Source organism: Glycine max, chromosome 12, assembly GCF_000004515.6.
Source record: "Glycine max cultivar Williams 82 chromosome 12, Glycine_max_v4.0, whole genome shotgun sequence".
NCBI lineage: Eukaryota > Viridiplantae > Streptophyta > Magnoliopsida > Fabales > Fabaceae > Glycine > Glycine max.
In genome coordinates, this window is record NC_038248.2 from 34,539,518 (window position 1) to 34,611,606 (window position 72,089).

At 34.5% G+C, this 72,089-nt stretch overlaps 6 protein-coding genes across 6 annotated transcripts; 5 read left to right on the forward strand and 1 right to left on the reverse strand.

The window, feature by feature from the left end:
- The first annotated feature begins 2,463 nt into the window (after positions 1-2,463).
- Positions 2,464-3,712, forward strand: LOC100777080 (fasciclin-like arabinogalactan protein 12). The gene has a single exon (XM_003540135.5). It carries the CDS (start codon positions 2,663-2,665, stop codon positions 3,383-3,385), a length of 723 nt encoding a protein of 240 aa, XP_003540183.1. The 5' UTR covers positions 2,464-2,662; the 3' UTR covers positions 3,386-3,712.
- Positions 3,713-20,713: 17,001 nt separating this feature from the next.
- Positions 20,714-21,100, forward strand: LOC102669979 (cytochrome P450 93A3). Its single transcript, XM_006593194.1, has one exon. It carries the CDS (start codon positions 20,714-20,716, stop codon positions 21,098-21,100), a length of 387 nt encoding a protein of 128 aa, XP_006593257.1.
- A 7,809-nt stretch (positions 21,101-28,909) lies between these two features.
- Positions 28,910-29,326, forward strand: LOC102670119 (uncharacterized). The gene has a single exon (XM_006593195.1). The coding sequence runs from the start codon at positions 28,910-28,912 to the stop codon at positions 29,324-29,326; it is 417 nt and encodes a 138-aa protein (XP_006593258.1).
- Positions 29,327-29,489: 163 nt separating this feature from the next.
- LOC102670253 (uncharacterized) lies at positions 29,490-30,035 on the forward strand. Its single transcript, XM_006593196.1, has one exon. It carries the CDS (start codon positions 29,490-29,492, stop codon positions 30,033-30,035), a length of 546 nt encoding a protein of 181 aa, XP_006593259.1.
- A 5,062-nt stretch (positions 30,036-35,097) lies between these two features.
- Positions 35,098-43,968, forward strand: LOC100777597 (serine/threonine-protein phosphatase 6 regulatory subunit 3). Its single transcript, XM_003540136.5, has 19 exons — positions 35,098-35,332; positions 36,215-36,318; positions 36,527-36,613; positions 36,706-36,781; positions 36,869-36,943; positions 37,042-37,095; positions 37,315-37,374; positions 37,464-37,580; positions 38,009-38,103; positions 38,179-38,387; positions 39,264-39,361; positions 39,727-39,830; positions 39,963-40,128; positions 40,356-40,478; positions 40,689-40,771; positions 41,240-41,381; positions 41,537-41,566; positions 41,762-41,832; positions 42,896-43,968. The coding sequence occupies exons 1-19, from the start codon at positions 35,294-35,296 to the stop codon at positions 43,722-43,724; spliced, it is 2,562 nt and encodes an 853-aa protein (XP_003540184.1). The 5' UTR covers positions 35,098-35,293; the 3' UTR covers positions 43,725-43,968.
- Positions 43,969-65,853: 21,885 nt separating this feature from the next.
- On the reverse strand, positions 65,854-69,294 carry LOC100778135 (auxin response factor 18). The gene is made up of 4 exons (XM_003540137.5): positions 67,903-69,294; positions 66,436-67,313; positions 66,276-66,341; positions 65,854-66,149 (listed from the first exon to the last, which is right to left on the reverse strand). Exons 1-4 carry the CDS (start codon positions 68,974-68,976, stop codon positions 66,065-66,067), a joined length of 2,103 nt encoding a protein of 700 aa, XP_003540185.1. The 5' UTR covers positions 68,977-69,294; the 3' UTR covers positions 65,854-66,064.
- Positions 69,295-72,089: the final 2,795 nt, after the last annotated feature.

Here is a 72,089-nt window from a genome sequence, read left to right on the forward strand (position 1 = left end):
TGATGCACGTTGTATTTACAGTACAGAAAATGCAAATCTGAAACACAATCTTGTGTTTAATTAATGGAGCCCCCATATTTTGTTAGCTATAAAATAACCACAACAATCTAAATTGAATTTCACATGATTTTTTATATTTTTTATTTTGTATAGAAATATCTCAGAGCAGTTCAATTTCTAGTTTTTTTTTTGGTCTAATTGTCGGGGACCCATGTATATTTTTGTCCAGCATTTGAAGTTGATGGAATGCTTTTTTAGCTTTCATTTTTTTAAGTAATTCATGGTGAGTAAATATGAAGCAAGTGAACCAGGCATATCACATGACAAAACTGTATTTTTTATACTTTTAGGTTCTTTGGTTTGATTTTTTTTTTAAAAAGGTTCTTTGGTTAGTAAAATATTCATTTTCATAATCATTGATTAAAACAAAAAGTGTTGTCTGAAATTTAAATTGGTATGCCCGCAACATTCGTATTGCGGTAGCTGCGGCAACTGTATTTGGCGGTGATTACATATTGCATTGGTTGCAATTATCCCCCAACGCGAACCTCAATTTGAAACCTTAATACACAAAACTGAAGCTATGTTGGGAGCCACCAGAATGCATATTCTAAAGAGCCACAATTGATGACCCATGCACACACAAGCAGAAGCTTGTAACTGAATTTCATTTTAATATGAACCCCTTTTCCAATTAAAATCCAGTGCACGTGAAGTGTGAACCCTCTTTTTCATGACTCCAGCAAAGTGGGATTGAGATCATTTCCTGTTTCAAAATAATGGGATATGATTTTGATCCGCAGAGATGCATTCTTTAACTAATAAATCATATATTCAATAATATGATGAGTGCTTACATTACATGATAGACTTTAGTCTTCTTTTATTTCTCTTTTAATAGTATCTTATTTTATCATTTAAGATTAAAAGATGATACAAATTAGACATGGCAAGAAAACTCGTACCCGTGGGTATCCGTCCGAATTCATCTCGACTTTGACGGATAATATCCGAGTTGACTGGGTATGGGTTCGGGTTTTCCCCGATAATCAAAAGTTGGATACGGTATGGGTATGGGATTCCTAAACCCGTCTCGACCCCGAACCCGAACCCATCCTGTCACTTAAAATCTTTAGCATTTTTGCATAATTTAATAAAAAGACATAGAATTTTTATTAGTAGTTAATTTTATTTTAAAATTTTTACATAATTTAATATTATTTTCTTAACTATTTTTGTATACACACGCGTTATAATAAATTTATTGATATATAAGTAGTTAAAAATAAATGTTTAACAATCAATTTATTTTTTCTAAAATCAAATTTTTAATATTTTTTTACAAAAAAAATATTTTTCTAATTTGAATCGTGTATGAGACGGGGTTGGAAATATCCGATACCCGACGGGTACGGGGATGTGACAATAAACTTAAACCCGTCGGGTATCGGGTATGGATATGAGGATATGTTGGGGAGTCAGGTTAAGGGAGTGGGGAGACAATACTCGTACCCGCCCCGCCTCATTGTCATGTCTAATACAAATCGCTAAATTGCCCGTTCAAATGTAGCATATTAATCATAGCTTGTTGATAGCTAACCAAAGGGGGAAATAACTCTAGAGACCTTGATCCAGTTTGCGGGAGGTTAACTTGAGCTGAACCTTTCATGTTTCAACACTCACAGCTAGTTTTTACAAGCTGATATCCTGTAATAGATTTCCTCCTTAGTTGAATGGTCAAGATCAAGTCAAAATGAGTATTTGCTATGTTAGCTTTAGTTATCAATGTAACATCAGTTGCTAATTTTAATATAAGTTGTTCCACTTTTTAAACCAATTTAACCTTGGTCTCATTGGTTTATGGCCATGTGCACACAATCGGCCTGGAGCTCCACAGTAACTGAATTTAAAGATCAAAATATCTATACTTGATCATATGATGCAATAAAATAGAACCTTCCAAGTGAAATTTGAACTTGCAAAGAAAAAGGGTTAAAGAAGCATTTGACAGTTAGTTACATTTCCTTCTTTGTACATACACAGGACAATGAGAAAATTTTCTCAACAAAAGCAAAGGACACAATCATATACATGACCCACAGGCATTGAACACCGAGCAATTAACAATGCAACGTAGGTTAGAGGTTACCATCCAATATCCATGCGGAATTTGATCAGGGAACCCAACTCACGTTACTCACCCAACCCAAATTATCATTAAACTTGCTCAAACTAGCAAAATAAAAATAAATAAATATGAGACTTGTTCCTTAAGATATTAGCAAACACTTGATTCTCTTACCAATTTCAGAACAATTTCAACTTACAAGCGAACGTTAAGCAATCATACTCATCTTTTTTTGCCCCCACCCCCCCCACTTGAGAGATCCCACTGTTATTCCTGCCTTCTCAAGCAAAATCCAAGTGTACATTACTACCACCTCTCCTCCATTGACACACACACCCCACCTTTCAATAATGTCCAAGATGATATACTAACAGCCAAGCTTGCTAATTGGTAACAAAACATTCCACCTAATTTCAACTTAATCCCTTATGAATCCTCAATAAATTCCACACTCCTTCCCTCACTCCCACACCAAGGACCACTCTTCCATTCAGTTGTTCACACCTCACTCACTGATTCTCAAAAACTCAAAAGATGGTGATGAAGAAAAACCTTCTCTTCTCACTTTCACTTCTCCTAATGGTTCTCTTCACTTCATCTCAAACCACCCCAGCACCATCACCTTCCTCAACCCCAACAGACATCATCAGAATCCTCAAAAAAGCCGGAGGATTCACCACCCTAATCCGTCTTCTCACCACTACACAAGTCTCAACCCAAATCAACGCCCAACTTCTGAACTCAAACAACGGATTAACAGTGTTTGCACCAAACGACAATGCCTTCCAAAGCCTCAAACCTGGTTTCCTCAACTCCCTCAACGACCAACAGAAGAATGAACTCATCCAATTCCACGTGCTACCGACGTTTGTTTCCATCTCAAACTTTGACACTCTGAGCAACCCGGTTAGAACACAAGCCGGTGATGACCCTGATAGGTTGGCATTGAACATCACAAGCTCAGGGAACCAAGTGAACTTGACAACCGGTGTTGTTAACACCACAGTTGGTGGCAGTGTTTACTCTGATCACCAGCTCGCGATTTATCAAGTGGACAAGGTTCTTCTTCCGAGGGATTTCTTCGTTCCCAAGCCTCCTCCACCAGCTCCTGCACCTGCAAAGGCTAAGGCTTCTTCTGCAAAGAAATCTACTGAGGGTCCTTCTTCTGCAGCGGATAATGACTCTGCTGCTATCAGCTTGAATGGAATTTGGCTGTCCCTTTCAGTGGCTACTATTGCTGCAGTGTTTTCCTTGTGACAATGATACGAGTTATTGGTACATCAAGTGTGCTACTTGGGGTCCGATGTTCTTGTGCTTTGTTAAAATTTTCTACATGCTTTGTTTTGGGAATGGTTGGATTAAAGGGAAATCATGAACTTTTTGTAGCACTTTTCAATTATTTTCTTCTTTTCTTTTTTCTTTTTGCTTCCTTTTGTATTGATTAATCCAGTTTGTGGTGAATTATCAAGTATGTATTCGATTTTGAAGGTTTTCTTTTTCTTACTAGTTCGCATCTTATGTTATATTCAGAATTTTGTGAATTGTAAGTTGCCAACGAAGAATTTTCTGAGTTTTAATAGAAAATGAGACCCAAGTTTCTTTATTTTTCTAATTGTGAGTGTAAATTTTGTTTAGTTTTATCTAGGGAGTGAAAAAAATAAAACTCATTCATGACATTGTAATCGAACTGAAATCGAATTAGTTTTACTCTAATGGATTTGAAAAAAAAGATACAACGATTGTACTAAATCGGTTCGATTAATCAAATTGTTTCTACAAAATGGTTTTGACAAAATCGTTTCGGTTAACTAAATCGATTTTTACCTGAATAAGTTTAAAATCAATTTTTTAAAATCAGTTCGATTTTAAATGAGTTTTCTAAAACAATTCAGCTATTTGGATTAAAAACCAAACTGCTGATTCGGTTGGGCTTTTTTAGACGATTTTTGCACACCCCTGGTTTTGTTCTATATTTTACCAGGAGTCTAACTTAGTTGACTAGGTAGTCGTATATGAATTATCAGATATTAAATATAAGCGTTTTTTCAAATAAAAAGTTGAATAAAATGAATGACTAATCCTTGAAGTGAACCTAAACCCATTAATATTTTTTTTCTTTTCTTTTTCATTATCTTATAAATATTCTCCATGACAAATAATCATGTTCAATGACGTAAGAACCAACTGTGTCTAGAATAAGGTGCTTAACACTCTACAGAAAACTAACTTACTATTAGATATGTTGGCCGGTGTTTATAGGAAATATTAAATACTACTATGCTTTTCTTCATTTTTCTGTCTCTATTATCAACAAATACAAATTGAAGTGCCAAAAATAATTCCCACTATGGTAATAAGAATGATGGAAACAAGAGAATCACTCTCCACTAAAATCCTCTGGAAACCTCTAGATAGTGAGTTGTATAGTCCCTTATAAGACAGTACCTGATCCCAAAGAAGAAGAGTACATGATCCTAAAGAAGAAGTGAGGCCTATTATAAAATGGCCAAGGTATTATCCCTGAAGATGCAACCTGCAGCAGCCTTCTGAGTTTGCACATTCAAACCCCCATCACAAATAAAGTTTCGCAATTAGTTCATGAGGGGGTCCCCAATAGACTCTTTTACTTAATAAGTATGGTGGAGAAAATGACAATTCAAACAAGATGGATTTAAAATGGTGTTACTACACAGATCAATCAGGTTTATAGATTCTTTCGTTTAGAATATAGTTAGCATTGGATGAGATGTTCAAGGTATAGATCGACTGGGAATGATTAGACATCTTGTGATTTGAACGCAAATCTTATATAATAGTAACAATGAGAATATTGATGACGGTGTTAGTGACAGAACCACAAGCATCTGTTAGTCCATAAGGATAAGCAATTGTCTTCTTCAACCGCTAACAAATCTGTAAGTAGTTTTCTTATGTTAATAATGTTCCTAACATATATGAACTGCATGAATCATTGAATTTTATATGTTAGGACAGTTCTTGTGTTACCTAAGAGGGCTCCTCCGTAACCTCCTTTGTTGTTTCTTTTCTCCAGACTCCCGTCACATTCTTTGCGCAAAAACTTCATAAACAAAAACAACTATGTTATTGACTTGAACAATCACATTTCTTTCTTTGAGTTGGATGACGTCCCTTGGAGTAGCTTTCGTTGTAATAGTATGTTATTGATTTGAACCAACACATTTGTTGAGTTTCTTTCCCCCTTTAAATTTTGTTCAGCTTTTTCTTTGTATATTTTTTATGAAGCTGGTGGAAATAATTGCTAATTGTCCTTTTTCGCTTATAAAAATGTTTGGCTTGATATGAGTAATTTGATTTAATTTAGAATGAGTCGAAAAGAGTTTGTGTGGATGCCAAGAAAAAATACAAAAGAAGATTTGTTCGAGAATGGACTGTGTGTGTTTTTTCATAACGCTAATTAACTGACTTTGTTATTTGTGACTTTTTTTAATACAAAATAAACAAATACTTATTCGAATAATATATCATCTTAGCAGGTGAGAGATCGGTTTTTTCAAGAACCAATTTCATAATGTGTTTTTTTCCCATGGCTGTGGTTTTTTATGTTTTTTCTATTTCTTTTAATTTTTTTGTTTTTTAAAATTATTTTTCTATTTTTTAATGTTTATTTTTTTAATTATTTATATTTATGTTTAAATTGTTTAGACTGAAAATGATTTTATTCTTGTATTATTGAAAGTGAGAACATAATTTTATAACCATAGAAATAGAAACATTATGCATAAGGGTGAATTTACAACCATGTGTTTAGAAGATAAAGAAAGACATGAATGAAATGAAAATAAATTTTTAACATGATACAATTTTTTTTATAAATATCAAGAACACTGACATACATTCGTTTGAAGACATCCATTCATATATTTTATTTTCTAATTCATATTCCAATTATTAAATAGATTTATTTTAAAATATTTTACTAAAATGAATATAGTTTATTTAAAAATCATTTAGTTAAAAATAACAATATTTAGCATTTCATTACTTTTACATTCTTAAAGTAAAAAAGATTGGACAGCTCTCACCCTTACCTATATTTCATGTACTGTCACTATAAATACAATTTTGTTTTTTTATATTGTCTATTTCTATCTCTTAGTTTAAAAGTTTAAAAGTTTCTCTATTACAATAATTGATTGATTGGTCATGACTCCGTGAGTAGTCTAGTGTAGTCTCGTTACTCTCAAACTATAATATTTTGATACCTAAACTAAAAAAAATAGTGTTTTTATTTGATTATTAAAATAAATATTTAAAATTAAAAAACGTATGTAACTAACAAGTTGAATTGAACTAAAATATTTAAATTACAAAAAATATATAAAATTATCAATAATAGGACAAAATATTTAAAACACAAGAAATATAACATAAATTTAATGTTATTGGCTTGAACCTACACGGTTGGAGCAATTTTTTATTTTCTTTCTCGTTATCTTATAAATATTCTCCATATGTTGCATTATTAGAAAATATGCTTTTTACATCGGTTATTTATGACTTTTTACATTGATTTTTAATCGATGTTGAAAGTACCGATGTTGAAAGTATTATCGTTAACATCGGTTTTCAAAAATCGATGTTAACAAAAAAATAACAACATCGGTTATTTAAATAACTGATGTTATATAATAAGCATTACACCCAAAAAAAAAATGTATGAATGTATACAGTTGACATCGATTTTTATACAAAATCGATGTTAACGTATACATTAACATCGATTTTGTTAGAAAACCGATGTTAATTATTTTAATGTTAACATCGATTTTGAACAGAAACCGATGTTAATGTATAAGTTAACATCGGTTTTTTACTTAAATCGATGTTAACATTTTTTGATATTAACATCGGTTTTTTCATATACACAAACAACATCGGTTTTTTGAAAAACCGATGTTAACTTATACGTTAACATTGGTTTTTTAGAAAAACGGATGTTGTTTTTAGGAATTTTTTTAAATACTCTGTCTGTTTTTACAAAAAACTTGGGGTGGGTAAGCGGGTCGGCCTACCTCGCGTAAGGCCCGCCCGCATAAGCTCGCATTGGCAGCGGACCGGGTCAGTCCGCCCCGCTTCTTACACGGAACAAATAAATTGATCCGCCCCCACCCCGCGGACCCCGTGGGTCAAATGGACCGGTCCACGGGCCTAGTTTTAAAAGAATTTCAATTTTAATAAAAATACAATAAAATCAAATTAAGTTCAATACAGATGTAAATAAAATCTCAATAATTAGTTAATTACATCAATAAAATAACAAATGTCTTAACAAAAGAAAATTCAAGCAATAAATCTAAAATATGAAATTTAAACATCTCCAACAACAAATAATTCCATATTTGAAGTAGCTTGAGCCTTCTCCATCTCCACATTTAAGAGTACAACAACAATGAATCAGCCCCAACAAAATAGGATAAAAACAAATTCTAGAGAGAGAAGAGATGTACTTTGCGTGGTGGTGCAGTGGTGGGCCGAGGCTGTGCCATTGTGGTGTGTCGCGTGACTGTGTGAGTGTGAGTCGTATTTTGTTTTCCTTGTAAGGGAAAGAGTTGTATGACTTGCACGCGTGCGTGACTGCATGGTGGAGAAAAATCGTGAGGAGAAAAAGTATTCTTAGTCTGCTACAATGATAACTGCTAAATATGATGTGAGCTATATTTTATAATAAAAATATATTAAAATATCTTTAAAAATATTTATTTAACAATTATTTTTAGCTTAAATGATAAGAATTGATATTTTTATTATTTACAGCTTGCAGATATGAAAATGATAGATTAAAAGAAAAAATGATCGAGAAAATATCAAAAAGGAAGATTTTTAGCATGTTATCACTTATCTTTTTTTATCTTAATCTTTTATTTCTATTATATTTTATTTTTCTTATCTTATCCTTTTTTATCTTTATCATCTTTTAATTCAAATCTTTTATTTTTATCTTATCTAATATATTTCTTTATCTGTTATTTTAAAAGAAAAGTTTAAAGTGAAAAAGAGAAAATCAAACCTAATATAATTAGGTCAGGGTCACACAAATCAAACCTAATGCGGGCTGCGGGCAACCCGCGAACCTCGCGGGCCAAACCTGCATAGTCCGCGGGTTAAGCGGGGCGAACCCAAAAATATAACATAACCATGGACCATTTAAAAAAATTGGTCTGTAACCTGCGTGGACCGCAGACACCGCAGGTCAGTCCATGGACCTGGGCCCATTTATCCACTCCTACAAAAAAAACCCAAAATTTAACCTGTAAATATAAAATTAGACCACACAACACATTATGTATCATTTGCATTCTGCTTTCAAACGGGTTTTAGCATAAAGCTAGCTAGTAAACTATATTAATCGTAAAAAATCAATTGATATTTATTAATAACTATCAACAACAAAGATTATTCAATGTTAAAATGAAACAACAATTGTAAAAAAATGTAATGCAAGCTATGGTAAACTAATTAAGTAACCTAAAGTTATATAGTTTCCCTAACATCCTATGTTTGATTTCTAACTTTTAGATAATACTGTGTCCATTGGATGTGAAGCGCCTTCAATCTCTCTGCTTCCAACAGTCTAACATCATTAAAATATTGCATGATCAAATAAAAGATAAATTAATAATGTAATAACAATGATAAGAAAATGAACTTTGTTTGAAATAAACAATTATCGTTTCTCAATTATTCCTGAAAGTTCCTAAGATTATCGTGGACATCCAGTGCATGACGTAATAGCCGCACTCAGTGCTTTCTTTTTGTCTATTACACTAAATACATAATGAAATTTGAATATTAAATAAACGTTAACTACAATTAGTGTACACACACATAAGAGTATACATAAGTAGATGTTTTATTTAAATCGCGTACCTTAACAACAATCCACCTAGCACCAGCCTTGGATTTAGGTTATGGAGTATCATCAAGTCCTTTCAAAGCACTGTTGAATACGAGGAACATTAAAATATTGATGTTGTTGAGTTATGCTAATGCAAATGTATTGAAAACAACACTGACCTATTAATTATTCCCTTAAGGTAGTTGTCTGGCCTGTTTTGTAAGAAACAAAACCAAACAACAAGGTTTTCCTTAGGCAGAATGACGACCATTTGCCAGTGTCCGTTGCAGTGGAGACGAATATGGGTTATTGTAGTATTATACATTATTTAAATTCAGTGGTTTTGTTTGACTTACCCATTCAGGTAGGCCCCAAGGTAGACATCGCATTTTGAACTTTGCATCCAACTCTTCGTGTAACTTTTCGAATCAAATTGTGATTACCCAGATCTCTAAATGGACTGTGGCTCGAGGAATCCATACACATTGGAATTCTCCGCTCGCATACTTGTCTTAGTCAGATGTTTGTTGTTGTTAAGACAAAGTTAATTATGTATGAATTTAAAACAATAACTTAGGTAATTAAAAATAATGTATATTGACTTACAGAATCCACAACTGTATAACAAATATGCTGAGACATTGACCACCGTGTGCAATTTCAGAGAGAACTTCGTGCTTGATGTACAACGGGAAGTCTTGATTAAACACCCTGAACATGGTAGCATCCCACATAACCTGAAAAGGCTTCAAGAAAAGTTGTGGGATGGTCAATGTCATTAGATATAAGGGATCATCGACCTCGTGATCCGACCTATCTAGAGGTTTTGTTGGAGACACAACTGCTTGTTTATCGAACATAGTTAATTAACATAATTTAATTATAGGGAAGAATTCAATTGAAAAAAAGAAGCATATAATGAGAGTAAAATACCTGGTCTGATACACGCTTCACGAGATGTGTTGGCCAAGCAAGGAAGGTGTTAAGTGTCTATCCCACTGAAATAACCTCATCAGTGGGTACAGGAATAAGAGCGTCTGCATCTTTAACCTCCTCAACACCTACCTTGACTTGGCCATGTAACAAAGGGATGTTGTGAACCGTTGTGGATCCCTTATAAACTCTTCCTAGGACAACTAGGAGGGAAGGATTGTCTTCGATGTGCAACCCGCATTTGTTTGAGTCACTTGTCTCTGATCGGTCGGTGAGGGATCAACACAACTCCCCTTTGTGCTGACACAAGTAGCTGAGGGACCAACCTCAAGCTCCGGAGGTAGTGCAAGTCCTATGATTGGATCTGTGATTGCAACTAGGATTGCATCTGGCTAAAGGATAACATCAGCTGCCGAGTTACTTTTTCTATGATCGACTCCTCCAGCTGGTCCCTGATTTGTTGAGTCAGCTGCTCGAGTTCTTCAGGAGGCATGAAGGAGGAACTTCGGGAGCTTCGTGGAGCGGATCCGAAGTATTGCTTAATGGTGACACCGGCTCCAGTAGCACGCACACAGCCAGGGTGTTTTGGTTGCCCAATGGTAGTAGTCAGGAGATCCTGACGTCTATGGCAGACAAACGAACCCTGTGATGCCTGCTCCTCCAAAGAATCCTGTACATAACACATATATTTGTCCAAGGCATTCACTAAATAAACAAAAATAATTACAATTCTTAATTGAAAATGACTGACAATCTTCTCAACGATTTCCGTTGCTGCCTCAAACGTCATCTGCCCATTTTTCTTGGTGCGGGCCATCTTCCACTTCACGTGTCGTCTAATGGGAGATGGAGGGTCAATGACGCCCTCAGTGCTTCCGGACTGAGCAACTTTCTCCAGTCTTTTCTTTGTCTTCTCAGCCATGAACTTCTGTTCTAAATAGTCATAACCCCCACGAGACAACACGTGGGGGTGGTGTTTTGCTTCTGAATGGCCTGTGCCTTTTTCCGCACATCCTGCAAAAATCAAACATTAATGAAAATCATTACTACAATGAATTATAAGAAGTGAATTTTTTGTGGAAAACAATTAAAATGACAAAGAACGTACATCCCACGAGGGGTCTCTATAGGTCTGACAAAACTGGGCTCATTTCTCCTTGCTAATGTCGTATTTTTCACAAACAATGTCCTCCACACCGTCCTTGTCGGCTGCAAGTGCCTATTTCCTCGTCAAATCATATTTAAACTGCCTCCACCGCTCGCCGATAGTCTGAAGAACTTTCTTCTTTGTCCTACTGTCAAAAGCTTCAGGGATTTCAAATTCCGCCTGACAAACAATAAATTAGGGCAAATTGTTAGTAAATTATAAATTTTGGCTAATAAAGAAAATCAAAGAAGAAAATTAAAATACCTGAATATCCTCCCATATCAAATCCTTCTGAGCAGCAGGGACTTCCTTCCAGGTCTCGTATGCACGTCGACCTTATCACGAGCGACAATCCCCAAATATGTTCTTAATTTCTTCTTGTGGGGACCATCAGTCTTGTTGGTCGTAGGATCGACGTGGACCACTGGTTTCTCTGCCTCAGGTGTTCTAGTGGCCAAGGATCGTAGTCGTGTGGCTTTGTGTGTCCGCTTCAAGGTAGACAAAGACGCTGATGATACTGTAGAAGGAGGAGGAGGAGGAGAAGGAGGAGGAGGCGAGGCAGGTGGAGTAGCCATGGTCCTGTAAAGGGAAAAACTTGAGTTAGTTAATATTATCAAAAAATTGAATCAGTTACGTAAATCAATTTACCAAAATCAAATACATAATTAGAAAATTACATTAGACAATGTTAATTAATTCTCCTTCATCATGATCATTACGATTAGCATGAACGTCGTCAGCTAGTTTCTTTAAGCCTACTAACGTAAATCCTACATCATCGATCCGTACACCGGTGTTGTTGTCAACCCATTTACATTTGAAAACACATATAGTAAATTTGACATAGTTAAGCTCCCAAATTTCATTAATGAACCCAAAGTAAGGGATGGAAGCTACACAGGGATTGTCATCATGCACACTTGCGAAGTGTTGAGATTCAGCCCTTAGGATGACCCCGTTGTTTTGCATTGTACTCTTGTCGTCTTGTGCTTTTGTGTAAAAGGAATACTTGTTTATGTCGTATCCTTGCCAAGTTATAACATTTCTTTTAGGTCCATCTGCTAGCTTTCTTAATGTTTCTGAAGCATTTTCATCAGCAAAGATTGTATCTTTAAACCAATCAGAGAAAATCTTGTTATGCTTTTTCAAGACCCAGTTCTTTGACATTTTTGGATTATTTTGTTTGACTAAAGTTTCATGTTGAAGTATGTATGGCAAAACTTCATTACTGTTGTTCAACCTATACAAGTGAGCTTGTAACAAATCTTCTACACTTAGAGTGATAACATGCAGTCCTCTTGAACCCTTATCGCCCACTCTGTCATCATGGCGAGACTCGGGAAGGCCAACAGGTTTAGCCTTTTCAATGTACTCTGAACAAAATTCAATGGCTTCTTCTACGTTGTACCTTTCAACAATAGATGCTTCTAGACGATGTAGATTCTTTGTATACCCTTTTAAGATCTTAATGTATCACTCAACCGGGTACATCTACCGCAAATAAACAAGACCACAACATTTGATTTCTCTGACCAGATGAACAGTTAAGTGAATCATGATGTCAAAGAAAGTAGGAGGAAAATACATCTCCAACTAGCACAGTATAATTGCAGCCTCATTTTCTAGGTCATCAAACTTGATAGGATCAAGGACTTTGCTACATATGGCATTGAAGAAAAAGCACAGGCGAGTTATGGCTAACCTGACTTTGTTAGGCAAAATGTCTCATATGGCCACGGCTAACAATTGTTGCATCAATACGTGACAATCGTGAGATTTTAACCCTACCAGCTTAAGCTCCTTCAACTGCACAAGGCTCTTAATATTTGAAGAGTATCCTTGTGGGACTTTGACCCGGTGCAGACACTGACAAAAAATTATCTTCTCCTTTCTGGACAAAGTATGACAAGCTGGAGGCAAGTATATTTTTTGGCCATCAAACCTTGGATGCAACTGCGATCGTATACCCATGTTAGCTAGATCTTGACGGGTATTTAGACCATATTTTGTTTTGTCTTGAATGTTAAGGAGCGTCCCAATGACACTATCACATACATTTTTCTCCACATGCATAACATCAATACATTGTCAAACATCTAAATCAGACCAGTACGGAAGATCAAAGAAAATAGACCTCTTCTTCCATATGCAAGTCTTATTTTTATCCTTTTTTTTGTCTTTCTAAATACAGTATTCAAGTGTTAAACCCACTAGAAGACCTGTTCACCAGTCAACGGTATCAATGCAGTTTCGTGCTCTTGACTTCCATTAAATGCTTTTTCAATCGCCTGTAAGGGTGATGAGGTTTTAGAAAACATCGATGCCTAGTGTAAATTGTTTTTCTACCATGTTTCAATTGTATGTAGCTTGTGTCTTCTTCACAGATGGGGCATGCATGATGACCCTTAACACTGTAACAGCTCAGATTCCCATATGCCGGAAAGTCATTAATGGTACAAAAAAGCATTGCACGCATTTGAAAAGTCTCCTTGCGAAACCCATCAAACACTAAAATCCCCTCGTCCCACAACTTTGTCAGGTCTTCAATCAACGGACTTAGATAAACATCAATGTCATTTTCCGGCTGTCTTGGGCCCGATATCATCATAGACAACATCATGTATTTTCGCTTCATGCACAACCATGGAGGCAAATTTTAAATTACTAGTAGAACTGGCCATGAACTGTGTTGAGTGCTTAAATTGCCATATGGATTCATTCCATCACTAGCTAGTCCAAGGCTAAGATTTCTTGCCTCTTTCCTGAAATCCGGATACAAACCATCAATCTTCTTCCACTGGGAGCAATCAACCAGATGACGGACCATTCCATCAGAATTTCTCCCATTTGCATGCCAGGTGAGGTCTTTTGCGTCATCTCCATTAGCAAAAAGACGCTTAAACCTTGGAATGATAGGAAGATACCACAACACCTTCGCTAAAGGGCCTTTCTTAGACTTTTCATCAGAACTGTAGTCCTCATCATCCTTCACTTTGTACCCTGATGCCCCACACCTAGGGCATTTAGACATTTCTTCGAATTCATGCCTGTACAATATGCAATCATTGGGCAAGCATGAATCTTCTAATACTCCATACCCATTGGACACAGTATCTTCTTGGCCTGATAGTAACTTTTAGGCAACATGTTTTCCACTGGAAGCAGATCGTGCACTACTTGAAGTAGTGAACTAAAGTTTTTGTCACTCCACCCATATCTGGCCTTAACATTAACCAGACTTAACACCGTCGTCAACAGTGTCAAGGAATTCTTGCACCCCGTATACAAAGGCTTCTTTGAATCACTTTGCAATCCTTCATATATAGGGGCATGTGCTTGCTGAAAAGACTCTTGTCCAAGGTCACGAATCATATCCTCCAAGCGTTCTCCCATTTCTACATCAAACGGTTCAAATTGGGACGCACTCTGCATGTCTGTCAATTCACCATGCCATATCCACGTTGTGTAATTCTTCTTAATCCCATCACATAATAGATGTTCTCATATGTCGTCCAGTATTTGTCGTCTTCCATTCAAACAATTGATACAAGGACAATAATATTTTCCATCTTCATTCGGTCGACTTCTTTCTTCAGCAAATTGCAAGAACTGCTTGACGCCTTCCTCATATTTTTGGGCTGATGTGACTTTCATTCATCCATCTTCGATCCATCTAAGTAATAAGTCTGTGATAGGGGTTGGAATAGGCCAGGCCGGCCTACAGGGGCCTACGACCTGACCTACATAAAGCCTGGCCTGAACTGGCCTATTTAATTAAAAGCTTAGGCTCAGGCTTTTTTAAAAGCCTATTAAATTAAATAGACCAAGCTTAGGCTTATTAAAAAGCCTTATAAGCCTGATAAGTCGACCTATATATATATATATATATATATATATATATATATATATATATATATATATATATATATATATATATATATATATAATTTTTTGGGTACCAATATATAATATTATTTTTTGGATACAATTAATTTTTTTTTTGAAACTATCAGACTTTGATCTATTCCTATAATCAAGGACTTTAACTACAATTTAGGTGTGAGTCATGTGCCATTTTATATTCCTCATTATTTTGATTGACTTTCCTTTTTCTTTAACTTTCCTATTACATTCCTACTCCATAAAATATTAAATATTTATTGTGAAGAAGGCTTTTAAAAAGGCTATCAGGCCAGACCAGGTTTTTAAAAAGGTCAGGCCGAGCCAAAATAAAAGCCTTTGATAGGCTATAGGCTAGGCTCAGGCCTCAAAGATTCATCTTAGGCTAGGCTCAGGCTTTTCAAAGCCTGGCCTGGCCTGGCCTATTCCCACCCCTACTCTGTGATACTCACAAAATTATCGATGCATGAAAATCTCACTTTTTTTATTGTCGGTGTGGCCCTATCCCATTCAGGAATATTGTCTTTTATGGTAGATTCATATGTCAGGGTTAATTCTAATTTGTTAAATTTAACAAAATTTTGGCAGCATTTCGCATTGGTCTCCAAGTACACGACATAAAATCGGTGAAATTAATTTCCCGATAATCAAGTATGCACTAAGAGAACAACTAGAAATGCATTGTACTGAAATTTCATCAAATTAAACAAAATAATGTTAACCTTAACACATGAATCTACCATAAAAATATCAATCTCCCCAAACTATCCAAATGGACAATTCAAGATTGAATACAATGATTAATACAAATTGTCCGCAAGAATCATTGCATTTAGTCTCAAACAAGAATCTAAGGTTCACTCATCATGAACAACAGTTGTATGTAAAGCAAAATAAATTTATGACATACAACAACGTACAAAAACTATCATAACAAAGTTAAGCATCAAAATTGATTGCAAACATTTGTACCTGTGATGATGAGCAATATAGTGTAGAAGAACAAATGTCGTAATCACGATGCAAAGAATAAGACAAATAGTGCCTACAATTTAAATATTTCATTCATAAATAGCTATATCATGAACTAACACCAATGGACTTGGAAGAGCTGCTCAAAGTTAACCTTTAATTTTCTGAGAAACTTGCTTAAGGTAATGTATTTCTGATGAATAAGGTAGTAGTCTTGCAGGTAGCAACTACTGAATGTTGTGATTACAGAGGTTCAGTATCACATTCTTCCCTTATCTGATTCTTGTTTAAAGTGACTTACAATTTTGTTGTTTGATTTACAGGGAACGATGTTGAGTATTGGTGTGTAGGGTCTAGTCCTATATTCACTGAATCAGTGATTGCTTCATAGTATTTCATTGTGTTAGAAATATAGGGTTATGGACCAGAACTAGTTTTCAATGTGTAGAATAGGTTCTGGTTATTCATATCAACATTTATGTGCATGTTGGATATGCTATGTAGAATAGGTTCTCTATACATGATTGATGCTACCAAGGAGAACCCTCAATTTGCCCAGAAGCTTGATCATGTTTTAGTTGAAAGTGGTGTGGTTGCTCCTCGAAATCTATTTTATGATATTTATGATGAGGAATTAGGTTCCTCAATTGAGACCAACTAACTGTTGTTGCATCTTCCATGGTAGTGTGAACTGGATTAGCTTCCTCAGACTTAGTTTTTTGTTTAACAATTGGTGCCAGGGACAACATTACATTGGCAATCTTGTTTGGGAATCTATGTTGAGAGTAGCACTAATCATGAGGATTGTTCATCTCACTGAAATGAAATGATAATTAGTAAAGGCTTTCCTCTACCCTCTCTATTATGATAACCACCATGTTAGTTAGAATATGTACTCTGTTTAGTATGTGTGTTGTGGTGTTTAAACTTAACTACAACCATGTTAGTTGGTAATCTATCAGTGTGATAGTTATGCTAAGTCAATAAGGTAGTTATAACAGTGAGACATGGCAGGGAGACTAACACTACTTGATGTAAAAAATTGACATGGAAACAGTTTCCAACAAAAAAGTTGTATGCCATGTTTGTTATTTTGTATTGTGGCTGATACTGATTTTTGCTTTCAACATAGCAATGAGATTAACACTACTTGATGTAAAAAATCGTATTTTCCATTCTTGTTTATGATACTATATGTCAGTCATTGAGTCTTAATTTTTGGAGATTCATTTAGAGTTTCAGACCTTAATTTTTGGAGATTCATTCAGATTTACAACACTAAAAAGAATAGTCTATTAGATTCTAATCTATATAGCCAGGGGAATATTTGTTTTCGTTATTTTAGGGTAAAGTTGTTGGTCTAGATGAAATCCCATTTGAAGTTTGGAAGTGGCATGGGTATTCTGGCATGCACAATAGCATTTGCCATAGTGCAAAGAAAGAAAAAAGCTCATGAGCTTGGTAATAATTTTTAGTTTTGCATGTTGAATTAAAAATCTTTTATCTTTACACATGTAATCTTGTTATAGAGTTCAGGTCTGGCAAACGCTCAGATTCGGGAGAGCCTATATGAGAGTGAAAGACATGTGTGTGTGTGTTAGAAATATATAAAAACTATTATTTAGCCTTCACCTTACAACATAAGCTTTTAGGGAAGTCGGTCTTAGATGTTACAATTTTTTATATCTTAAAAGATTTACAAGAGTTATATATAGGTCTTCAATCTGTGGTAGTCACGTTGATATCAGTCACAAATAAACGTATTTTAATGCTTTGAAAACTCGGTCCTGCTATCCATACTTTTCATAAAGCCAGACTGAGGTGGCTTTGGACTGTGTAATTCACTTTGGATTCATCCTAAGATAAAAGTCATTCTTATAAGAATGCCAAATTTTTCCATAGTTCATTTTCTCATGTATGAAATCTTATGTTCAATAATTCTTAGTAAGACAATTTTTTTACATATGTCCTAACAACAATATCATGCACCTTTATATCAGGGAACTTCTTAGTATAATAGTATTGCCTAATTAGGTTCCTCATGGAATTTAGGTGCACAAAGCTGTCATGAAGGATGGCATGCAAGTTGCAATGAAAATTCAGTACCCTGGTGTGGCAGATAGCATCGATAGTGACATTGAGAATGTGAAGCTTCTTTTAAACTACACAAATTTAATTCCTAAAGGACTTTATCTTGACAAACCTATGAATGTGCATATTTATTAATATAATTCAATCATTTCATGCATGCTTTCAGTTGTGTGTTTAGATCAATGTTCCCATTTAATAGTCTTTAAACTTGCAAATTTTGTATCTTGTCTGTAGGGGTTTGGATCCCCTAGCCACTCTCTTCTTTTCACTAAGTAATATGCCTTCAAATTTATCAGTGAGATCCTAAACCATATTCAATCTGTAATAGTTTAATGTGTGTATATATGTGTGCAACTCTTTTATTACTACCTCTTTGTTTTTGCCTCTTCACCTTTCAACCCATCCATCTAATGTTGCATGTACTCTGCCCTAAATTGGATTATGCAATATGATATTTATCTATGGTGGATATTGATCTGGAGTCTCTTACCTATCATATAGAAAACAAATGTCTCCATAATTTGATGAAAAAGACATTGAAGGCATTAAAGTACCCTGTTATACCTTTGCAAGCATTGTAGTAGCTACAGATAATTTTTCAGATTCTAACAAACTTGGAAGAGGAGGTTATGGGCCTGTGTGTAAGGTGATTGGTGTAGTTCATTTAACTTTATTACCCACCTAACAATGAGTCCATGCAAGAATTTCTCATGATATATGGAAATTTTTTATGCAGGGAACGTTACCTAGAGGTCAAGATGTAGCAGTAAAAAGGCTTTTAGGTGTTTCCACTCAAGGCTTACAGGAATTCAAGAATGAGGTTATTTTGATAGCAAAACTTCAACATCTGAACCTTGTTAGACTCAGGGGCTATTGCATAAAAGGAGATGAAGATATCAGACTTTGGCCATGTAGAGTATACAACAATCCACGTGAAGATTTCTTATATTTGAATAGTTTTAAAAACGGTGTCATTACTCATAAGTAAAGGAAAAATTGACAAACCATTCGTAGGTAAACTGAAGCACTACATATTGATAATGCCCGAGCCTCGGGCATTACCTGATGAATTACAGAACATTGTACACGAAAAAAAGAAGAAATACAGACCTAATGTATTATGTTGCTTTCTAAAATATACTCTAAAATTCATTAAATTTTGACTCATTGTTTATCTCTCGCAAGTAGCAGCCCGAGTATGATTTACTCACAACATATATTGTAATCTTGATATAGTATCTGAAGGAGTTAGATGAACTTAGAACTCAACTTGTAGCAACCAGAGCAACTGTTAATGTAAGTACTGTATCAGCTCAATCAGCGTAGCTCCAATGTTTACAACTTGTAAAAGAATTAGATGACTAAAATGGTTCACTAAGAGAGCATAAAGACCGTGTCCTAAGGCTAGGGGAGCAACTAGACAATTTACAAAAGGATCTTCAAGCAAGGGAATCTTCACAAAAGCAATTGAAAGATGAAGTTTTAAGAATTGAGCATGATATTATGGAGGCTCTAGCAAAAGTTGGAGAGAACAGGAATTGTGAACTGTAGAACAATGGTTGCAGCTCAAGACAAGGAATTAGCTCAAGAATGGTTGCATGCGGAAGAATGGTTGCAACTCAAGCTCAAGACCAAGGAATTTGAAGCAAAGTATAAATATGAAGCAACAGTATTCTATCTGGTCTTTCATATCTTCGTTGTATGCTGACTAATTCTTGGTATATTTAAAATTTTAAGGTGATATTTGATGTTATATTTCTATAATTTGTAACTGCTTAACCTTTTCAATCAGTGTTATCAATATCAAGGGGTTCTTAAGCCAACAACTTGTTTTTCGACCCTAACATTTTCAATCATTGTTATCAATCAGTTCTATCAATATGAAGAGGGAAATTTCAAGACCATCTTACCTTAAGGACTATGTCTGAGGGTGAGATGGGAAATTCAGCTATGATTCCTTCTTCATCCTCCTTGCTTGTGACTGTTTGAGTTGTGAGTGAGACAGAGACAGTGGTTTCCAGATGAGTTTCTACTTGTACAGTTCTAGATGCATACAACTACACTGGGAGACACCAACAAAGCAACATTGCTCAATATTAGACTTAAAATCAAAAGATGAGTTTGTACTTGTACAGTTTCTACCACAAGAACATAGATATTAAGATCATATCAAGCCATGTCAGCAATGTTATTCTTTTGGCAGTATAAGGAAACATTAGTTAAACAAATCTAAAAATTAGAAACATGGCAGCAAATCACTTCACAACATTAAACATACTGTCCAAATTAGTTCATCTCATATAAAGCTGAACCTAATAACAACTGTTACAGATAAGAGTAAATCTGATTTACAAATTCAGAAATAGAAACGAGTAAAACAAATTCAGAAAAACTAATAATGGAAAGATAGGACAGATGAAGTTATGTTGTGAAAATAACTCCATCTACATCAATTTTGCAAGTACACTTACCAGTATCTTTGCATCTTAATTAGTCAGAGTTGTGAAAATTGAGTTCTCTTGTCATTCCACCTTTTTTTTAACACAATGACTCTTGGTAATAATTTCTCTTTATTATTTCTTAGGATATGTTCACAGGAGGGACAGACACAATTGCAGTTACTCTATAATGCTCACTGACAGAACTAATTAACCATCTGACAGTCATGGAGAAAGCAAGGAAGGAGATTGACTCTATCATTGGCAAAGACATAATGGTATTGGAAACAGATATAGATAATATTCCTTCTCTTCAAGCCATAGTGAAGGAGACACTGAGGCTTCACCCTCCATCTCCATTTGTATTGAGAGAGTCAACTAGGAATTGCACCATTGCTGGATATGACATTCCAGCAAAGACTCAGGTTTTCACTAATGTGTGGGCTATTGGTAGGGATCCAAAGTACTGGGATGGCCCTCTTGAGTTTAGGCCTAAAAGGTTTCTTAGCAATGATAATGAGAGTGGAAAAATGGGTCAAGTTGGATTCAGGGGACAACATTATCAACTTTTGCTTTTGGGAGTGGAAGAAAAGGGTGTCCTGGAGCTTCACTAGCACTAAAGGTTGCTCACACCACCCTTGCTGCTATGATTCAATGCTTTGAAATGAAGGCTGAAGAAAAAGGAGGGTATTGTGGTTCTGTTGACATGGAAGAGGGACCTTCATTTATTCTTTCAAGAGTTGAACCCCTGATTTGTGTCCCAAAATCAAGACTCATGCCATTCCCTTTGTATCATGCTAAATACTAGTTCTTGGTGTCACTCAAATTAAGACCAAGTATAAAACCTAGAAGCATTGGATTTTCAATTATCATACTATCAATTAAGAGTGTTGTTTCTTTCTTGTTTTTTCTTTTTCTTTCATTGCTTGGTTGTTCTTCTGAAGTATAAATGAGTTGACTATCCGTGAATTATTCAAATCCATTCGTTAAAATTTTAAGCAAATTCGTCGGTTTAATTAAAAAAAGTTTAAATAAGTTTCTAATCCCTCAAATTTAAGTCATTTTCGTTTTTTGTCCTCCAAATAAAAAATTACTAACAAAGTTAGACTCCTTGTTGATGTAGTAAACAAAGTTAGACTCTTTTGGTCCCTTAGATTGAAAAGTAATTTTTTTAGTCCCTTGAATTTAAGTGATTTTTTAGTCCTCTAATTTGGAAATAATTAATTATGGTCCACAAAATTGATGTTAAGAAAATCTGTTGATGTAGCTGATAGTGTGTTCTCTTATATTTTAAACTCCCAAATTTAAGATGACAACTAATGCTTTAAAGTAAATTTTGAAACAATTTTAAACCCCCAAAATCATGAAAGCCAAATCAAACATCGTGTTTGCACATTTTAGCTACAAGTCATCATACTTAGTCCTAAAATAAAACTGAAAAAACCTAACTGTAAGATGAGATGTGGAGAGAGAAAAAGAACATGAGTGAGCAAGAGAGATGTGGAGGGAGAGAAAAAGAACATGAGTAAGAGAGATGTAGAGAGAGAGTGGGCAAGAGAAAAAGGAAGCAAGTAGAGAGATGGTAACAAGATGAGATGGGACCTTGTCATTGTGGTTGTGGTAGTAGCCACCTAACTGCAAAGTGAGAAGGGGAGACTAAGAAAGATAAGGGGAAATTCTTAAAATTATAAGCCTACATTGAGTACTTCAAACCATCGATCTTAAAGACCCAACATACCTAACCTAGGTTAGTTCTAAACACTATTTTGAATTGAACTAAACTAATAACTAAATTCAACAAGGCAAACACAAAGGCACAAAAATAGGCGGGCAACGGTAGCATATGAATTACTAAATGTTAGGTTCAACCATTTTTCTATCATGGAAGGAAAAAAAATGTTTCACGGATAGTGGTACTTACCTTTGATGGAAACTTCACTGATCAACTTCTCCGATGTTGCTTCGCAGAGATTGAAGACACAAAGGCAAAGTGCAGGTGAGCTCGAGGGTCACTGTAAACACAAAGGAACAATAAGCATTCAATCCCCATGAGGGTGAAATAATCAAACTCGAAGACAAACAATTAAGATGCTTTTTTAGATGAAACTTCAGCATTAATATACTTAATCTCAGTACATTAATGTACAGAAAAAAAAAAACATGGAAATAGTCCAAAAATATTCTGATTTCATGAAAGGAAATAGACAAGGACATGACAGAATGATAGAGGGCCTTCGTCATATATGAAACCAAACTCGTAAAGATTGACATAACATCCAAAAGAGAAAAAGGGATAACCATTGGAATTGGAATGTCTTATAGTATTATTAGTATATGCAACACATAAGCTGGAAGAATCAAGAAATTGCTACATTAAACATGTGGGTACAACCAAATCAATTGCTATGTTGTCAAGCTTTAGCTTACTGGTTCCTCGGTCATATAAACTATTTGCTATACATAAATGCCTCTTCCCCACTCCGTCAACCCTTCACTTTACTCTCCCTCCCTCCATAACAAATTTAATTCAATGCACATCTCAGATCAGGAAAAATATGCAATCCACAAAGTCAACCCTATTCATTTATCTATGTGCATTGCTTAAAATTTGTAGCAAAAATCAGAAAGGAAACTTGCAACGAAAACCATTCAAACAAAGGAAGAAGCAGACGCCACTCGAAGCAGGGTGCTCACTCACACTCTAGAATGGGGGAAATCACGACATGATTTATGACCAGAGAGTAGAGAAAGAAGAAGGTTGCCCACGTACCTAAATCACGACACTCATGAACACAAACTCGAACGGGAACTGGTGCGAACTCCAACTCCAACTCGAACACGAACTCGAACGGGAACTAGTGCGAACTCCAACTCCAACACGAACTCCAACTCGAACGGGAATGGCAGATGAGTGAGGAGGACAAACAGCCTGAGAGATGAGGAAGAAAAGGAGAAAGGGTTTTGGTAACTAATCGCGTGGGGGGAAAATGAATTTTTGGTATTTTAACTTATGAATGAGACAACATCAGTTTTTTAAACATAACCGATGTTAACTAGTTGATGTTAACATCGGTGTTTTAAAAAACCGATGTTAACTTTCTAAATTTAACTTCGATTTTTCAAAACTGATGTTAACTAGTTAATGTTAACATCGGTTTTGAAAAAACCGATGTTAAGATACTAATGTTAACATCGGTTTTTTCAAAAATTGATGTTAACATTAATATCAAAATCGATGTTAATTAAGTCAACTTATTTACGAAAATGCCATCGTGTTTTTCTTAACATCGGTTTTTAAAAAAATCAATGTTAAGTTTGTGATGTTAAATCAATAAATTGTAGTAGTGTTGAATAACACCAAATATGTCTAGAATTGGATTATTGGTGCTTAACACTTTACAGAATAGCCCAACCACAAATAAAGTTTCACAATTAGTTCATGAAGGGGTCCCCTAACAGACTGTTTTACTTAATAATTATGTTGGTGGAGAAAATGTCAATTCAAATAGAATGGATTTAAAATGGTGTTACTACACAGATCAGTTTATAAATGCTCTCGTTTAGAATGTAGTTAGCATTGGATGAGTTTTTCAAGGTATAGACTGTTGTGTTTTTTAATTTGAATTAGTTACTATAAGTATAAGTTATGTGAGAGCAAGAGGAGTGTGGTTTTGTATTCTTCTCTTACCCTAAGGTGGCTAATGAACTTGCTCGTGCAATGTGTCTAGTGAAAAAACCATGCACAGACTTCTGTTTATGTGTTGTCCACCCACTATCAATCTTGAGTATACACCTTTTATTGATCCATGCCTATTTGAAATCAAACATAGACGTGAGCTTGTTATATTGAAATCCAATAATACACGATTTAATTTCATGAAATTTTCTATTGGTTGATATCCTTGTGGCGCCATTAGCTGTGTTTCCTTTCCCACAACCATAAAAATTGTTGCTGATAGGTTGGATTGGTAAATCATGGAACAATCTCTCTCGTTGCCATAGATATTTTCAATGGCATTTTGCTTTGTCAACCATGCTTTCTGGTTACACACCAATAATATTTTTACTTATTAATTGACAACTATTTACAATAACATTATTGATCTAAAAAAAAGTCAAGGGAGGGGGGACAAGGCCCCCATAGCTCAACTCCCTATAAGAAATATATATATATATATATAAGAAACAGACAAAGGGGTACACTGTAGACTCTTGAGTGAAATTTACAAATTTATGTAGACAAGGTAAATAGACATGGAGAGGATGAAGATCTAACACCTCAAAAAGAAATTTTAAGGAATTCAGCATGAGTAACGTAGAGCCATGGAGCGACCAGTCAAAGTCCTAATCTATTAGTCTTTGTAAGATGATGAAGATGAGAGATTGAAGATAACCCTCATTTATTCCTACTAATAATTTAGTCTACAAATATCAAATCATATTTGTATAAATCATTAATATCTTTATACAATATTTGTATTTAAGAATTATTATTTGAGTTATCCATTTATATATATATTTATACTAAAAATACAAATATCACTACAATATTAACATGAAAATAAACATCATCTTAATTAATTTCAATAATATTATTAAAATTTATAGTTCATTTTATAATAAATATTAAAACTAATAACTAATAAATTTACATGTCAATGAATGATACTCGGTACTTATCTTAAATTATATAAAATTATATATTTTAAAATAAAAATATAATGATAATTTCTAGTGAGTTGCAAGGGTCTAGATATTAGTTTTAAAATAATAAAACACTCTACCACTAACAAAGTTTTCAGCCTAACATACCAAAATTATAAAACACACTAGAATCTTAAAAAAAATAACTTTTATTTTTATTTTTATATTTCCTTCTTATTCAACATCTTTGAGATGGACAGTTTTCAATTTTAATTTTTTTTACATTGATCTAATAAATAGATAATTTTCAGTTTCCTAACTAGTGTTACCAATATGAGGGTTCTACAGGTTCCCAACAACAATTCATTTATATATAACAATAAAATTGTAATCAATTTATAATTTATTATAGATAATTTGTTGTGAATAACATTTTTAAGTATTATGTTTTTTTTAATTAAGCATATTTCATCAGGTTATCATTATAAAATATAATATATCAAATATTATATAACTTATCAAATATTTTGTTGTAAATTATATGTTTCATGTTTATTAACATTTAAATCAGAGAAAATAATTAATCTAACTCTAAAATCACTAAGGATGAATATAATTTTATAGCACATAATCAATAATAATGATTTTGAAAAAAATCATAATGATGGTGTGAGTAATTTTAAACTTATAAATTTTTTCACTCATACAATCAATGTGAAGGTAGACAAAAACATGACCAAAGATTTATTTTTCATTTACAAGTCTATTTTTCCTATATGAAAAATATAAATTCAAAACGAATCTAAAAAGAATGAATAAGAATATATAATATGATCTCCGGTCTTTTTAATAAGAAGCAAATGAATCTATTGTTGTTTTCATCTTAATTATAAGAATCATGAACTTCAATATATTACTTCCATATATTGTAATAATTATGTTTAATATTTTTTTATTACATTTATGCACACTTTTTTTTTTTACTTCTTATGCATTTTTATTTGTTATGGTAAAATGGTAATTCAATATATTATTTTTTGTGCTGCCGCACTTCTATGTCAGCTTTTGTTTTATGTTAATGTATTTTTATTGTGTTAAATTTGATGAGATAAGATTTGAATCCTTATGTTACACATAGTATTTTTTTTATGATAAAAGATAAAAACCTATAAAAGAATGATTAATTTATATTAAATTGTTTGATAATCTTTTTTCTAAATGCATGTCTATCTATATGTATTTTTAAATTTTTCTTACTGTCTTAATTTGTATCCATTTAGGCGTTTTTTTGTTTGTAAATGCTAATTAATTCCTTTTGTGAATGTACTTTAGTTGCTAAAAGTAAAAAAAAAAATGGATATAGATAAACAGGTATTGATAAAAAAAAGTTATTGGCATGTAAAAGTAGGTAAGTTATATTTAAAGCTGGAAGATTGACTAAGGTTAGTTCTATGGGCAATGAATATTACTATTAAAGGGAATGAGTAATTTAATACATTTTTTTCTTCCAAATATTGTACTATTAGTGAATTTTTTTAGGTGGTAGAGGAAATGTTTTTCTTATTTTTCTTTATGATTAATATTATCACATAACATTATTAGCAAATTGGAAAGGGTAGACCATGGGATCTTCTGTGGCGTAGACCATGGTTCGAGTGGGAGAAACATATTGGAAAGGGTTGAGGTGACAAATGAAGTTCGTCATATGTAGTTGGAGGTGGATCATTGATACATCTCAATTATCCTAGGTGAGATCTACAAACTGGACACTTCATAATGAGAGGGACGGAATTCAAGAGGTGGATATTTTCAAACGTATATATGTGGCAATGCAAAATCCCTCCAAGAGTTGCTTTTTTGATGTGGATGGTCCTTCTTGATAGATCACTTACAAAGGTTAACTTATCAAATAGGTATATTATTATTGAAGATAAAAGGTGTGTCTTGCGTGGTGAAGATGAAGAAATTGGGGATCATTTGTTTTTCTCCTGTAAGTTTGCCAATGATACATGGAAAAAAAATGGTATAATCTTTGTGGCATTAGGTTGATGTTTCCTCGAGAAGCTACGGATTATTTTTGCCAAAATGCACATAGAATGATCCCTTCTAGCAAAGAACATTGGTGGATTCTTGGATGGAGTTCCATTATTTGGAACGTATGGTATGCAAGGAACAAATTCATTTTAAAAAAAAACAAAGTTCCAGACAAAGAACAGATCTGGCATAGCTGCTTGTTTAACACTTAGTCGTGGATGAAGACATATAAAAAGGATTTTATGGTGTCATTTCAACAATGACAAATGTCTCCATGACCAAGTGTTAAACAAGCATTTTTGAAAAAAACAAAGTCACAGACCATAGCTGCTTGTTTAACACTTGGTCGTGGATGAAGACATATAAAAAGGATTTTATGGTGTCATTTCAACAATGACAAGTGTCTCCATGAGTATGCCTTCTCAATTTGTAAATAGTGCTTGCGGGTTGGGTATATGATCTTGATGAAATTTTGCTGTTATGTACTTGTTGGTGATAGGAATTGAATCTTCCACCATGCAACTCCTTTGGTGGTATAGGGAAAGATTAGATATCATATTTCTTAGCCATATTTCCATCTGTAGTGACGAGAAGGAAATTTGGATCTGTTGAGATCCTTTTGTTATTTTTACAGCACATCTTGTGTCTTATGAAATGATATATATTCATTGCTGATAAGAAAAACATTATTAACAAATAATTAACATTATCATTGAATCTTATCATATATTAAATCTATCACATTCTTAACAAATAATGACATTTTACATTTAATTTTTTAATTTTTTTTAATGAGATTGAAGAACAATGGATTATCAAGTATTGATGCTTCAAAATATTTGCTGAAATCTGTTGAAATTTGCTGTATTTTCCTGATATATGGTGATGTTTGAAAAGTATATTAATCTCAAAAGAAAGGTCCAACGGTTTGCCCCTTAACTCCAAAGGAAGTTGGATTTTTTCTGTACTGCACTTGGATATACCCATAAGAAACTCCAATATCTATTGTTGTTGCCTGTTGGGGAGATATATGGGGTTGAATTACAATACTTTGTTTCTTTTTTAATTGTCCAGAGTACCTTGATCAAAGAAAAGTAATTATACCGCAGCCAATTGTTCATATTTAACTGGATGGGCTTCATAGTTCATTTCATAGTTTGTTAGAAAGTGATTCAAAAAATAGAAAAGGGGTTGAATGTAGTATAAATTTATAACTGCTTTTTATCTTTCTGTTTTACAAATACTGAATGTTATAAATAGAGTTATCATTGTTGTATAAGAACAATTATTCATAAATCAGAAATAGAATTTTTTTTCTTGCATCTTTTTTTGTTGCACTCTTTTTTTTCTCCAACAAAGTGGTATCAATAGCTGGTTCTTGGTTAAGGGACAGAAGAAATGGGATCAACTGGTGCGATGAAGGCAAGAACTGGGATCGATGGTGTGTACAGATGAAGGCAATCATGGGTTATCAAGAAGTGGTTGAAATTGTTGAGGAAGGTTATCCCTCAATCACTGAAGGAGCAACAGAAGCACAAAAATCCCTTTACAGAGAAAACAAGAAGAAAGATTGTAATGCCATAGTCTTGATTCATCAGTGTGTAGATGATGCACACTTTGAGAAGATTGTAGGTGCTGCAACTTCACAAGAAGCATGGAAGATCTTGGAGAAATGTAATGAGGGTGTAGAGAATTTAAAGAAGGTGAAATTATAAATGATGAGGCGTTAATATAAATTGATGCAAATGGAGAACAATGAGAAGATAGTTGATTTCTTCAATAGAATCATCACTCACACAAATGCTATGAAGAACTGTGGTGAGAAGATTTCAAAACAAACAATTGTAGAAAAGATCCTAAGAACTCTTAATCCCAAGTTTGACCACATAGTCGTAGCCATTGAAGAATCCAAGAAACTTGAAGAAATAACAGTAGAAGAACTTCAAGGTTCTCTTGAAGTACATGAGCAGAGACTCATTGAAAGAGAAATAGAGAAGCCAAGGGAGAATCATCAGGCATTGCAGGCTCATACATCAAAGAGAGTAGGCAATAACTCCAGAGGTAATTTTAGAGGCCGTGGGCGTGGGAAAAATTTCAAAAGTAGCTTTAAAGGAAACACACAAAATCAAGAACAAGGAAAGAATGAAGAAGATCAGCCATAAAGCTCTAACAGAAAAAAGGGAACTTCATTAATTGGAGAGAAAAAAAGAAAAAGAATTAAATGTTTCAATTGCAATCGGATTCGACATTTTTCAACAGAGTGTGTAGCCGCACCAAGTAGCACAGATCACAAGGGGAATTAGTCACAGTGATTATCAAGCACATATGGCCAAAGAAGAGAATGAAGCAGACTCTGAAGAACAATCCTTGCTGCTGATGATGATTACTGATTCAGAATCTCAGAATAATGAAATCTGGTACATAGATTCTGGATGCTCAAATCATATGACTGGACATAGGGATTGGCTTGTCAATTTTGATGCAATGAAGAAGAGTAAAGTAAGATTTGTAGACGACAGAGTCATACAGGCTGAAGGAGAAGGGAATGTGGCTGTTAGAAGACTAGATGGAAGACAAGCAATGTTCACATATGTACTCTATGTTCTTGGGATGAAGAGTAACCTGATAAGTATGAGTCAACTCCTAGAGAATGGATTTTCAATGAAAATGAGTAATGGATCTCTGGAAGTCTATGATACAGCAAAAAAAATGATCGTGAAAGCTCTATTGGCTAGAATTAGAACATTCAAGGTAAATCTGAATACCATTGAACCTCAATGCCTTTCTGCTGTTACCTTGTCTGATGAATCATGGTTATGGCATTTAAGGCTAGGCCACTTGAATTTTAAAGATTTAAGCCTATTGAGATAAAAAAAACATGGTAACTGATCTCTCCTCAATTGTGATTCCAAAGAAAGTATGTGACAATTGCCTGATCAGCAAGCAACCCAAAACATCTTTTAGCTCATACACCATATCCAAGGCTAATGATGTTCTACACATTATTTACTCTTATGTGTGTGGGCCATTTGATGTTCCATCTTTAGGGGGAAACAAGTATTTTGTTTCATTTGTGGATGACTTTAGCAGAAAACTGTGGCTTTACTTGATTAAGGTCAAGAGTGAAGTGTTCGATACCTTTAAGGGATTCAAGGCTTTAGTAGAAAAACAGTCAGGAAAGTGCATCAAGACTTTCAGGATTGATGGAGGAGGAGAATTCACTTCTAGTGAGCTAGAAGATTTTTGCAAGGAGCATGAAATTGTGCATGAGGTTACTGCCCCCTACACTCCCCAACATAATGGGATAGTGGAAAGAAGAAATAGGACTATATTGAACATGGTAAGGTGTATGCTTAAACAGAAAAATCTCCCTCACAGCTTCTGGGGAGAAGCAACCATGACTGCTGCCCATGTCCTCAATAGATGTCCCACCAAGAGGCTGAACTCAATGGTTCCAGAAGAAGCATGGTCTAGCAGCAAACCATCAGTCAAACACTTTAGAATCTTTGGTTCATTGTGCTACAGACATGTACCAGACCAAAAGAGAAAGAAGCTTGATGATAAAAGTGAACCAATGATCTTTGTAGGCTATAACTCTACAGGCTCATACAAGTTGTACAATCCCAAGACTAAAGAAGTTCTCTTCAGCAGAGATGTCTATTTTGATGAATCAAAATCATGGAGTGAACCATAGGCCATAACTGAAACAATTCCAAGATTGCAGCTTGATTGGGAAGAAATTGACTCAAGAAAAGAAGCCACACAAGGTACATTGAATACTGAGCAATAGATTGTCAACAACAGACCTAGAAGAAACAAAAATTTCCCCTCAAGACTATCAGATTATCAACTATATCCTGATAATGCTATCTCTGATGATGGTGAGTTGGTTCAGCACCTTGCACTCATGGCTGATGCAGAACCTATTGATCTTGATGAAGCCATTACAAGTGAGGTATGGAGATTAGCCATGGAAGAAGAATTAAGGAGTAGTGAGAAGAACCAAACTTGGGAAATGGCATAATTACCTAAGAACAAAACTCATATTGGTGTCAAATGGATTTTTAAAGTTAAACTCAAACCAGATGGAACAGTTGCAAAATATAAGGCCAGATTGGTAGCCTAGGGCTTTATGCAGAAGGAAGGAATAGATTACACAGAGGTTTTTGCCCCTGTAGCCAGACTTGAGACTGTGAGGTTAGTTATTGCCTTGGCTAGTTGGAAAAATTGGAAGTTATGGGAACTGGATGTGAAGTCAGTATTCCTCAATGGACCACTTGATGAAGATGTGTTTATTCTGCAACCTCCTGACTTTATATGCAAGGGGAACGAACACAAAGTTTTGAAGTTGAGGAAGGCATTATATGGATTAAAACAGGCACCCAGGGGCTGGAACAAGAGTATTAACACTTTTCTTCATAATATTGGCTTTCAGAAATTTACTGCTGAGCATGGAGTTTACATAAAATTTGTGAAACATACTGAAATTATCATCATTTGTCTGTATATGGATGATCTATTACTTACTGGGAATAGCTCAACTGGGATTGACTCACTAAAACAGAATTTGAAGAAGGAATTTGAAATGGCAGACCTGGGAACATTGTCATACTTTCTAGGATTGGAGTTTGCATACATTGCACAAGGAATTTTCATGCACCAAAAGAAGTACACTTCAGATGCTTTGAAGAGGTTTAACATGTGGAATTGTAACTCAATAGAAACTCCAACAGAGGTGAATTTGAAGCTGCAAAAGGTGAGAATGAAGCCTCAATTGATGGAACCTTGTTCAGACAGATTGTTGGTAGTCTAAGATTCATCTGCCACAGCAGACCAGAGATCACATTCAATGTTGGACTGGTGAGAAGATTTATGGGTGACCCTAGGCAATCACACTTGTTGGCTGCTAAAAGGATCATGAGGTATCTAAAGGGGACATTGGGATATGGAATCATCTTCCCTCATCAAACCAAAGAGGATGATAATCTACATCTTGTAGCCTATTCAAACTCTAATTGGTGTGGAGATTTGGTTGATAGGAAAAGCACTATGGGACAGGTATTCCTACTGTTTGGCTCTCATATATCCTGGAACTCAAAGAAACAATTAGTGGTGGCACTATCAACTTGTGAGGCAGAATATATTGCAGCTTGTTCAGCTGCTTGCCAAGCATTTTGGCTTTCATCCTTGATTAATGAATTGAAAATATCTTCGGATGAAGCTATTGAACTAATTGTAGACAGCAAATCAACTATAGATTTGGTCAAGAATCCGTAGCTCATGGAAGAAGCAAGCATATAGACACTAAATTCCATTTCCTCAGAGATCAAGTAAGTAAAGGCAGAATTAAACTAAGGCACTGCAGGTCAGAAGTTCAATTAGCTGATATAATGACTAAGTCATTGAAGGCTGAAAGATTTAAAGAATTGAGAACGCTACTGAATGTAGTTTACTTGTAAAGCTTTTGAATCAAATGGGGGTGTTAGAAAGTGATTCAAAAAATAGGAAAGGGGTTGAATGCAGTATACATTTATAACTGCTTTTATTTTTCTGTTTTACAAATGCTGAATGTTATAAATAGAGAGTTAGCATTGTTATATAAGAACAATTATTCAGAAATCAAAAATAATTTTTTTTCCTGCATCTTTCTCTGCTACACTCTTCTTTTTCTCCAACATAGTTTAATTAGGAAGTTGAATTGAGATCATGATAATATGTGAAGTGGTGAAAGTAGAATTTGTTGTGATACGCATTCTTATCGGTAATGTGGCATTTTCGGTGTATCCTCAGTACCTCTTAAGAAAGAGGGAAAACTGTATACAAAATCCTAGCGGAAATACAAGCGATACCGCATGTCTGTGTATCCCTATTTCTATTATACTATCACATTTATTTTAGTTTAATATACTTTGGAATGTATACATAATTTTACTTCTTACATTTTTTTGTTTGTTATGATGACATGATAAATTAATATATTATATTTGTAAATACGTGTCTATCTATACACAATTGCCTGACCTATTCATTGTATATACTTGAATATCATCCTATTTGATAAATGCATTTGTGAAATATTGAAATGGTAACATTATTATGTCACATGTTCAATTTTTTCTTATTTTGATCTTTAATTATCTTTGTTCTTAGGATGTTTATACTTCAATTCTAAGAATTTTTTGATATATTTCAAAGTAAGATATGTGGTAAAGAGAAAAATAAGAGAAATGGAGAAATAAATATAAAAAAATATGTATAAAAATTAAAGATTATTTGAACACTTTTCAATTGTAATTGAAAACAAGAAAAAAAAAACGTGGATCACCAAAACGATTGAGTTTTCGCGGCTAAAAGAGACAGGATTGTTATTTATAGGGGTTATATTATTTGTCCTAACATTTCAATACTTAAACACAAGAAAAAAAAATAGAAAATCAAAACCCAAAACTCAATCTTTAACCAATTTTAGTACCCCACTTGAAAGTAGTCATAAAATTCTACCTCCAAACATGGTGTTATTGCAAAAAGAAAACTCAAATTGAGGAATCAAGCACACATGTACTTAAAACATAGAGAATTCAAGGGTTCCAATTTTAGTGGTTCATAGCTAGAGAAGAAGGGCATGTAGAAGCAACAAGAGGAAGTACTTGAACGAAGTGGTTCGAGTAGTGCAAAGTCGTAGCGGTGTTGCAACGGGATAGTGCAATGACATCGAGTAGAGGGACAACACAACAATGGTGCAACATGATGGTGCAATGGTGGTGAGTGCGCTGTATAAGAGTGGGTGTGGGATGTGGGGTGTGCGTTCAAAGTTGGTGAAGAGAGAAGAGAAGTGAAAACGCATGGGTAAATTGTGGGAGTTGTAAAAGTATAAATTGTTTTTAAGCACAAAAACGTGAATGACTACATTGGAGCAGTTACATCTTCAAGTGTAAAATAAGAATAAAAAATTGTATAAAAGAGTTGTTTAGCAGTTGATGGTAGAATTGCAGAGGAATTAAAAAAAATGGAGAGGAAAAGATGAATAATGTGTTTGATTACATCCATATTTATTAATATTTTATTAATTAAGGACATAATGGTCTAATAAGAGTGGAGACCAAAAGGTGATTACCAACATAGATATCTCGTTTATCTATTGGTATAGATAAAAGTGGAGAGTAATTAGTAAGTGGTTTAAGGATCTAAGTGATTTTAGTTGAGGGGTGAAATAATGTGTAAATTAAATTTCTTTTCAATTTTTTTTGTGTTTCTCGTTTGTACATGGGTATTGTTATTTTGAGTTTAATCATGAGGAAATAATTGAGTGTGTATTAGGGATAAAATAGTCAAAAGAAAAAGTGAAAACTAAAATAATTACTAAAACATGTATTTCCTTTATATAATAATATAGATATTAATATTATTGTTTGACTATTTTTATTTTTTATTTATAGGAATAAAAGAAAAATACAAGATTTTATAATAACTCAAATATCATATTTAATCAAAAGGGTTTGAACACTTGGTAAAAAAAAGTTAAGTATCTTGAGCATACAGTTGCCCTAAAATGGAAGGAAGAAAGATATAAGATAACTTTCAATATTTAAGTGTAGATATGTTTTCAATTTCCACAATAATTTAACAGTCTATATCTGAAGAACAGTGTACTTTAATTTGAACGGTAGTCTTAAATCCACGATTGAATGCAGGGCGACGTATCGTTGATCCCATGTTGAAATTCAAATGTATGAGTTGACGGAGAAGCGAGAATGTATGTGAGAGTGATGAGATATATATGGCCATGGGCATGTAGCATCATGAGGTGTACATCCATGTATGTAGTAATTCATTCATTCATTCATTCATATTTCATATACCCTAGTCCCTAGCCATGTCAAATACTACATATTGCATAAGTTTAAAATTAAAATAATAATAAAAAACTGTAGTAGCATTATGAAGCGTGGGATAGGTGGTGGTGTGTGTGTGGCAATTCTGTAGTTCTCTATGGTTTGTACTTTAGCGCTAGCGATTATTTTGGGGCATTCTCTTTCTCTCTCTTTGCTTTCTCGTATCGATCTCCACGGCCTGGTTGCTTTTCGATCTCTCCCCCACAAAATTAGGGTTTAGACCTAGATCCGGCCTTCATGTTTTGGAAGCTCGCATCCCTTTCTGCTTCCTCCCCCGTGAGTTTTCACTTCCATCGCGCCAATTCTGCTGCATTTAAACTAAGCTTCAATTCTTCTCTCTCCCTCCCTCCCTCCCTCCATAATTCAAGCATCACTTAGTTTTTCATTCGAATATCATTTTATTTACCATTGCTTTCCCTTTTTAATTACCAATTTATTAATTGATTAATTGCTAATTAACTGTGTTGCCGATTAATTCCGTTTCCTGGATCGACCTTCGCTGTTCCTGGAACTCATAAGTCTTAAACAGACAACTCATAAGCGAACCTGTTGCTTATTTTTATTTTTTCAATCTGCTGTTTGTTTTTATTGAATCTACTTTAGTGGTTCACTTTGTTAGGAGGATCTCAATTAGAGACAATTGATGTGTTTTAGCAAGTTAGTTAATATATTTTTCGCCCTGTAATTACCTCTTTGTATTGCTTTTTCAGCTACGGGTATTTTGAATTTGAAGGTTAGGAATTAGGATGTTAATATGAGCTTGCTAATAATTGAAAAACAGTTGACTTGAGCTTTAGTTAAAGCAAACACAATTTAGTGGGAATTTGTGAAGAAGATAGCACAGGATTCATCTGAAAATTTTTCCTTACTTGTTTTGATAGATTTGAATTCAAAGTTACTATCAGTTTGTGACAGCTTGCTTTACTTTCAAGACTACAGTGTTTCTTTTATAATTCTATATAATGATGCATGCTTACCATGAAATTTTATGATTGAATGCCCTGTAATTGATGGCCGAAAGTTTTAAGAGGACAACTGAATCGGCAACCCAAGTCTCAAGTAGCTTAAAACTTGCGTAGCTTATTTTCTTGTTTCCTCTTCAGGCTCCTTTGTAATAGTTGATTTGAAGTGCTTTTATATGTTGATGGTGTTTTGCAGGTGGAGACAATATTAGACAAGGAGAATTTCACTTTGGAAGAGCTTCTGGACGAAGAGGAAGTGATCCAAGAATGCAAGGCCTTAAACAGTCGTCTTATCAACTTGTATGTGTCTGTTTAATTTTAAGCAATTCAGTTTTTCATTCTCCTAACAAAACTCTGAGTTTCATGTGTTTTTTATTTTTGTATTGTCCAATTTCTATTTTTGGTGATAAGTTTGAGTAAATTAAATACATAACACAGGCTGGATATGCAATTATATGACTATTCAGCAAAAAGCTAATTGATAATTTGCTACTTTTTCCCCTTTTAGTCTGAGAGATCAAGCCCAGGTTGAGCAATTGTTACGATACATTATTGAAGAACCACCAGAAGATGCTGAAAATAAACGGGCCTTCAAGTATGCAGTTGTAACTGAAAATTTGCTGCAAATGATCTTTTTATTAATTTTCAACTTTCTTGTAACCATCTGATTGTTTGTCTGTAATTAAGGTTTCCATTCATTGCCTGCGAGATATTTACATGTGAAATTGATGTCATTTTGAAGACCTTGGTTGATGATGAAGAGGTTTATACTGCATCCTGTTTGTGAATTTCTTTTATCTTCAAGTCATATACCTTTATTGATTTCCCCTTTGTATTCTTGTAATTGCAGCTGATGAACTTATTATTCTCTTTTTTGGAACCTAATCGCTCACATAGTACCTTGTTGGCTGGCTACTTTAGCAAGGTATATGTTAGATAAAATTGGAATTTTAGTTTGCATGATCTTTTTGTCAATGTGGCCCATCTGACTTGCTTGATGCTAATTTCTATGCCATTTTACAGGTTGTTGTTTGCCTAATGATTCGAAAGACAGTGCCACTTATGAAATATGTTCAAGTAAGTAAAACAATTTGCTTTTTTGTTAGAGTAGTAGATTGCTTATTCAATCTGATATTTACAATATTACGGAGAACAAAGCTTGATTTACTTTTAATCCCTTTTATTCGTGGAACCGAACCTTTATGTTAAACAGTTTTTAGTCTTTACAACGGTTGGTGTGCATGTTGCATAGTCTCTGTGAAATCCTTCATTCACAATTCAGCATAATTTCTGCAGGCCCATCAGAATGTTTTTCGCCAACTGGTTGATTTGATAGGAATTACATCCATTATGGAGGTAAACTTTTACCTCTTCAGTAGTAATTATGACAATGCTGAGATCTTGCTGATGTGCCAAAAGGGATTCTGAGATAAGTTCTTTGGCAGGTTTTGGTTCGATTGGTAGGCGCTGATGACCATATGTATCACAATTTTATAGATGTGATGCAATGGTTGGCTGAGAGCAACCTGCTTGAGATGATTGTTCATAAATTGAGTCCATCTGTAAGTGAAGCATCTATCCAGGTTTATGTTACTTCAGCCAGCATTTGCTTGTTTGCCAAGTGATGCTTATGCACTCAGCTTTATGCCTTCCAGACGGATATGTTAAATGAGATTGAATGTAGCTACATTCTTTGAGTTGGAAATTTTCTATTCTGAAAGCTTGACATTGGCCATGCTAATTTTTTTTTGGAAGGCAAAAGATATATAAATTATTAATAATAGAAAAACTAGTACCAGTGGCCATGCTAATGATTGCTAATCTTGTGTTTGTCCTCCAAAATTTGTTTTCTGGGACATAAAAGATGTAATTGATTAAAAAGCTCAATTTAGTATCCAATTTTTGTTTGTGTTTAGATTTATTGGCTCTTTATCACCTTGCATTTTGTCGCAAATTATCTGACAACTTTTTTCTCCCCTATTTAAACCAGAGTCCTCCTGAAGTTCATGCCAACGCGGCTGAAACATTGTGCACAATAACTCGAAATCCCTCATCGACTCTAGCAATTAAACTTTCAAGCCCAAGGTTTGTATTCTATGGTTTTATGTTCTTCTCTGATATGTAACTCTGAAATAATTATGTATATTTTTATATATGCAGTTTTGTTGCCAAAATTTTGGATCATGCACTGGAAGATTCACAATCAAAGTCTAGCCTTGTGAACTCACTTTCAGTGTGTGTTTCTTTATTGGATCCCAAAAGATCTGCTATATCATCTCCCCTTTTTCATTCATTTCGAAGTCAACACATGTATGAGCCACCCATTCCTGTAAACCCAGACACTATTGGTGCTATGCTACCTAAATTAAGTAAGTCGAAATTCATGTGTTTTTAGCTCCATGTTATTCTCGTCATCATGGTTTTTGATTGAGTTATATTGTTATTCTGAATGTTGTGAAATACAATACAATGCTGGAATTATATTTAAAAAGATTATAGGTTTTTTTAATTTTGAAGTTAGTTGTATGACTATTTTGATTATAATAAAATTTGTAAAAAAAATACCAAGTAGGTGATTCCAATTCCCAAGTTAACAGTAGGTGTACAGAGGTGAAAGGAGCCCTTGAGAAAATGTATTTTGTACACTGGTTTTATATCAGTGCCATAATGCTATGGATTTTACAGGTTTGAGACTTCAATTTATGATTTCCTTTTGTTGTACTAAATTATAATTACCATTTAACTTTTCTCTGTCCTGGTTAATAAAGGTCAATTGTGAATTGTTTTTAATAATATCATGGTAATCTGGAGTTTGCCTATTTAAAAGGGATGAGTACTTCTAGAAATAAGATTGCTGGAGGTCTACCAATAAATAAAACAGGTTGTAATGTGCTTGTGCTTTAAGTTCTTCATTTTTATGGACACGTAAATGTTAGACATTATTTATATGTTATTGCTTTCACTTTTTTTTTTTTTACTCTTTCTGCATCTCTTTCTCTTCCCAATTCTTTGTAGTCATCAATAAATATCAAAGTACTATTGGTTAAGATGGTGTGCACTTCAGTTATTTCAAGGTTTTTGGGGTGGTGGTGGTGGGTAGTTATGTGTCATATGATTATGAATGTTTCACAATTGAAGGTTTAAAAGATGTTGTGACTATGTTTTGTATGGTACAAACAAATCTGTCTAATTTTGTTTAAGTATCCATATCACATGATCCTTAACATTTTTTTCCTTGTCTGCAGGCGAATTGCTTATGCTTTTGAATGTATCATCTGATGAAAAAGTATTGCCTACAACATATGGAGAATTGAGACCTCCACTCGGGAAGCATCGATTAAAGGTTAGTTGTTATGGCCATCCTCCCCACCAATTCTAGGGTATTTGCTTTGGTACCGATACCTAGGGTGAATTGTCAAACATTTGTTGGCTGTTGATTTTATCATAAATGTTTGCAAATTTGTTATATATAATCAGCAAGTAATGAATGTTTGACAACGTAACTTGAAAAAAAAAAGTGGGATACTTTAGTAATCCCCTAAACTAGGTTGCAGTCTGGCTAGTAGAGGTTGAATTCTTGTTCCAAAAATCATCTTTACTGTCTATTTTGAAACTGTTTTATGCAATTGTTCTATTCTTATGCGAGGTATGGCTAATGTGAACTTTGATTATATTTTATTTTTCTTACCTGTCTGCTATTTAATTCAGATTGTTGAGTTCATTGCTGTCCTTCTAAAAACTGGAAATGAAGTGGCAGAAAAAGAAATGGTCAATTCAGGAACCATTCAACGAGTCATTGACCTCTTCTTTGAGTAAGCAACAATTATTTTCTTTTAAGATGTTTAGCAAAACCTTAGCATTTTTTTTTATCTGTGTGGTATAGCATTATTGCTTACTTTAATGCTATTTTTTTTAACTAGTCTGAGTATGCTCTGCTAATACAGGTATCCATATAATAACTCCTTACACCATCATGTAGAAAGTATCATATTATCTTGTTTGGAGAGCAAAACTAATGCCATTGTTGAACATCTTCTTCAAGAGTGTAATTTAATTGGAAGATTTCTCCAAGCAGACAAACGTTCTACTCTCTCTGCTGACATAAATATGGTAAATGGATGCTTTACACTGATATATTGGATGTTTTGTCTCAGTTACAACTGCATATTGTCATGATCAAGTTATCATTTTTTTCTTCAATGTTTTATTGAATTAGAAGGGAAAAGAAAACATACATAAACACAAGTGATAGGATCTATATGAAGTGAATAATAGACAATCTATACACTGCTATCGAGTCTATTAGAATTGCTTTACTAAATTGTTTTATTTTGCAGCCAACAGTACCTGCTGCTGGAAAACAAGTGCCACGGGCAGGAAACATTGGGCATATTACTCGAATTGTTAACAAACTTGTTCACCTGGCTCATAATCGAAACCTCATACTGACATGTCTTCAGGTTAGCTGTGTATATCATATTATTTCTAGCATCAGAAGAGGTTCATGGTTTTTACAGTAATTTTTACTGTTTATATAAATTATGAAGATTTGTGAATTATGCCTTAAATTGTTATCTTGAGATAATGAAGCTGAACTTACATGTTGAAGTTATGTCAAGATAATAAACTTTTCTTTGAATACTTCAACCTTGTATGCTTAACATCTGCAGGAAAATAGTGAGTGGAATGAATGGCAAGCTTCAGTTCTTCAGGAGCGTAATGTGGTTGAGAATGTTCACCGTTGGGCTTGTGGGTAAGCTGTTAACTGAATCTAAATGCTTAGCAAGAGTTTTATTGGGAGGATCAATTCTCCCCAACATAAAGTCTGTTAGTGGGGTTGATTTGGTTGTGGTAATATAATTGTAAGGGGATAAGACCATGCCCTGATGTGGCAGTCTTGTGACCTCAAGTGATGTTATCTTGATTAATAAGGGCTTGGAGCATAAACTTAAGTTGAATAATTAAAATGAAGAAAAAAGTGCATGATAGATATTATAGTTATTACAGCCTTATCATAAAATATGTTTACCAAAACATGGTATATACTCATTATTATACCTAAATGGCTTCTCTTCAATAGTCTAAATAATAGTAAATCATAACACTACAATTACATCCAATTGTGTCTTTTATGTTTCTGTTTCATGTTGTTTACTTTGTTATGTTGGGGGGTCTTTCCCAATTTGATTTGTCTGTTTATTTTTCCTTTTCCTTTGTACAGACGTCCGACTGCTTTACAAGATAGGATGAGGGATAGTGATGATGATGAACTTCATGACAGAGACTATGATGTTGCAGCTCTAGCAAATAATTTGAACCAGGCTTTTAGATATAAAATTTATGGGAATGAGGATAACGAGGAGGTTGGCTCCTCGTCCTCTCTGTGCATGCATACTTGCTCATTTCTGTTTGTGTATTTTTAAGTCCTTTCCCTTTTTTTGTTTCCCTGATTTTCCTTTTTTGGGTCTGGCACTGCAACCTGAATTCTGGACTAATGTTTTGATTGTCTTGGTTGCAGGAACGTGGCAACCTTGATCGAGATGATGAGGTAGTAGTTTTGTTTACTCTTGGTAACTGTTGTAATTTAATGTGATTGATCTTGGGGATTTTGAGAATCAATCTAGCTCTTATGTCACTGAGTGATATAGTCAATTTGTGTTGTGCATCAACCAAAATATCTAGTGATCTTTTTTACTTTTACTTTCTTAACTAATGGCAACTTTATCTGTTGTATGATTTGCAGGATGTCTACTTTGATAATGACTCTGCACAAGTAGTCATATCATCCCTCAGACTCAGTGACGATCAAGGGAGGTGAGTGTATTTATTGTCACATAACTGGTAATTTTGTTAGGATGAATCTGTCATGTGGGTTAATCAAACAGCATGACTTTATTTCTTAAAGCAAAGTTTTGTATGTGTGTACTGTGTATGCAGAGATAATGAGATAATCTGTGTATTTGATAAATAAAATAAGTGATATAAGCATATAACTACTAGCATGCTTGGCCCAAAACTACCCCCTAATTCCTGTTGTATAGCATGTATTAGGGCACCATATTTCTGCTCACCTTTGCCTTGACTTGTATATTTCCCAGTACAACTTGTACTGTCTTAATTATAATACAATATTACTTTCGCCGATTAAAAAAAAAGCATATAACTACTAGTATTCTATGATTGACATATATCTTTCCAGGTTATCCTGTACTCCTGTATGTTTCATCTTCCACCACATGGTATCCGTTCATTCCTTGATCTTTTAGGTACTTCTCAAGATGACAATTGAGTAGTGCAGGTTTTGTAGGATCTCGTTGCAGATTAGGAAGAGAAATATCCTTCAAAAGCAACTACGGAAGAATAAGATACACACTAGATATTTAAGAAACATCATACTCTCTATCAGCCTCCTTTACTTTGTGAATTGCTTGTAGATCCTTTAGTAGGGGATTTCTTCATTTTCACTAGATCCTCATCCTTTATCCCCCAGACCGTTGGCATCACTGTTATTGATTTAAAAATAGAATGAGCTTTCATTTCTTTAACCTGGGAAGATATTTTGGTTTTGATTTCAGTTTTCTGCTCCATGGTGTTGTACTGTCACTATGCCTCCTTAATATATTCTTCCATCATATACACAAATAGTGTGATAGAAGTAGAGGTAGCACAAGGACCTAAGTGATTAACGTCCTCCATATGGACATCTATGTTTTTGCTTTGATGTTGAATATAGAAAAGTAGAAAATATTCAAAAGCTTCATTTGTCCTCCTATTTCTGTTGTCTGGATGATATTGGAATTTTATGGAAGTTCATCAGGGTTTCTGTATTTAATTAATCATTTTAATGCCAATATACAAATTTTGTTGTCTTTTGCAGTAGTCTGTTTACAAACTCCAACTGGTTTGAATTCCAAGATGACAGAATTGGTGATGCAACTGGGGGAACAACATCATCGGAGATGATGGATGAGATAAACTTGAATGGTGCTGCAAATGGTGGCAACAGTAGTGATGATGAGGTAGTGGTTGGAGAGGATGAAGAATTGGATGAAAGCAAAAATAATCTGAATGGTACATCTAGCTCAAGCACAAACTTAAATGGAATAACTGGTAGTGATTCCATGAATGGAGACACCTTGAACTTTGAAAGCAAAAAGACAAGTGCTTCACATGATATGGGATTCTTCAGGTTTGAGGCATCGGACAATGAAGAGTTGTTTGGGGACAGGCCTTTGCCTGATTGGGTGGGATGGGGTGAACCTTCAGATATGCAAGATGCTGGATCAAGCAAGAACCCATTTATAGATCACGATGATTCTTCTGGTAGCAACCTTTGTACTACCAAACCTCAAATAGATAGCCCTACTCCGAGTCCTCCTTCAAATGGGGAATCTGTTCCTTCAAACAGGTCACCAACTAAAGAAGATTCGATTGATGGGGGTGTTGACTCGAGTCAAAGAGCAGTACCTGTACCATCGCTCTTCGAAGAAGATGTTGAATTTGTAGGTGTAGAATTAGAAGGTACTGAGAAGGCTATGGAACAGGCTCTGAAAGAAGGGATAGTTGGGGAGGCAGGACCATTGAAAAGAAACATGGTCTCTAAAGTGCCAGAAAAGGAAAGTACTGACGAGGGTGGTCCTGGAATAAAGGAATTCAATGATGCAAATTACTGGAGGGTTGACCAGGAGGTTGCTGTTCTAGAGTGACGGACACCATGGTAACTCTTGCTTGTTTGTATCAAATGTTAGACCAACACCAGTGGACCCTATTCTTGTTTTCCGGAGCGAATGCAGCACATTAATGTACAGAGTATATTTTTGTTTCAATTATGCCTTATTTCTGTGGTCCACGCTTATTAGAGATTAAGCTTGTTTTTTATTCTAAGTTTTGCCCCGTCCTGTAAGTGATTTATGGGTTTTCCCACATTTATCGAATTTAGTCTGCTCTTAATTTTGGGCTCATTTCAACATTGATGATACTTTGCTATTAGGTATTTTTTCAAATTCGTTATGAGGACGCTCTGCTTAATTTGTGTATCGTAAGTAGGGTGTTCCAAAAGTCCAGTTTATATAAAACCAATTCATAACCGATCATATTCAAACCACCTTTAATCCATTTAATTGGATTGGTTTTTATATTCAAGTTTAATTTTTTGGATTTAAAATCCATTCCAATTATTTGGATATCAATTGGATATTTTATTAGATTTTATTAGATTTTTAAATTTTAAAGCATTCCTTTGAGAAAACAACCTTGGTAGAGTTCGGTCAAAAGTAGTTTTTTGAATGATATTAATTGAGGTTATATTTTCAGTTAATATCGGTTAAGGTTATTTTTGGGACGATTTGATTAGGATTGTTTTTAACGTGTGTTAGTTGGGACTATTTTTTGTTGATATCATCTAGAATTCTTTCAACCATTGTCGGTTGATGATGTTTTTTAGTAGATGTTGTCTCGAGTTTTTTAGTTGATGTCGATTGATGTTTTTTGGCCATCATCGATTGAGGCTATTTTTTTTATTGATGTTGGTTAGGGTTTTTTGTGATCAACATTGACTGCAACTATTTTTCAAGTTTAGGGTTTGTTTCGGTCGACATCGACCAAGGTTATTTTTGGATCAATGCTATTTTGAAACTAATGTCGGGTAAGATTTTTTTGTCAACTTCGGTTAGAGGTGTTGGTCAACATCAACTATGTTTTTTAGACAACATTGGTGGGGGCTACTTTTTTGCAAGCATCGACTATGATTTTTTTTTTCTGAGGTCGATCAATGATATTTTTTGACTAACATTGGCCAGACCTATTTTATGGCTAATGTCAACTGAAAAAACCTTAGCCGACATTAGCAAAAAATAACCCTAGCCGACATCGATCAAAAAATAGCTTCCGTTGATATCCACAAAAAAACATCACCGACTAACATTGATAGGAAAAAATCCTAAATGACATCGATTGAAAATAGCCTTGCCCGATGTTAGCCAAAAAGCATCACCAACTGACATTGATAAAAAAAACCCTAATTGACATTAACAAAAAATAACATCGACCAACATTGACAACAAAAATCCTAGCTTACGTAACCATAAAATAGCTCTAGTCGATGTCGGTCATAAAATACCATTGACCAGCATCAGCCAAAAAACCATAGTCGATGTCAGCTTAAAAATAGCTTAGGTCAACGTTGACTGAAAAAACTCTAAACGATGTTAGCTAAAAAATAGCCTCGGGCGACATTAACAAAAAAACCTTAGTCGACGCTAGCAAAAAATAGCCCGACCAACATTGGACAATAAAACCCTCGTTGATGTCGACCAAAAAAATAGTTTTGGCCAATGTTGGCCAAAACACATCATCGACTAGCATCAGCAAAAATAATTATAGGTGACATTGACCGAAAAATAGTTTCGACGAATGTTGATAAAAAAAAAAATTAACCAACATTGACTAAAAAATAACCTTGCCTGACATCGACCAATAATAGCCTCGACTGATGTTAACCAAAAAAATATCATCGTTCAACATTGACAAAAAATTCCTAACTTAAGTCAACCAAAAAATAGTTTCGATCTTGACCAAAAATAGTCTCCATTGATGTCGAATGAAAATAAATCTAGCTCAGTTCGACCAAATTCAATTGTGACTTAAGTCAACTAAAATCAATCCTGCCAAAGTAGGTTGAAATTTGATTTATGATCTAAAAATAGATTCAAAACTAAAATAAATTTGAACTATAAAACCATTTTAAAAAAATCAAATCACTTTTATCCAATTAAGTGAATTTGAATTCTAAATCCAATCCATTTAATTAGATTTAGATTGAATATCAATTGAATTTTCAAAAATCTAATCCATGAACACCCAATTGTAACTGAACTGCTGTGGTGTAGTCAAAATGCATCAAGATATATACTTAAAATTCCTTTCTTTGTTAATGTCTTAGTTGTCTGTGTAAATTTTATATTTTCGACGTAGTGAATTTTGCTGACTCTGCAAACACCATGGTTTCACCAGCATGTTTGTTAGTAATGTATAATTTTTTTTAATATTTTAGAACGATTCATTAATTGCCAGCCACCGACTATTATGCAGCATCCCAAGGTTTTGAATAAATTAGATAACTACTTTGATTATTTTTGTTCATTCTTTCTCTAGTATTGTAATTCTGACGAGTTTGATGTAAAAGGCCCAGGAATGAAAAAAATGGAAATTGTCAAATAAAAAGTAATTTTTAAAATTTCAAGGTAATGTTTTATTTTATTTTTTGTTAGCAAATGTTCTTATTGATTAGTAAAACTCGTAATATAATATACATTAAAAAATCCAGTTCTATGACGTTGGATTTTATACATTTTAGTGCCTGAACATTAAATAATTGGTATATTTAATATTGTATATAATTATTTTTTTATCATTTTTTATATGCACAAGAAAATGGAACATAAAAAATTATCTCCTTAATTGTGAAAATAAACATTTCATACTATTATTTGTCGAAGTTTTATTTAAACAACCAAACTCCACTCCTTTGTAGGTAGTATCTATCATGTCAAATCATCATACGATAGTACTATAAGCCTATCTATGTAATTGAATTAAGTTGTGTACTTGTTTTTAACTTCATCAATCATTCATCCAATGCCTGCTTTCCCACAATAAATTCGGGCCGTTTTGTATTGGCTTTGGGGACTAGAGATCCTCTCCGGTCACATTTCCAGTAGGAGACTTGTGCTTCCTCTCAAATTTGGGACTATGGATTCTCTGTTATTGCTATCACGTTTCCAGTAGGAGACTTGTGCTTCCTTTCAAAACACCACTAACACAATTCATGGAGGCAATTCCAACTATATATATGTTTTATATAGTGGTGCACTGTAGGTTTATGTAAAGGATATATGATATTCAATGATTTGGGAAGAATGAATTTTTCAAGAACACGTTTATGTACACAAAATTACTTTTAATTTTAAACAAAAAGTGCAAAGCAAAAAGAGCATAAAGATCAAGGTCCTTGTCACTTATTAAATGGGAGCCCCAAAAAATATAAAAATCTGGGCCTAAAAGTGCTAACACTTCTCCACTCCAGGCCTAGTGCATTCTTAACAATTATTATAATTCCGCTATGAGTCCCTCACCAAGATGAAGTGCTTTAATGCTTTATGTCCAATTCCAAAATCTCTCGTCAGTTTTGAAAATTTGAGTATTGTTATTATGCCAAGCTTTGACGGTTTGGTTCATGCTGCTCATAACATCACATTTGACTAACACAACTTTCAAAATTTTGTGTTGCCAAATGGGATCATTGCCTGAACCTGTTGCATGCATGATGGATGCATATGTTACTGTTACTCATTTGACCTACACTGTGTTTTGCACTTTTAACTCCTTCCGCATATACTTTACGTTTTTTCTTCTTGCAATCCAGTATTGGTAAGAATTAGTTTCTATTTAATGCGTATCACTAAAAAAAATTTAACTAGTTGATTAGACGGCTAACGTGGGACATTATGTTGTCTAAATTCTGATACCATTTCCACATTGAGCTGCTTCATTTTTCTGATTTAACATATTGAATCAATTTAACATTTGTACGTAACGACCGTGGTCGTAATTAATAAATGACATTATGTATACCATCAAAAGTAGAATTGAGATTGGCCTTAAGCAAACAAAATATGGTGGGAAAGATTTTCACTTTTGTGATGGACTGTATTAAGAGATTTCCCCTTTGTTACACATGAGGAAATATTAATAGAATTAGTGTATAAAAAGTTGATTTCATAAGAGTGAAAAGTAGCACATATTATTATAAGAGTAAAAGGAGGTAGACACACATATATAAATTATGTTTGGATAAACTTTTCAACAAGTATTTAGAAAAGAAGAAAATAAAATAAAATTAATTGAACTTATGTACAAGCACGAGTTCAAATTAATAAGCTTTTAGAGAAGGTTATTTTATTTTTTTTATTTTTTCACTGCAGCTTTTAGAGAAGTTAAAATGGAAGCATCTTTATAAATTAAAATTGAAGTATATAAGTTGGTTTTAACATATAAGAAAAATTTAATTCATTTATTATTCTTATTTTTCCTCTGCAAGTAATTGTTAAGAAGTTTATTCAAATAACATCCTAATTGTATATCTGCATCCAATATCAAATAAATGATTCACGACATGAATGGTTAACTTCTTCATATATATAGTGGCGGGCGCATGAACACAAGTAATAAATTACTTATAAGAAAGTTTTTGGTGCTGTAATGAGAAAAAGTTCTTTCGTTGTATTATGTAATATGTTCGCCACCACAGTTATATGATTTAAAATAAAGTTTAATATCTATTGATAGTATAAAATATAATAAATTATTGTTTGAATTATTTTAAGAAAATTATTTTAAAAGTTAATAATATGATGAGTTGTGATTGAATAATTATCTAAATTCTTTTAGAACAAAATCCGTTTTCTCTTTAAAATATGTAATTTAACGATAAATTGATTAATGATAAAAAACATTGGAAATATCATTTTATCAAATTTTACAGTTAATTACCATGTAATCTGCCCCATGTATATTTTAAACTTAAAAAATATAAAATAACATAAATAATAAATGTAATATTTTATTTTTCCCAGCCTTAGCATTTTCGAAATTTGATTTCCTGAAAAAAGCAATGCACCAAAAACTTTTAAAGGTAGAGAGTATAAAAGAGAAGTACATTTTCAAGTTTCAACCATGGTAGCTTTAGTTTAGGTTCTCGCGAGAAGGAAGAAGTTCCATTACAGAAATTAATATCGTGTTGAATTGATCGTGGAACACCACTTTTCCCAGTAGTAGGAGTCTCACTGTAACTGCACTCACTTGAGTTCTGAATTCAATTTTCACACGTCCACGCAATTGTATTTCTTTTTTTTTTAATAGGTTTCAAAGAAAGGAGAGAGAATGAAAAGAGGTTAATTAATTGTCAATTTAATCTTTAAAAATTTATATTAGAAATAATTTTTTATTAGTTGACGGTATAAAAACTTAAAAATACATGTCTATTAATTTTAATCTATATAAGTAATAATACATTCAAATATTAAAATTCTACTAAACTCAGGAAACCATATCCAAAATTATCAGTCCGTAGATAAAACTAGGAAAAGAAAACCAATTGGTACGCAACAAGCCAAGATTTTCATTCATGAGTGAAACATGGGCTAATGAAATACTAGTGAGTAGTAGGAAGATGCCTCCCTATCCCAATGCAAAGAAAACAAGTTCCAGAAACTAGGGTTTTGTTACTGAAAACAAGGGCATTCAACTCCTCGGAACGAGTTTTCTTTGTCTTTGCACCTTGTGACTTGCCATGCCCCCTTTTTTTTCTTCTTATTTCGACACACACTTCCAATTCCTGCTCCTTTGACCATTTGACTCGCAATGTGTTGCTAAATTTTCATCCATAAATTACTGCAACGCTACTTTGATTATATCAAACTCTCTTAGTTTTGCAATTTAAGATTGATAGTGATCCCTCCATATGTTATATATGTTGTAATTAAATTCAAAACTAGAAAAATGTTTTACTAAACCAAGCCAAGTTATTACTAAACGTGTGAATTAATTAGCACGAAATTATTTTAACTTAATCTTTAATCTTTGTGTGGCCATAGAAGATATTAGCTGTCTATAAAAAAAACCAAGTCGAAGTTACGATACTAGTACAATTTTAGCTGATAGAAACAAGTCAATTTGTTCTCAATTTTGATTCACAGTTCACAATCTCCTAAATTTTGATTTTGAGGATTTGAAGAGGAGTGAAGTCAAATCCCAAAACGCCATCAAAAAGGCTCGACCATCAAAACGGTGACACTAACACGTGAAACTGTCTGTCTTAGAATTGTGTTATATATCACCTCATCTCCTACTTAGGCATTGGTCTGTTGTGTTCCACTCCCACGTGTGGCCTTGGCTTAACACTTAGGTTAAGGTGGTTTTCTTGGGATTGGGATGGACCTGTCTGTCCTCATCAGTCTTCAATGTCTCACGTACAAATAGGATTCAATTCACTACACTCAATACAACAACAGTTGAGACCAAACCCAATTTGCCCGTCAATTTGCCACAACAAATTGCATTTCCAAATCCACATATCATGTTTTCTGGCTTTCAGATCCCAACCTCTGAATCTGATCTCAAATACCCTCAAAGTCAGGTACTACTCAGGGTGTTGATCATTGCCACAACATAATATCCTATTAATTAATTCACATAAAGCATTTAAAATTCTGCTTGAAAATTCAACTCTTGCCATGCATAACACACATTTGCCCTCTTTTGAGGCAACAAATTTAATATTTCCCCTCACCATTTTAATTTTTGATGACCCCCTTACCAAACATGAACCAAACACGCTAGTAGCAATTTGCTAGATTAATTATGCCTTCTGGTTCATCCATTTTTGCCACCACGGCACCGACATGCTAGTGGCTAAGACAAGGTTCAATGACATTTTCAAGTTTTAATTTGAAAAATTGCAAGGTGATTAATGAAATTGACAGTTAATCAGTGATGGGGACGGGACTAACCTATCATTATAATGTCTTGCTTGTTACCAAATCATATTTTATAAAACATAAACAATGTCGATGATTGTTGGATGTTGATTTAATATTTGCTTTGAGAAGGGAAGAAGGGACCTACATGGTGACCGTTCTAAGTTTATAATTGAAGAACCACTTAAAAAACACAAAGGGTGGTTCCACTTTTTTGGCTTTGGTATGGTTGAATCTAAAGTTTATTTTAGGAGGCACTGGTCAATGAATTCGTCTCCGGGTTTAGGTAAATGGCGCAAATATTCCACCCCTTGTGAGTAGCTTGCGGGTTGTGACAACTTCCAAATGCAACGACAAACTCGCGTAATGCCACTCTAACTTGACTAAGAGACAAAAGTATTCCTTTTACCTTTTTACTATGTCCCTTTATTTATCATTCATCAATGTCCTACTTATCATAAGATGCATGGCTAGAGGAGAGAGATTCAAGAATGAATAATATATCCATTGATAATGAAAAATCTTTTTATATGATTATCTAATCACAAATTAACGTTAACATTTTGTTAATTTTTATAATAACTAATTTAAAAAACATATTAAAAAAGTATCTAATTGAATAGCAGTAAAAAAAAACTGATAGTATATAAGTACTTATTAAACTCTTCGTACAATGCCATCTAAATTACAAATTAATTCGAAACCATGATTGCAGAATGCCTCATTTATCACCTAAAAATTGAAACCCAATCCAGCAACAAAAGCAAGGAGACTAAAAGCTAAGAAAGTCAAAACCGAAACTAGAAGCCAATTTCAAAAACCAGAATTTTTAAAACGTTTTTAGCAAATAACAGAAACGTTTAATCTGTTATTTTCACTACCTGTCATTCACTGAACCCTCAAAGAGATGAATAAAAAAAATCGGCACGAAACCTTGAAAAAATTAGTAGCGTATAAAATTGTTTGAGTTGTGTAAAATGATGGCCCAAGTTTAATTACTTGTCCCCATGGTCGAAAAAGTTAATTGGGTATACTTTTGAAAATCAGATACGATGTTACTGTCAAAAGAAAAAATCGATCAGATACGATGTATTCTAGGATTATCTTCGGAAGAGTCCATCCTGACTTTATGTTATATTTAATCATTGGAGTGTTTTATGAAATTGAGTTTGATGTATTTTTTGTGTTGTATTCGGGTGAGTCATCCTATCCTAAATTAATAGTTGAAATATGCTTTGTCCACTCCTTTTAACCTTCTTTGAACCTTTTGTGCAAAAACAGCTCTATGCAACTAGCAACTTTCTTTTTAACAATTTATTAATTTTGTTCCGATAAATTTCAGTGTTTGATGAGATATATTTTAATTGAAAATTTCTTTTAAAAATAGAGAGCTGCTATCAAATCTGAATGAAAATGAAAAAAGATGAGAGAATATAAAAGCCTCAAAACATTTATAATATTTTAAAATTATTTTAAACTATTTTTTAAATAGAAAGATGGATTGAAATATGATACTACGTACCACAAGAAAAAGGGGAAAAGAGGAACAACATAAGGTGTGTCTTTTGTTGGTCGAAAGAGATTACAGGTGTTCTCAACTCATTACTCATTATATCAGAGGTTAATTTCACTTGCAGCAAAATTTTGTACTATTGCGTTAACCATTTGGTTTCAAGGTGTGTGTATTATTACGAACCAAAAATGCAAAAAGTAACACAAGAAAATTTAATTAACTATTTCTAAATACCCAACCACACAGGAATACATGCATTTTGTATAGCGATTCTTCTATAACAAATAACTTTTTTTTTAAAAAAAAAAAGCAAATTCTCATCGTATGGCAAATGATTTCAAAGATCATTACATTAATTTATCAGCTTATGATCATCCAAGCGCCAAAGGTAATTTCTGTTAGAAAATAAAATAAAATGAAAAAAAATAAATAAGAAGAAAAAAATGCAAAGCCTTGAATTAGATAATAAAATAACAGTAGCAAACTAACTTTAGTTGCCACCACATGAATCAACAATGCACTATATCATACAATAAGCATAAGAAAAAAATAAATTAGGGGAAGAAATAATTAGCTTGGGTTGAAGCGCGCAAACGCTATCCTTAGAGAGAAAATGTCCCCACTGCACTGGTAGGAAAAAATCTGATTGTGTTCCTCTCCCAAGATACGACAACCCGTTGGTTCCGATCGTGTGCAGCGAAAGGATCCCCGAACCTTCTGAACACCAATGCTCTTGCTCTCAAAAATAAGTTTTTTATAAGAGAAGGAAGAGAAAACTTTAGGGAGAAAGAAACCAGACTGTCTGCTTGTGTTGTGTTTTCTTTTTAGAGAGGAGGAAAGATATATATATATATATATATATATATATATATATATATATATATAGGCATAGACCCCCTTATGCAACAATAAAATATGATCATTGGAAACCAAATATGATCATCGAAAACCAACTTACAGGTGTAAAAAACAAACGTAACAAATTATTGACTCATTAAAACAAAATCTTAAAAAGATAGAAAATCTAATTTTACGTAATTGATTCTTAAATAAATATTTTATTTTATAAAAGAATTAATATAAGTAATATATATTTATAAATTTTAAATTATAACATAAATATTTACTAACATTTTCCCACATAATTTAAAATTTTAAAATATATTTTTTAAAAGATAATTTGTATAGAAACATAAGAGAAATAGCATGTGATATTGTATTTCGGTATAAGGAATCTTTTGGGTTTGAGCCTTATACCTAGTATTTATGAACTTCTACTCGAGAAAAATGTAGTGACTTAATTGTCTTGAACTACATATTCTTTAACCGGACTTTAGTACACAACCCCTACAATATTGGCATTCAATTAGGTTCTAATCAGTGATAGCACGTTACATGACCTTGCGCTTGTATCTTGTTTCATGAGTGTTACTTAGAGATTAGCCCATATCTCACAGTGGTAGCCCCACCACCACACTCACTAGGTGAATCCTCAAAGAGTGGTTTGTGACCCCCACTCCTATAATAATTGTCATCAGATTCATTACGAGGTATTTGTTTTTTTTATACCAAAAATACACATATAAATACCTCAACCTTAATATTGTCACAATTTATAATACACCTCGTCATAGGAATGAGAAACAGAACAGCTCCGCCAAATTTTATTTTGGTGTACTTTAGTCAACAAACAATTTCGTTGTTACTTGTTGAATTCCATTCATGGGATCACCAATCACATGGAGACGGGTGTCTATTGTTGTAACTAAATAATGGGCTTTAATCCCATTCTCCTCGACGACTCAAGTACTTGTTGACGCATTAACGCTTTTGTAAGCGGATCCGCAATATTGTTTTCTGACCTGACAAAGTTAAGAGAAATGACATCATGAGAAATCATATTTCTGATAGACTTATGTCTCACTCTTAAGTGTCTTCTTTTTTCATTAAAATTTTTGCTAGTAACTTTAGATATAACAACTTGACTATCACAATGCATTGGAATTGGAGGTATAGGCTTATTCAACAATGACAAATTGCATAATAAATTTTTAAGAGATTCAGTCTCACTAGTAGCAATATCTAAAACAATAATTTTTGCTTTCATGTGAAATAATAGTTTGTCCAGTAGATTTTCATGATACTGCACAACCAGCTAAAGTAAAGATATAACCATGTGTCAATTTTGTTTCATCAAAATCAGAACTTCAATTTGTATCACTAAACCTCTCCATTACTTCCCAATCTACCAAGTGCATATGCAATATCAGACAGGCCTAGAGAAGTTTGTCAAATGCTACAAAAACCATTAATTTGAGAATATTTATATGAAAAAATTAGTTTACTCAAATTTTTCTTTAACTTAATGGATGAGTCATAAGGAGCAGAAACATGTTTCACATCAAAATAATTAAACTTCTTCAATAGCTTTTCAACATAGTGTGATTGGGTTAAAACCATGCCATCATTTTTCTTTATAAGCTTAATATCCAAAATCACATCTACACGACCAAGATCTTTCATATCAAAATTTCTAGACAAGAAAGATTTCACATCATTTATGAATTGCATATTACTATCAAATATCAATATGTCATCCACATATAAACATAAAATGACACATCCACTATCATCAAATTATTTTAAATACACACATTTATCACTATATTTAATTTAAAAATCATATGAAAGAACAACTTGATCAAACTTTTTGTGCCATTGATTTGGAGCTTGTTTCAAATCATATAAAGATTTAACAACCAAGAATTTATAAGTAGTACTATGCAAAGAATACCCAACAAAAACATAATCAATAGTTTTTGGTCCAATTTTCTTTTCTTATTAATAAGAATGTTAACCTTTACTAGACACCCCCACACTTTAAGATATTTTATATTTGGTTCTCTTTTTCTCCATAGCTCATAAAGATTTTTTAAAAAAAAATAAAAATTATAAGATACCATATCAAGAAAATGACATACAAAATATAAAACTTCATCCAAATGTTCATTTTATTACATTGTGTGTTGTATTTTCACATGTTTATCATTATTATTATTATTTTAGCAAAGAGTTACATATATAGAGACAATCAGTCACTAACGTGTAGCAACAAAATACTTATAACAATAACAATAAGGTTAAAAAACCAAACAACAAACATCTTAATTTTAAATACTTGTAAGGTTCACAAGATAATTTGATCAAGTAAAAGTTAGCTTCCTAACATAGGATTGAAAGTAGTGGGATGCTTTTAGTTTTTCACATAAACTAATTCTACAAGCATTTTATCTTTAAAACCATCATTAATAAAGACAATATATTTTAAATTTAAATTTCAAATTATAAGAAAATATTTTTCAACAATCTCCCACAAATTTAATGAAACGCACCATTCCATTAATATAATTAAATAATATTAAAATAACAAAAACCCACCCCCCTCAGCTTAAAAACTCCTGAGAGTTTTCCCTCCCCCCCCCCCCCCCCCCTTTCCCAAACTTCCATTTTCTTTTTGCCGCAGCAGCCCACCCCCTCTCAAACCCTCTCTTTTTCCCCCAACAAATTTAATCTCTCAATCTTTCACTAACCTCCTTCCATGGTTCTGAAATTTTAAATTTTTTTGCATCCTTGGGCTTTTCCTAGCACGTGAAGGTGACAGGAGAAAAAGGGAAACCCTACTCTTTTCCTTAGGATTTTCTATTTGATCTCTTTAAGGTAAAAATCTATAACCTATTGTGTTAGTTGAGTATTTTACAGCACTGATTAGTCATGGGTTGTGAGAGAAAGGGTTAGAAACTAAGTATTAGGGATTATTGTGATTTTTTCAAAATCATAGGTTTGTTAAAATTGGAGATTTTTTCTAACCCCTTGTTCTATTATTTTTAAATGTTTAGATCCTATGGAAAATACAGTGGTTGACCTTCTTAACAACTGTGGAAGACAGTGATTGCGTTATTTAGGTGAGTAGCTAATCTACCTAGCGGCATTTTTTAAAGTTCCTTTAGGAGGAGCAATTTAACTTCAATATATATATATATATATATATATATATATATATATATATATATATATATATATATATATATATATATATATATATTCCTTAAGATTTTGGAAATTTATTTTGAGATCTTGATGATACATATAAGGATGAATGTTGAACTATTGTTTATGTTATTTATTGTGAGCTCTTGATGATATTTCCGTTTGCTACAAAGAAGAGATAATGTAGCCTATGAGTTGATTTCTCATAGTATAATGATATTACCGTTTGCTACAACGAAGAGATAATATAGCCTATGAGTTGATTTCTCATAGTATAATGATATTTCCGTTTGCTACAATGAAGAGATAATGTAGCCTATGAATTGATTTCTCATAGTATAATTATATTGTCGTTTGCTACAACGAAGATATAATGTAGCCTATGAGTCAATTACTCATAGTATATTTATATATTATGTTCGTTGCAACGAAGAGATAATGCAGCCTACGAGCTAAATGTCGTAATTATATAATTACCGTTCACCACAACGAAGAGATAATGTGGTCTATGTGCACATAGTAGAATGAATGTTTGATTTTAAAGTAATTATTTTGGTTACCAGGTTATGAGAAATTCTAAAATTATATTCTTTGAGTACATGGATTTCTAAAAGCAAGTGTATTTTTGTTCATTATTTATTTAATGTCATTATAACATTTCTTGGGATGAAAAGACTCATGCTAAATGGTGTTCTCCTTCCTGTCCGCTTTGTACATTATGCTCTCACTAAGTCCTTGTGACTTACCCCCTGTTTTATTTCATTTTTCTCAGATACACAATAGTGGAATGCTGACTTCCTGGGATTTGTTGACGTACCCAGGAATTTGATTATCTTTTGGTAGGTCTCTATTGCGTTTGATGGATATTTTGGTTGTAACTTCAGTATAATGCAGTTATAGGGGCCAAGGTAATGATAGATTTAGAGAGAATTCCTTTATTTTGAAATTTAAATGATTCTCTCTTATAGACATAATGAAGATGTACTTATGATATTTTGAGACACTTGATGATTAGTATTTATAATCAACTTTGTTGTTAAATGGATGGAATGAGATATATGTATATGGATTTGTCTATATATATATTATGTGTTCTTTTACAGGTTATTGTGTATAGGATAGGCTGGCCAGACTGAGGAAGTCATAGTGTGTGCGCCAGTCATGGCCTAAGGGTGGGTCATGACAAAGTTGGTATCAGAGCCCAAGTTGATAGGTCATATAGCTGCATTGTTTGGTTTATTATGGAATCTTGTTTGTAACTTGTGTACCCGGACACAGCTTACATGCAAGAGGCTATAACAATCCATTGATAGACTGGAGTTATTGTCTTAGTGTATGTGATTCTAAGTTGTTTTTCTATTTCTTCCTCATGATTAAATCTTTGACCTTTACTATTGTCTTAGATCAAGATGCCACCCAGGAATAGGCGTGTTAGTGAGCCAGTCTATGACGAGGCTTCTACTCAACCCCAAAATATTGCCCCAAGGGGCCGTGGACGTGGTCGCGGTCGTGGTCGGGGAAGACTTGGTAGGGGTGGTGGAATGCCAGAGGTTGAGGTCCCTAGAGCTACAGGTGGGAACCCAACACTAGCTTAGTTGACGGCTAATATGCAAGATATTCATTCTATTACAATTGATTGATGTGGTTGGGGAACGAAGGCAACAATAGGCAGATCAACAACAATCAGTTTCTGAGATTGGTCAAGATGGTGCACAACATGGACAACCCTTGGTTTAGCCCACCGTGGCGGAGGTTCCCTTGAGTGCATTCACAAAGCTTAATCCATCGACTTTCAGCGGCTCAAACATTCATGAGGATCCTCAGACCTTTGTAGATGAAGTGTCATGGATATGTCGAGGTTTAGGCTTTTCCCCTACTCGGATGGTACAGTTTGCAGCTTTTCGTTTGCATGATGTAGCAAGGGGATGGTATGAGACTATGCTCCTTGCAAGACCAGCAGGATCACCTCTTTTAGCATAGGATAAGTTTGTTGAGTTGTTCTTAGCTTACTTTTTGCCTCAAAGTGTTAGAGACAGCAGAGCACGTGATTTTGAAACTCTTGTGCAAACAGAGCAGATGTCAGTGATGGAGTATAATATCCAATTCATGTGACTTTCTAGATATGCACCACACTTGGTGGCTACTGAGAAGTTACGAGTTCAGAGGTTCTTGAAAGGTTTGAAGAGTTATTTGTTCAGGGCAATTGCAGGACATGGTAACATGACTTATGATCAGGCTCTGAATATGGCTTTAACTATCGAGCGAGGAAACAGAGACAGGGGTGGAAATTCTCGTGACTCACGCAAGAGGTTTCACTCGGATACATCTCGTGGTGGCCATCAGGGCCATGGTAGTGGAGGTTTTAGAGATGATACAAGTCAGCCTCGGCGAGGTCAATAGGGTGGTCGACTACCACAAGTTACTCAAGCTAGTCAGGTAGCTAGTACAACTCATAGTCGGGGTGTTTCATAGCATCGTGCGACTTCTGATGGGACCCCTGTTACTTGTGTTACATGTGGAAAGGCGCATACTGAACCTTGCAGGCAAGGATCAACAAGTTGCTATCGATGTGCGCAAGTAGGACATTTTGCTAGGAGTTGTCCTATGTCATCTTTTCAGCCATTTTCTAGTGGAGTGGCAACACCCATGGGCCAGATGGGAAAATCTAGTGGTTTGGGATCACGTGCACCAAATAGATCACATCGAGGTGGCAGAGGATCAGAAGGCAGAGGACAAGGTCAGACAAGCAGAGGGCAGGCTCGTGTGTTCACCTTGACTCGTCAGGATGCTCAAGCATCCAATGCCGTTGTGACAGGTATACTTCCCATTGATTCTCAGAATGCCCATGTTTTGTTTGACTCTGGAGCTACATACTTCTTTATATCTACCTTTTTTGCAACTACTTTAGGGAGAGATCCATCTCCTCTGGGTGAATTTCTGATAGTGGCTACACCAATGGGTCATTCTTTATTAGCAAATTCAGTGTACAAATCTTGTGAGATTTTGTTAGAGGGAAAATCATTTATGGCAGATCTTATAGAGTTGGATATGGTAGACTTTGATGTCATTTTAGGTATGGATTCGTTGGCTGCTTGCCATGCTACTTTAGATTGCCATAATAAAGTGGTGAAGTTTGATATGTCAGAGGAACCGACTGTTGTGTTTCAGGGCGATCAAAATTGGTCATCAAGTAATTTGATTTCAGCGGTAAAAGCTTACAGTTGTTGAGGAAGGGTTGTCAAGGGTACCTGGCGATGGTAAAAGATGTCAATGTGTCAATAGCAGAGTTGGAGCAGGTCCCAGTGGTATGTGAGTACCCTGATGTTTTTCCTGAGTGGTATACCACCAAATAGGGAAGTAGAGTTTGGCATTGATTTGCTTTCAGGAACTCAACCCATATCTATATCTCCATATCGGATGGCTCCAGCTGAGCTTAATGAGTTAAGGGAGCAATTGAAGGATCTTCTCGACAAAGGTTTCAATCTTCCTAGTTGTTCCCCTTGGGGTGCACCCATCTTGTTTGTCAAGAAGAAAGATGGTTCACTTCATTTATGTGTTGACTATCGACAATTAAACAAGGTGACTGTAAAGAATAAATATCCATTACCCCGTATTGATGACTTGTTTGATCAACTTCAAGGATCTCAATGTTTCTCAAAGATAGACTTGAGAGCTGGATACCACCAGTTGAAGATAAAGGCAGGGGACATTCCTAAGACAACTTTCCGTACCCGATATGGACATTATGAGTTTTTGGTTATGTCTTTTGGATTGACCAATGCCCCTGCGGTTTTTATGGACTTGATGAATCGAGTCTTCAAGTCATTCTTAGACCACTTTGTGATAGTTTTCATTGATGATATTTTGGTGTATTCTAAAAGTAAAGAGGAGCATGAGCAACACTTGAGGTTAGCCTTTCAAACCTTGAGGGAGCATAAGTTGTACACAAAGTTCTCTAAATGTGAATTCTGGTTGGATAGCATGGTCTTTCTAGGTCATGTTGTATCTAAGGATGGTATAAGCGTAGATATGAAGAAAGTGGAAGTGATTCAGAGTTGGCCTAGGCCTACATCAATGTCAGAAATTCATAGTTTTCTTGGACTTGCAGGATACTACCGTCGGTTCATTAAGGAATTTTCGAGACTTGCAGCTCCTCTAACCAGACTAACACAGAAGCAAGTTGCATTCCAATGGAATGATGCATGTGAGCAAGGTTTTCGGTAGCTAAAGGATTGTTTGACATCCGTGCTTGTCTTAGCCTTACCTTCGAGAGGTGGTGGTTATATGGTTTATTGTGATGCATCGAGGATTGGACTAGGGTGTGTTTTGATGCAACATGGAAGAGTGATTGCTTATGCTTCTAGACAACTCAAGAGGCATGAGCAAAACTATCCTACACATGATCTAGAGATGGCAGCAATAATCTTTGCTCTTAAGATTTGGAGGCATTACCTATATGGTGAGACTTCTGAGATCTACACGAATCATAAGAGTCTTAAGTACATATTTCAGCAGAAGGACTTGTATTTGAGGCAAAGGAGGTGGATAGAGCTCTTAAAAGACTATGATTGCACGATCTTATATAATCCAGGTAAAGCAAATGTAGTTACTGATGCTTTGAGTAGGAAGTCTATAAGTAGCTTAGCTCACATTGTTGAAGTTAGAAGACCAATAATGAAGGAGTTCCAAGATCTTGTAGCTAGTGGAGTAAGGTTTGAGGTCACAGGCACCGAATCACTTTTAGCCCATGTTCATGCTCGTTCCACTCTAGTGGATACCATTAAGGTCACTCAAAGTGAAGACCCTCACTTAAAGAAGATTGTGGAGGAGGCTCAAACAGGAAAGGTGTCTGATTTTGTAGTTGATTCTGAAGGTGTGTTACATTTTGGCACTCGCCTATGTGTTCCAAATTTAGGAGGCTTAAGGGAAAAGATCAAGGAAGAAGTTCATTATTCCTCTTACACCATTCATCCAGGTTCTACTAAAATGTATCAAGAGTTGAAAGAGTTCTTTTGGTGGGAAGGGATGAAAAAGGATGTACTTGAATTTGTATCTAAATGTCTAGTATGTCAACAAGTTAAAGCAGAGCATTAGAAGCCCGCAGGCTTATTTCAGCGAATTGATATACCTGAATGGAAATGGGAGAGGATTATTATGGACTTTATGATGGGGTTACCTAAAACCTCCAAGGGTTATGACTCGGTTTGGGTGATTGTAGATTGATTGACAAAGTCAGCACACTTTCTGCCTGTGAAAACTACTTACTCAGCAACTCAATACGCCAATATTTATTTAGAAAGGATAGTATCCTTGCATGGAGTGCCATTGTCTATCATATCAGATCGGGGCCCTCAGTTCACAACTCAATTTTGGAGGTCTTTCCAACAGGCCTTAGGGACTAGACTAAATTTGAGTACTTCTTTTCACCTTCAGACTGATGGTCAATCAGAAAGAACAATACAAATCCTAGAAGATATGTTGCGCGCTTGCATGCTTGATTTGGGAGGTAGTTGGGATCAATACTTGCCTTTGGCCGAGTTTGCTTATAATAATAGCTATCAATCTAGTATTCAAATGGCACCTTTTAAGGCCTTGTATGGGAGGTGTTGTAGATCACCGATTGGTGGTTTGAAGTTGGAGAACCTAGGTTGGTAGGCCCATATCTAATTCAAGAAGTCGTTGATAAGGTCAAGATAATCCAAGATCACTTGTTGATTGCTCAGAGTAGACAAAAGTCTTATTCATATCAGAGACGTTGACCTTTAGAGTTCAGTGTAGGAGAACATGTATTTTTGCATGTGTCTCCCATGAAAGGTATCTTACGTTTTGGTTGAAAAGGTAAGCTTAGCCCCAGGTTTATTGGACCTTTTGAGATTCTAGAGAGGGTGGGGCAAGTGGCTTATCGTTTAGCCCTTCGACCAGATCTATCGAGTGTTCACCAAGTTTTTCATGTGTCGATGCTTCGAAAGTATGTTCATGACCCTTCTCACATTATTCAACTTTAGTCAATACAACTTGATGAGAATCTCAGTTATAGAGAACAACCAATGGCTATAATGGACAAACGTGTGAAGCGTTTACATTCTAAGGATGTTGTGTCAGTGAAAGTGGCTTGGAGAAGACCAGCGGGAGAGGAGATGACTTGGGAACCAGAAACCATTATGCGTGAGAAGTACCCTGACTTGTTTGAGACTCAAGGTTAGTCATCGATCAAATTCGAGGACGAATTTTCTTTTAGGGGGGAAGAATGAAACGCATCGTTCCACTAATATAATAAAATAATATTAAAATAACAAAAACCCACCCCCAGCTTAAAAACTCCCGAGAGCTTCCCCCCCCCCCCGCCCCCCCATTTCCCAAACTTCCGTTTTCTTTTTGCTGCAGCAGTCCACCCCCTCTCAAACCCTCTCTTTTTCCCCAACAAATTTAATCTCTCAATCTTTCACTAACCTCCTTCCATGGTTCTAAAATTTTAAAGCTTTTTGCATCCTTGGGCTTTTCCCAGCACGTGAAGGTGACGGGAGAAAAAGGGAAACACTACTCTTTTCCTTAGGTTTTTCTATTTGATCTCTTTAAGGTAAAAATCTATAACCTATTGTGTTAGTTGAGTATTTTACAGCACTGATTAGTCATGGACTGTGAGAGAAAGGGTTAGAAACTAAGTATTAGGGATTATTATGATTTTGTCAAAACCCTAGGTTTGTTAAAATTGGGGATTTTGTCTATCCCCTTGTTCTATTATTTTTAAATGCTTAGATTCTATGGAAAATACAGTGGTTAACCTTCCTAACAGCTGTGGAAGACAGTGATTGCGTTATTTAGGTGAGTAGCTAATCTACCTAGCAGCATTTTTTAAAGTTCCTTTAGGAGGAGCAATTTAACTTCAATATATATATATATTCCTCAAGATTTTGGAAATTTATTTTGAGATCTTGATGATACATATAAGGATGAATGTTGAACTATTGTTTATGTTATATATTGTGAGTTCATGATGATATTTCCGTTTGCTACAACGAAGAGATAATGTAGCCTATGAGTTGATTTCTCATAGTATAATGATATTTCTGTTTGCTACAATGAAGAGATAATGTAGCCTATGAGTTGATTTCTCATAGTATAATTATATTGTCGTTTGCTACAACGAAGATATAATGTAGCCTATGAGTCAATTACTCATAGTATATTTATATATTATGTTCGCTGCAACGAAGAGATAATGCAGCCTACGAGCTAAATGTCGTAATTATATAATTACCGTTCACCACAACGAAGAGATAATGTGGTCTATGTGCACATAGTAGAATGAATGTTTGATTTTAAAGTAATTATTTTGGATACCAGGTTATGAGAAATTCTAAAATTATATTCTTTGAGTGCATGGATTTCTAAAAGCAAGTGTATTTTTGTTCATTATTTATTTAATGTCATTATAACATTTCTTGGGATGAAAAGACTCATGCTAAACGGTGCTCTCCTTCCTGTCCGCTTTGTACATTATGCTCTCACTAAGTCCTTGTGACTTATCCCCTGTTTTATTTCATTTTTCTCAGATACACAGTAGTGGAGTACTGATTTCCTGGGATTTGCTGACGTACCCAGGAATTTGATTATCTTTTGGTAAGTCTCTATTGCGTTTGATGGATATTTTGGTTGTAACTCCAGTATAATGCAGCTATAGGGGCCAAGGTAGTGATAGATTTAGAGAGAATTCCTTTATTTTGAAATTTAAATGATTCTCTCTTATAGACATGATGAAGATGTACTTATGATATTTTGAGACACTTGATGATTAGTATTTATAACCAACTTTGTTGTTAAATGGATGGAATGAGATATATGTATATGGATTTGTCTAGATATATATATTATGTGTTCTTTTACAGGTTATTGTGTATAGGATAGGCTGGCAAGGCTAAAGAAATCATAGTCTGTGCGCCGGTCATGGCCTAAGGGTGGATTGTGACATTTAAAATTTAAAGAAATAAAATAATATAATAAAAAAAACATTTTTAATAGAACATAATATATTGTGTTTTCATCCATTAATTTTTTATGCTTACTAGAAAGAAACTCAATCATATCGATGACAAACATTTTTTGATAAAATAGAATGCTACTGTAGAAAAGACTATGCAAGAAGAAAGTGATAACTTTTCTCTCTAAGACTATTAGAAAATAAAATGAAAAAAATAAATAAGAAGAAAAATGCAAAGCCTTAATTTAGATAACAAAATAATAGTAGGAAAATAATTTTATTTGGCACCATATGAATCAACAATGTACTATATCATACAATAAGCACAAGAAAAAAAAATTATGATTTTTTTTTGAGAGGAGGAAAGAGATATATATAGGCATAGACCCCCTTATGCAACAAGGATATGATTGTTAGAAACCAAATATAATCATTAGAGTGTCAAACGGAACAAATTATTGACTCATTAAAACAAAATCTTAAAAAGATAAAAAATCTAATTTTAAATAACAGATTCTAAAATAAATATTTTATTTTATAAAATAAAATTAATATAACTAATATATATATATATATATATATATATATATATATATATATATATATATTTATAAAATTTAAATTATAACACAAATATTTACTAACAATTTTCATATTCAGTTTTGTTTAAGTGGAAATTCCATTGCCACAAGGCAATAGATGGGAAGGAAATTGCAGCACCTATAATGATTAATTTGACTGTAAAAGAGAAATTCCTTGATCCTCAATCTATGGGTGTTGGTGGGACAGTACTTAACTAGAAATTTTGTTGGTGTCATTTATGTAAACTAAATATTAACACGATAGTATCTCATAAGATAGGATTAATATGAACTATTGAAATAATATCGCAACATTAGTTAGTAAAGAGTATACATTTTCTTTAAAAAATTATATTATCATTTAATTGTAAATTATCATAAATAATAAATTTATCTTTTCTAATAATTTTCTTTTCTTAAAAGTCATTCTTATCATGATTTTTTTATTAAATGATAATATAAAATCTTTTATACTAATAATTCATAAAATTTAAAGTTAATATTTTGTAAAATCAAACTCTAGCATTTATATATTCTTAAATTGTATATAAAAAATGCCTTTCATCAAATAAAAAAATCATAACTGTAAATTTTAAAACTCAACTTCATCAAAATTAACTATGAACGAAATTAGATTAGAGGAATAGGACGAGCCATGTACACAATACATCCCTTCCTCAAATTAAGATTTCTTATTTTTATATATCTATGGTTATCTTTTACACCGATTATATTTTAAATATTATCATTAATATTTTACTAATTCAATGACCCCCGATCAAATGATGCATATATCATATATGAAACCCGACAAAGATTCACAATAGAAAAAAATGTTATTAGATTCATTTAGTTTATTAGTTAAATCAATCTCACACAGAATAATGTGTTTTAGTGTAAAATTTGACTAAAATTAATTTAAACATATATTTTCAATCAGATTGAACTATGTAAAATTAAATTTATCAGAATTAAGTCTAACAAAATCTAAAACTTAATCCACATCGCATAAATACACTATCCATGACGCCAATAAATGGCAGAGCATGGCTTGAACTGATTACCACAGTTTTCCTGTGTGCTCACAGTCACCACACTATACTCAAAATTTGCCAGAACTAGTGACGTGTAGACGCGACAACAACTAAAAGAATAGCAAATTCGCTCATGGGGAACCAAATCTGGGTTAATTAATAATTAATATTAGAATAGCAATTGTCCATTATACAGGAAAAATCATTATTTTCTACACATGGGCATCGAAAACAAGGACGCCAATATTGTTTGAATTTTCAGTTCATATTAGCATCTCTAACAACAGAGTAATAACTGTGTCCTTCAACATCTCATATCTAAAAACAATATCTCAGATGCCATGACATGCCACACCATATTAAGCAAATATACCAAGAGGACCTGTCTTATTTGATGCAGTATCCAATCCATGTTCAGCATTTCGAATTCCTGTGATCCAAACCCTGCAAAACAGACCTTTAAGTCACAAAGAGGAAGGAACAGTTACACTTGCACATACAAAAGTATCTTCCGGGTCATCTAAGGCAACCACATCCTATACATAATTTCATTATTTTTCTTTCTCCCACCTTCTACTATCTTTGTTGTTTGAATCCGTCAGAATTGTCAATCTTTTTGCTGTCTTCATGAACTCACTGCAGGAAAACAAAACCCCAATAAAACATAAGACTCCTTCCAAGAAAATATCCATGTAGAAAGAAAAACCATGAACAAGAAATGGAGTGGTACCTGAAGGGTTCCTCTCCAGTTTGCTTAAGAGCACCAGCTGCGTCACGGTAGAGAACATGACTCAACATCTCAGACCTTTCTATTCCAAACATGTTAGCCAGTCTCATGTACAACTCTTCATATGAACCAAGACAGGACAAGTCAAGGGTCCGTCCCACATCCTCTGACTCTATGAAAACCTTGCAATGACTGGTATCCGAACCAACTTGCCAAGAGAACTCGGTGGTAGAAGATGACTTTCCGGGTGAAACTGAAGACTGGGAGTCACTAAGAAATCCCTTCTCCTTCTTCTCCTTATTCTCATCATCCGTCACAGTAAAATTTTGAGACAACACATCACTAGAAGATCTAGAGATTTGTTGCTCGGTGAGTATCGGTTGACCGAAAAGCAAAAATTGGTGTCTCTTCACATGATCAGATTTCTCCAAACTCTTGTTAGAATTTCCCATGGTCAGCAAGCATGATAGACTTTCTTTACTCTTACCATGGTTGGTGATGTTGCCATTACAAATCCCAGTGTGCAAATTAAGCTGGTGGACGTTAGTCGGAAGCAACCCCAACTGCAGCTTATTGTTAAGGTGGAGATCTGATAAAGATATTCCAATTTGAGCATGCCTGGCTCCCTGTATGCCTGCAGGAGCATTATCAGATAGACAACACAAGGGGCTGCTAGTGCTAGACCCAAAGGGGTTGCCTGAAAATGATGGTATCGGAAATTGAAAGTCAAGGGGAAACTCTGGGTGTTGTGGAAACCTAAGCTTCTTCCTTGGTGGAGAGAAGGGTGCCAGATGGATGATTGGCACGTTTGATACCAACTCAACCAACCATGGGCTTACTCGCTTCACATTATGTAGCAAATCTGGCTCATCCCAAGTAACCTGTTGCGCCAAGATCAACAAGGTTGCATCATAAGCTTGTCCACAACATTAATCTTATCTCAACTATGGCTTGAATACAATCAGAAACATCTCCCCAATAAAATAAAAAACGAAAAAAAACTTAAATGCAGTTATGGTGTTGTTCTCCAATCAAAATTAAAATTTTACCACAGTAATCTATGTTCACCTTAAATACAAGTGTTTATTACATAGATTGCCGAGTTGAAAATTAAAAGCACTTATATAAATTAGTCCAAGTTTTATCCTAAAAAATTTACAATTGAAACTTTCTAATAGGAATATTTGCATAGAAATTGCAAGATAAGCATGAAATTCAGGAATCGAGAGCAGCAAGTGAATTAGTCTAGTACTTACAACCACCCCGACCCAAAATTGTTTTAAAAGAATACATGATTAAAAATCCTTCTTATAGATCAACTTGGTTGAAGAATTTTGTCAAGAGACCTTCATATTAACAAGGCTGAAATGTTATTACGGAATATGAAGAAATAGCAAGAAATATAAGGTTAGTTGGACGAAGGAAAAACTCACAAGTGGATCCTTCCTAAGATGAAGAAATAGTGTGTACCTGAAGAAGCCTCCAGGGTGAATTAGGCCAGCGGATAGGATCAAGAAGCTGAACAGAAGCAATAGTCCCCATGAACCAGCTTATCCTGGAAGAGTCCTCAGTCTCAAAGGGCATCTTGAACCTCATCCCAGAGGACCACTGAATCCTCATAGCCCCTCTCACAGCAGAAGTCCTAATACAAAACTCTGGAGTATTAGCCCGAGGATAGTAAACTACCTCAAAAGGTTGATTACTAGCAGCCAAAGTAACAGCTTCTCTCACAGACTCACCACTCACCTTCGGCCTCCCACTCCTCACCACCTTACTCTCCTCCCTCAAAAAACCCGAAAAGGCCCCGTAAGGCCCAGGCCCAGGCCCAAGCCCAAGCCCAGGCCCAGGCCCAAGCCCACCACCAGAACTACTCCACCCGCACGGCCCCTCGGCCCCACCAACTCCCCCTCTCTTGGCCCTACGAATCCCCACGCAAAGATCCCCATTCTCGGCCCGAAGAAACACGATAGAATCACCCGCCACGAGTTTCTTCTGGTTCACGAAACTGCTCCACCCGGTGGTCAGCAAGTGCCGACGTGGCGTCCCTCGGTAAATGTGCCGGAACTTCCACACCTCGCCGTGCACGTCCTTCGCGATCACCGTCTGCACCGGCGGCTCAGCCGAGTAATCCAGCCGCGGGAATATCGTCTCCGCGCAGTACCTCGGAACGGAAAACCCGCCGCCGTTGTTCGCGTCGGACTGAGTTAACGTCTTCGCGAACGACGCGGGCTTCTCCGACCCCTCCGCGCCGTTACCGTCGCTGTCTTCGTAGTCGAGCTCGGAGTTTCTTAGAGGAACCATCCGCAGCCTGGCGAAGACCTCGTCGGTTTCGGGGTCGGCGAGGAACTTCACAGCTGCCACGCAGCACAGAATGAGCGGCGGAATCGGAATCCTCGCCGCTCCGAAATCGACGTTGGACTGCGCATGTTCCGCGTGTCCCTGCGGGAAATAAAACACTTTGGAGTTCACCGGCGGCATCTGAACCATGCCGCCGGCGCACGCGTGCCACAGCTGCGGATCCAAACTCTTGTCTGTTTCCTTCATTGCACCGGCACAAACCAAAACTGATGATGATTCAATTGAAACCTGTTTATTGATGCCCTTATGTTTTCTGTTATATCAAAAGGTTGAGTTGAGTCACATGTCTACAAACAACACAAGACCTCACCTGAATTTCTTTTGCTTCTGATTATCTTTCGCTCAGATCTCAAGAGAAAGAAGAAGAAAAAGAGAGGGACAACTTTTTCTCTTACACACAAAGGAGACACACACTCTCCCGAGTCTATAAACAATTGAAATAGAAACAAACGTAGTATTAATTTATTTGAAGAAGATGAATGGAATTGTTTTTAATATTGTAGGGTTATTATTATAATGATAAATAAATTATGATGACATGACATGATGCAATAAAGATAAAACAGAGATAGAGGATCACCATTATAGTATTATGTGTCACGGTATGGTGTCAGAAAGAAAAATATCGCGAAATAAAGGGAAAAGGGTGTGATGGGGGTGGGGTGAAGTGAAAATTAACTGGAGTTATTCATTATATTATTATGGCACTGTTAACTACAAACTAAACTCAACTCAACAACATCCCTACTTCTTCTGACTGTGCCTGCAATAAAGTCATGAGCTGACAAAATAACGCATTTTGACATTTTACTTTCTGAAATAAAATACATGCAAACTTGTCTCTTCTCTTCTTTACTCTCTCTGGACTCTTGGCTTTAACTAGATAATATCAAGACCTTGCCATGTAACCAAATACGGAAAAAGGTAATTCCAAGACTCACTTAACGCGTACATGACACGCCTCATAAGGGTCGTGAGGAAGCACGCCATGGAAGTCAGGTCCTCGACTTTATGAGACTATACTAGTATCAATCACTCTCTAATTTATCTTTTTTTTTTAATTATATTATTATATCACAAATAATGTTATTCTTATGTAGTCTTCTTCTTCTTCTTTTTTCACTAGATGTCAAATAAGTAAAGTGTCTACTGGTTATTTTTGTTTCATCTATATGAGTCTAATCTACACTTGCACTGCCCCCACAAATAATATAAAAAGGTAAAACATATTAAATAAATGAAAGAAGAAACTACTAGAAAGCGATTAATGTGGGCCTCTTGCTCTTTGGCATGGGCTAGTTGTTTCACTTGTCCGTTGTATCAGTCATGAAGAGGGAAGTATTAGAGTATTACTACTAAGCATGAACGACACAAACCCCTTTTTTTGTATGAACATTTCCAATTTTCTATGCTCAAGAGCTTTAATTATGTTCCATATCTGGAATTAATCAAACAAATATGAAATTTCCAACAAACCAAAATATTGGTGAAATGGTTCAATTTGTTGTCTTTCATTTTGTGAGATAGATATATAATCAAAATGGTGAAGGATAGAGTAGATGTCGCTTGTGAAAACTGAAAAGGACATTGATCACTGCAAGCAAGATGGGGATGTCCACATGGTGAAGGGTAGCTTTTTGTCTATTGGGGGAGTGATTGTGTTGTGCTAATAAAACGCCACCCTCGCTCATGCCAAGATATGGCTCTCGAAGACCTCGTTTGGTTATGAGTTATGACAAAGAATAAGGACACGGAAAGTTTCTCTTGTTCTTTTCTTGCCGACTCTAGGACACCCCATTTCTTTATGCCCCTATTGACTTTATACAAAAATTAACAAACAAATACTGATATATAGTACTTATAACTTATATTACAATTGTTGGATCTAGAACATTAATCTACACCCATCAAGCAATAAAAACTTGAATCTATATATTATGAAATTACACATAGACAGAATTATCTCTTTCTCTCTAATAACAATAACCCTACAAATTAAATTCCTCCATGTATACACACACAAAATACTTCATTTCCCATCACAACTACAAAATCATGTCGTACATGCGTATCAATATAACATTAATTCTTGATTGTGATCACATATCAAATCAATGGGGCTTGAACTGAAGGCAAAAAAATCTCGGGAAATAGAAAAAAGGTTATAAGTAGGCACAAGGGGACAAAAGCAATAGGTACAACCACAAAGGAAACCACCAGCACGTACGATACATAGCCGATTTCAGCAAGCATATTGTCAGGGCATAATGTATGTATATAGTCATAGTCAAATAGGGTATAGCATCATCCTGTAAGAGTTAAAAGGAATAACTTTCCACACTGCTGCGGCAAAAGCATAGGAATCAATCACACTATAATAACTTGGCCTTACTACAAACAAGTTGTTCAAATAAAAATAAAAATAAGTTGTTTAGGTGAACCGACAACGTCGTTACTCGTTAGTACCAGCCTGGATGTAACCTTATTAATCTATTCTATTCAATCAGGGTCAATAGTTATTATTAATAATGTTTAAATGTCCATTTAAACAAGTTTAATATACGCTAGCTTTTGTATTTATATAAGGAGAAAGAACAATAACAACAACATATGGGGATAATTATGAGCAAAAGGTAAATAAAAAAGGTTGATAAATCGGCCAAAAAGATGTGGTTCGTAAAAGAATAGGATTGGTTGGTCAAGAATCAACATTGATACCGACACACAACGTCGAGACAATCAAGACAAGAAGATGAAATGGTAGACGCATGGAAAAAACAATCAATGTGTACAGAAATGTTGGGATAATAATTTTAAGAATTGAATTGCATAGTTAGCCACCCCTGGCCCCTCAAATCAATCTCATTCTTATCTTGGGCTCAAAGGCCATAAATTGAACAATTGTCCCATTTTTGCCGTCCCACACTAGTAGCTCACTACATTCATTTCAAAGAAACTTATTACTAGTAATTCAGTGATTTAACAGTGCCCTTTTTTTCTCTATCATGTGGGAATTGCTAGCTTATATTTTTTGGTATGATAACTCAAATGCATTTAGTACAATTATATATCTAAAACATAAACTTAAAATTATTGACTAAATTAGAATAATTTTATACAAATTAATTCACGCTATTATTAGTAGTAGTTGCCTGCTTTTCTTATAGTCTTTCACCTTTTTAGCTTTTAGAAAAAATGATCAGGCCATCTGGACTTCACTAGTTTAATTAATTTCTTGATAAACCTGTCTCCTCCTAATCCAATAAACCCTTGTCCTGTGTTATGGCTAAGTGAGGTGC

Excerpts from the sequence above, each read along its gene's own strand:
- LOC100778135 (XM_003540137.5), bottom strand. The coding sequence starts at position 68,976 with ATGAAGGAAACAGACAAGAGTTTGGATCCGCAGCTGTGGCACGCGTGC. Across the intron at positions 66,342-66,435 it reads ACTGGAGAGGAACCCTTCAG|TGAGTTCATGAAGACAGCAA; the intron begins GTACCACTCCAT and ends GTTTTCCTGCAG. Across the intron at positions 66,150-66,275 it reads AACAACAAAGATAGTAGAAG|GGTTTGGATCACAGGAATTC; the intron begins GTGGGAGAAAGA and ends TCTGTTTTGCAG.
- LOC102669979 (XM_006593194.1), top strand. The coding sequence starts at position 20,714 with ATGGAGAAAGCAAGGAAGGAGATTGACTCTATCATTGGCAAAGACATA.
- LOC100777597 (XM_003540136.5), top strand. The coding sequence starts at position 35,294 with ATGTTTTGGAAGCTCGCATCCCTTTCTGCTTCCTCCCCC. Across the intron at positions 35,333-36,214 it reads CCCTTTCTGCTTCCTCCCCC|GTGGAGACAATATTAGACAA; the intron begins GTGAGTTTTCAC and ends GGTGTTTTGCAG. Across the intron at positions 41,833-42,895 it reads CTCAGTGACGATCAAGGGAG|TAGTCTGTTTACAAACTCCA; the intron begins GTGAGTGTATTT and ends TGTCTTTTGCAG.
- LOC102670253 (XM_006593196.1), top strand. The coding sequence starts at position 29,490 with ATGGCCAAAGAAGAGAATGAAGCAGACTCTGAAGAACAATCCTTGCTG.
- LOC100777080 (XM_003540135.5), top strand. The coding sequence starts at position 2,663 with ATGGTGATGAAGAAAAACCTTCTCTTCTCACTTTCACTTCTCCTAATG.
- LOC102670119 (XM_006593195.1), top strand. The coding sequence starts at position 28,910 with ATGGAGAACAATGAGAAGATAGTTGATTTCTTCAATAGAATCATCACT.